This window comes from Sus scrofa, chromosome 17 (assembly GCF_000003025.6).
Source record: "Sus scrofa isolate TJ Tabasco breed Duroc chromosome 17, Sscrofa11.1, whole genome shotgun sequence".
Taxonomy (NCBI): domain Eukaryota; kingdom Metazoa; phylum Chordata; class Mammalia; order Artiodactyla; family Suidae; genus Sus; species Sus scrofa.
Window position 1 is genome coordinate 30,214,829 of NC_010459.5, and position 70,696 is coordinate 30,285,524.

Genomic DNA, 70,696 nt, shown 5'->3' on the forward strand with positions numbered 1-70,696 from the left:
GGACGAGGCTTCCCAGGGCAGCTGCGAGGCAGGCAAGTTCTCAAGGAAACTGAATGGAATTAAGGTGAGGGCAGAAGGAGCAGGAGGATGCAGGAGACTGAGAAAAGCCCCCTCCTCCTTTTCCCCGCCCTCCTCCTCCCCCTCCCCCGCCTCCTTCCCCTTTCCCTCCTCTTCCTCCACCTCCTCCCCTCCCTGCTCCTGACTGGGTGGCAGAGGGAAGCTTTGCTTGAGTTCAACAGCCTGGAGGGGGCAGCTGGGGCCACCCCAGTTGAGGACAGAGAGACCTTCCCCCAGCTGAGTGTGCAGGAGGGTCTTCCCCACAGCGGCCCAGCTCCTGGGTGTCCTGTTCAGATTTATCTCAGGCGCAATCCGGGAAATGTCTGGCCTGGGGCGGGGGCGGGGGGGGGTGGTCATCATTCAGGACCCCCATCTGGAAGCTTGGTGACTGCACCCCTGAAACGTTCTGCTTCTGCTGCCCCGTTTGGTCTCCCTGTTTCCAGTGGGCAGGACCCAACGCACCATCCCCAGAATCCTTCTGTCTTTTGCAATCACGCTTTCAAAACATGCTGAAGAGGATTTTGATTCTGCTAGAATCTGATGTTAAAATAATATTTCGTTTCTCCTGTGAGAGGAAATCTGTTGTTTGCCTACATCTGAACCCGCTGACCGAGAAAAGGAAGAAGGGCTTTCTCCAAACAAAAAGAGACAGCGCTGAGCCGGGCGCACGTTCTGAGCGAGAGTCGGGCGTCTCCGTGTTATTTTATGAAGAAATAAAGAAGGTAGGGATGTGTTTTCAACGCCGGTGCCCCCCACCGAGGCCCCACCACCGTGGAAATGTGTTTTCATACCTTCTTTGTAACCTCAGTCTTCCTGGAAGAGATGACAGAATGATTAATCCCCATTTGAGACAGGACCACTGTGAGCCTGGGGTCTTCTGCCCCAGCCCCGTCCACACCCGAAGGTCAAGGCCAGGTGCCTCGGGAAGAGCTGAGGCAGCAGCATTTGGCCCTCTGCACACCTGCCCACCTGCACACCCTCCTTCGAGGGGCTCCCCACTCCCGAGACACATGATGTGCAGGCTTTCCTTCCATCTCATTTTGTGTGCTTTACACACCCCAGGGGCTTCCAGGATTCAGATCAGACCCCGTCCAGCATGCAGGGTGTATGAGTAGGGTGTTGGGAGACGTGTGAGCTGGGTGTCCTTAAAACTTGTTTGCTGGAGTTCCGTCGTGGCTCAGTGGTTATCGAATCCAACTAGGAACCATGAGGTTGTGGGTTCAATCCCTGGCTTTCCTCAGTGGGTTAAGGATCCGGCGTTGCTGTGAGCTGTGGTGTGGGTTGCAGACGCGGCTCAGATCCCGCATTGCTGTGGCTTTGGTGTAGGCCGGTGGCTATAGCTCAGATTCAACCCCTAGCCTGGGAACCTCCATATGCCACAGGAGTGGCCTGAGAAATGGCAAAAAGACAAAAATAAAACACCTGTTTGCTGAAAGCGAAGAGAGTCAGGCCACCTGGTCATTCCTTGGAAAGTCTTATCTTTGTAGTTCAAACAGGAAAACACAGGCTCCGTGGTTCTGGGCGATCCTGGGGGTGGGGGTGGGGGGCATATCGAGTGTCAAAGTGGAAAAAGGCCTCATCCAGCGAGTGTAGACAAGTCCAAAATCAGTAGAGGGGGAGGGACAGGAGAGCAGTTTCTGGTGTCGTGAAAATATTCTCTATATTAATGCAGCAGTAGTCCCATGAATGTATGTTCTTCAGGATTCACAGAACGTTTGCTACAACGGCAGTTATATGGTCATTTGAAGAAGAAATAAAGTTCATTAGGCCCCGTACAGGCCCAGGCAGCTCTTCCCCACCTGCAGAGGAAGGTGGCCCCAGGCAGTGGCCCGAGTGGCCACCCGTGACCGGCAGCCAGGGGTTCAGTCCCAGGAGACTGTGACTCCCCTGGGGGCTGGGCGCCCAGGCCCACCGCCCACTGCGGAGCCCCCTGCAGCTGACAGATGAACAGGCTGGGCACTGGCCCAAGTCCCATAGTGATTGTTATGGACACTGGACGGGTCGCTCATTTTAAACTGCAGGGCTTTCCTCTTTGGTGTGTTTAGACTTGGGGCCCTCGAGGTGCTTGCTGGGGGATCCTTTTGGGGTGTGGTCCCCCTTCTCTGTGGCCCTCCTGGGAGCACAGCGGAGGGCTCTCCTTTCTCAGATTTAACGGGCCTAAGAGTGATAAGTGCAGCACTCCACTGTCCATGTCCCCCCTAGGGCTCTGCTCGGTGCCCCAGACTCCACCAGGACACTTGTGGGATTAGGAGGGTCAAGAGAGCACTGACTGTCTGGAAAGAACCCTCTCCACTTTCTGGAAACCTTAAACTTGCCTTCAAGACACTCCAGAGATCAACACACATTTTTCTTTTTTCTTTATTCTTCTTTTGTTATTTTTGTTTTGTTTTTTTGGCTTTTTACAGCCACACTCATGTCATATGGAAGTTCCCAGGCTAGAGGTGGAATCAGAGCTGCAGCTGCCGGCCTACCCCACAGCCACAGCAACGTAGGATCTGAGCCACATCTGCTACCTGCACCACAGCTCATGGCAATGCCAGATCCCTGACCCACTGAGCAAGGCCAGGGATCAAACCTGCATGATGCTATCAGATTCGTTTCCACTGGCCACGACGGGAACTCCCGCACACCATTTTTCCTTTATGCATTTGTGTACCAAGCAGTTCAAATCCAGTGCAAATGCTGACATTGACGGAGCACCTGCCTCGTGCAGACCTGCGCTAGGGCCCCTCACCTAGTCCTCCTGGAAACCCCAAGAGGAGCCTGCCTGCACCCTGTTACAGGCTTAGGGGATGAGGGATACCATGGCCATGGGACACCCTGGTCAGGCTGGAACTGAGCTCCAGGCACACGCAGGCATGCTAGTCCTAGTGGATGCTCAAAGTGGAAGTTGTGCAGGCGTTGCTGCTGAGGACCCGTGAACAAGCCAAAGTGGCTGTTACCTTCTCAGACGATCTCAGTATGTGACAGATCACCAGCTTCTGTAAAACTCCTGGAGAGGCACGCTGGCACCGAGGACAGAATTCAGCGTCTCTAAGCTGACCTCCAGTCCCCCTCCACTTCTCTCTCTCCATCCTTGCTCTGCTGCCTCATCCCGGACCCCCTCCTCCTGGCTCACCTCTCTCCACACCCTATGCCAAGGCTTCCTGTGCAGGGCCTTTGCACATGCGGGGCCTTCCACCTGGCCTGCTCTGCCCTCCACTCCGCATTGGCCAAGTCCTTCACGGTCAGCGATGTCAGCTGGTCTGGCAGCCTCTCCAGCCCCATCACGCTCTTCTCCCAGCTCCCATCACTGCTTATAAAGCAAGTACAGTTTGGGGATGACCATTTGTTGCATGTCTCTCTCCCCCACAAGAGCATGAGGTACAGAGCACACACTCAATAAATATTTGCAAACTGATCCCAGGGGGTCGGTCTGAGGGCTAAGAAGCCAATGGACTCAGAAAATCGACTTCTGACTCCACCACCCTGGCCTTCCACCCTGGCCCTGTGAGCCCCAGGGCACAGTCAGCAAATGCCCTCACCGCTGGACTGGGATCTCCCCAGCCATCTGGAGGTAGCAGCTCATCACTCCGGGGGCCCACTCCGACTGAAAGTGCTGGGGATCGTTTTAGAGCTGATTTGTTTGTCTGGCCCTCTCATCTCTTTCAGGGAAAAGCTGAGGTAATTTACCTGCTCGGAAAACCTCAAGACAGATATGCTCTGTCACAGGGAGGCTGGTCTCCCACAGGACAGGAAGTGAGCAGCTTCAGGAGGCTCAGCAACTCCTCCACCCCCACCCCGTGTCCTAGGGTCCAAGATGCTCCAGGAAGGGTTCTTGTCTCTAGTCCTGAAAGTGTGTTTTTTTTGTTTTTTTTTTAACCAAATAAATAAATAAAGTGTGTTGGGTTTCTTTGTGTTCTTAAGAGCATACCCTGCCTTTGGAGGAAGAAATCCTAAAGCAATGAGCCTGGAAAGTCACTTTGACTGCTCCTTGGGGGCAGATGTTTTTGAGAAAGGGAAGGCAGGTACCAAAGATGCCTTGTAAGGTACCACCCCCTCCTCTGGGCCCCAACCCCCCACGCCCACTCAGGCCACAATTTATCTGCTCCTGCTTTGCCCCACCCATCAAGTTCTTCCTTCACAGGTTCCTGTAACTGAATGTGGTTTTCTGGCAGCCTACCAGAGGCAACTCTGTGGCACTGGCCATCTGCGCTCCCCCACACTCCAAAACTGTCTCCTTCTTTCAAGATGGATGTTGACATCTCCAGCTGCATCTTCACAAGAGCAACTGCTCCGATTAAAACTGACACATTTGGCATCATCCAAATATACAAAACAATTTGGATATTTGACTGAATGCACATTTCTTCCAACTTCTGCTTTCTAAAAACTTTCAGAGCCTGGCATATAAATTTCAGCCAGTTCCACAGTCCCCGGAAAATGGGGCCAAGACATGCATGTATTAAAAAGACAGCATTTCTAACCTCCAAGAGAAACGAGGATGATTTAAAACTACGAGACCTTGGCATCTGGGCCACAGACACTCCTCACGACTTCTGGGTCTGCAGACCTCGGAGAGATGGTGCCAAACCATTCTTGGAGGGAGAGCCAGCTAGGATCCTACAGATGCCCCGAGAAGGACTGTTTCTTTAACTCATCCTAGCAAATAATCCTATAGTATATTTTTAAAACACATAGACATAAGTTCTGCCTATGAAGTTGTTATGGTTACAGAAGGAAAAAATAAATATTTGTGCACACAGACATAACATGAAGTCAGAGAAAACAGTCTCCTCTGGAAAAGATCTTTGCAAGTCAGAGATGGAGCCAGGAGCAAACAGAGCCGGTGATGGGGTGTGGGGCAGCATTTACATGCACCTCTCGGCATCTGCAATGTTCAAGAGCCTTGTTTAATACCATGAAATGAGAGCCTGGGAGTGAGGTGAACAGACACAAAACCCAAGAGCTGTTATTTGTTTATTTTCTACATGTGACGTCATAAGCAAGTGTTTTGCCTGTGTTCTAGTTTATCTCCAATAAATAAATAACTGTACAAATATGCTGAGTTTACAAAATTGTAGAGGAAAACCTTTGCATTACAAAAGCTACACATACATGACAGATTTTTCCATACACTGAAGCGTGAAGCATTTCATTCTTAGCTTACTTGAACAAAATACCCTGTGTGGCAACGGTCTAAAGGTGTGTACCTCGGCTTTTCTATCAGAAAGCAAACTTATTCGATGAAAATTCCTCAGTTTGTTGACAAGATAAGGCCTGTCTTGGCTGCTACTTCTTACTGATCCATGGTTAATCTGTTCCAGAAAGTTGGAAGCTGCCTGGAACCACTCTCCTCAAACTGTCCTAAGCAGACACACCCACCCCACCCACCCCAGCTTCTAACCTCGTTAAAATGCACATTCTCCTGCGGGTGGTGGGATGGAGCCTGGAGTGTCTGCACGTCTAACCTTCTAACCTAACCGGTTGGCAGGGGCAAACCCACTTCTACTCCAGGGTCCAGGGCGAATGTTCCAAATGGCTGGGCTTAGGATGCCCCTTTGAAGTAGGAGAAATTCTCAAGGGCCTGATGAAGGTGAGGCCCTAGTTGGGCACGCTCCAGGCTCCATCCCCAAGCTCCCAAATCCAAAAAACAGGTTGAGCTGGTTTTATTTGGGGCTGCAAATTGGAAGAACTGGAAGAGTCAAAATGGTCATTGGCAAGAATCCTGCAGCTCAAAACTCTCTTCCACTGTCTCCTGGGAGGCCCTTCCATCTTCTCTCAACTTAGAGCAACCATGTGAACGAACATTTTCAATACTGTCAAAAGTGACTCTTAACTATAGGAATAATGGGAAAAGACCGTGCATAAGAAGCTTAACAACAATGACGCCTTTTCAGTCCAAATCAAAACGCCAGCGACAATAAAGCCCAAGTTCATTGTTTCAAAAATAAAAGTGAAAATCTCCTGGGGCTAAATTCCTAGGACCGGTCCAGCAACATGAGTTTAACAAATGCCCTTCACATCTTAACCTCTGTTAAAATGATATCGCTCCAGAAGCCTGACAGTTCAGGATAAATTAGCAAATCAGGTACAAGAGCAAATCCCCAACCACTCTTATTTTTAGTGTTTTTAGAGCAGTTCTGCCCAGACAGACAGCGAAGAGCAGAAGCAGGGTCTGACACAGGCAGGGTGGCTCAGGGGGGTTGGCAGAGTTCCTGGGAGGGGAAATTGGGAGAAATGAGAGGGATGAAATGGGGCTGGACCTCATAGCTTCCAGAGGGCTGAAGAAAGCGCCATTCACCAAGGCAGTTCAGAGGCTGGCATGCTGAGTGGGAGGACATAACACACACAGAGAGGGGAAGGGAGAGAAGGAGGGAGGGATACAAAATAAGTGTTGGAGACACAAGGGCAGGGAAACAACCAAAAGAACAACAACAACAACAAAAATCCTAAATGCTTAAAAAATAAATATCTTGGACATTATCCACCAGTCAATAACACACACAGGTCCACTGGGATCAAGTCCTCTCCAGAGACCACCAACCAATAAGGCTCACCCCTCCTGTGCCCCTTGGCGAGGGCATGGGACACTCAGCAGTCTGTCCCTATGAAATGGTCCTCTGTCCACTTGTCCCTTGACATCACGGAAGGGGCTGGGGCCATACTCCTTCCAAGCCCCCCTCCCCCAGCCGGGAGGGGCTCCAGTTCTGAGTCCAGCTAAAGTGCGCTGGGGTGTTGGGGAGAAGGGCTGGGGAGGGGAGGGAAAGGCCACCGGCCTGGGCCAAAGAGAGAGGCCCTTTAGAGTTTCTGAGGCATCTGCCCCACGTGCTGCAGCACCACCTCCTTGGCTGGGACGCCGCACTTGTACTCCAGCTCGGCCCTTGAGGTGCCTTGCTTCTTGCGCAGGTGACACAGAAGCGCCAAAAGCGCCACGACCAGAGACAGGGTGGCGATGGAGATGCCAGCCAGCACGCCCGAATGCAGGGGCCGGGCGGGCGAGGGGCGAGCGGTGGTGCCAGGAGTCGGGCTCACCGCAGGCTCTCCAGAGCCAACGTCCTCGTCGCCGCCGCCCTGCTCGCGGCTGTTCTCCTGGATGGGGTCGCAGTCTGTGCCGGCGTGACCGGCGAGGTCCAGCTGGGGCCCGCAGATGCACTCATAGGTGCCGGGGAGGTTTCGGCACTCGCCGGGGCAGTAGCCGTTGTTGCACTCGTCGATGTCCGTGCATATGGAGCCCTCGTCCAGGATGTAGCCGTCAGGGCACTGGCAGCTGTCCTGCTTGTTGGGGTCGCAGTCGGCAGGGCACGAAGTCTGGTTGCAGAACATCTGGCACCTGTGCGGGGCGTGGGGGACGGGCGCGAAGCCCTCCGCGCAGACGCAGCGGTAGCCAGTACGGCCCACCACCTGGCACTCGTACTCGCAGTCCGTGCCGAAGCATGGGTCCACGGGCTCTACGCACTCGCCGTCCACGAGCTCGTAGTTGGGCAAGCAGTGGCACTGGAACCCGCCCTGTGTGTTGACACAGCTCTGCGGGCACGGACTGGGCACCTCTGCGCAGTCGTCCACGTCCTCGCACCGATGCCCATCGGCAGCCAGCCGGTAGCCCGCCTCGCAAAAGCATGTGTAGTTGGTGGGCGCGTCCAAGGGGTCGTGGAAGCAGATATGCTCGCAGAGTCGGTGGCACGGGTGCTCCGCCGGCGCCTCGCAAGAACGCCCATCCTCCTGCAGGGCGGCGTCGGCGGGGCAGAGGCAGCGCGACTCCCCCGCGCTCCCGTTGCACGCGTGCTGGCAGCCGCCGTTCTCAACGCCGCAGGCCCAGGCACCCGGCGCCTCCCGGACCCAGCGCGCCTGGGCCTCCCCGGGCCACACCGCGCACTCCAGCTCCACCCCAAGGGGCGTCACCGCGACCGAGCTGCCCACCGGCAGCGCCTGGAAGTCCGCGCCACGGGCCCCGAACGGAGTGCTGTAGGTGATGGAGAAGCTGGCTGCCTCCGCGGCGTCGGACTTCACAGCCAGCGGCTGGCAGGAGGCGGGGAAGTGGAACTCGCAGAGGAAGCCGTCTGCCTCCGCTTCGCACTGCTGCTCCTCCCAGGCTGGCTCTCCCGGTACAGGGGCCCCTGCCGCCGAGACCGCGACGCACAGCGTACCGCAGATGGGCTCCTCGTCGCCCTGTGGCCGCGCCCACATGCTGTAGCTGGTGTGGTTGTCCCCTGTAACCCACTGGAAGCCGCGCAAGGCTCCGCGGTGCCGCGGCTCGACGCAATCGCGCGGGAGCTGCAGGCCTATCCAGAGGCGCGGGCCATCGCCTTCGCCGCTCAGTAGCAGGGAGATGACCTCTGCTGCCACCGAGGAGCGCACGGTCATCAAGTGGCCCTGTAGATGCTCGCAAGCCTGGCTGGCAGCGAGGAAGGTCGCGGGGCCCCGGAAGAGCGCAAAGCAGTCATGCTCGACGCACTGGCTGCCTAGGGGCTGCGCTTCAGGGAGCACGGGGAACCCGAGGCCGGCGGGGGCCAGTACTCCAAGGAGCAGAACGCGGAGCATGGTGTCAGCACGCCAAGCGCAGGGGCCCGGCCGGGGCTGAGAGGCGCAGGGAGCTGCCAGTGACAGTCGCTCGCGTTGGTCTCGGACCAGATGTGTCCGGCCGCCGCGCGCAGCCCCAGCGAGGCAGCCTCTGACAGGCCGGCGGGTCCGGCCCGAGTTTATAAGTGCGCGGCCCCCCTCCCTGGACGTTCGGGAAAAGGAAGGAAGTGCCTGGTGGGAAGGGCTGATGCTGCATTCTCGGATTACTGGGTTCTCCGGACGCCCTGCGCCCGCCCTCGCGCCCGGGATCACCTCTCCGGGATGAGTAAACTGGGCGCCGGCTGGGAGGGCTCCGGGCGGGGCCGGCAGCGCAGGCGCCCGGGAGAACCGCACCTCTGTCTGCCCGGCGACGGGACCGCCCGGCCACTCGACCCCCTCGCGCGCAGCCCTACCGGGGCCGTAATCCTCAGCCCTCTTTAACCTCTTAGTCTTTGTTTTCCGTCATCGGTGTGTACTTACCACCTATTTCAAGGAACTCTGGGAAGAGGGAGTCAAGGAGGAAGGCTTGAGATGAAGGGTGGGGACTTAGCCCAGGGCCTCGGGAGGAGGTGCCCGCTGCTCAGAGGGTTTAGGAGAAGGGCTGCTAGGGGCAAGGAGAGAGGGGCAAGGAGAGAGAGCCAGACCGCCTCCGCCGGGGCACGGAGCTCTGGAGACTGGCGCTTGGAAAGGAGGGCGTGTCTGGGGCGACCACGAGCAAAGGAGGATCCTCCCACCCCCAGGTGGGACCCGGGAGTCCCTGAGCGCGACCTGCCACAACCAGACTTCATCTGGTGGGCAAGTCATGGGGATGCTCTCAGGGCTGCAAGGTCACCCTTCAGCAGTGGTGACATGCGAATTTCTGCAGCCCGGTAGGGGTGGGCGTATTTGGGGAGCAAGTTGGCCTGTTTGGTCTGAGTTCATCCAGCCTTGCAGAGGGACAGTCCATCTCCACCCCTGAAGGGACGGATGGGGTGCCCTGGCGAGGCGAGGGGCTCCAAGCAGGTCACATTCCCATCTTTTAAGGGGGAGAAACCAGATTGAGACAGGAATGTGCAAATGCACTTGTGCAGCAAAGGACACCGAAGAGGGGCGGTCCCTGTGCATGAGCGCTGGAAGGAGGTGGCAGGAATCTGTCACTTTCACAGCCTTATCCGCTTACTCAGGCTCCAGGAATGCGAAAGGGTGGGCCCAAAACCGAACGGAGTGTGGCAACCTTTTTTTTTTTTTAACACCCTGTGCCATCCTCTGCTCAGCGACATGCCGGGTGGCGGCGCTGTTGAACTCTTAACGAAGCCAAAGATGTGGGAGATCTCCAGCCTTGTTGGGCTGAAAGGGTTAGGGGTGCGGGGAGGAGGAGGCCTCTGAGGGCAGGACACGCAGATCCCCCATCTTACCCTGGGGTCGGGCCCCCACTTCCAACAGAGCCCAGACCTGGAGAAACAGGAGAGCGTGGCGGCCTCACAAGTAAAGACAGGCACCTGCTGGCAGCTGAGGACTGTACTGACCGCAGTGACCTTGGGGCAGGGTGGGGCGGCGATAAGCCACAAGTGAAAGGGGGAGGAACTGGGGTCCCTTTATACTCCTCAATGCCGGCCTGCTGACTCAGAGCCTCCTGAATCCCACTGCCCCCGTGCCCCACAGGAAGGTCTGAGGCTCCTTTGGAAGGAGGAAGGAAAGACACCCCCCCCAGATCAGTGGGAGTGGGGCGGGTGCTGGCCTGACATCCCGCTGGCGGTGGGGCTGAGTCAGGGGCCCCCGACTCTGCAAGAGTCTGTACCACTGGGCCTGGGGCGGGGGGAGTGGCTCCAGATCCCGGCTGGAACCAGCTACAGAGACTTCAGAGGTGGGTGCGTGAGACAGGAAAGGGGACAGGACCAGCCACACCCTTGGTTCGACATTAGCCAAACCTCTCAGGACAGACAACAAAGCAGTAAAGGAAGGGCGGGACCCTCGGAGGGGTTGAGGGACCATCAAGGGTCAGGTCTGGCCCCCACCAGGCTGGGTCACTTCTTGAACACGTTCTGCCTGATTCACTGTTAGCAGAAGAGCTGTACCAAGGGTGGGAGGCAGCTTTTTTCTTCAGAGCGGTGAAAAAGAACTTCTAGTTCCAACATGAACACCTTCTCTTACCCTTGTAACCCCCAGGTCCCCTGAGGCAGACCCCTTCACACTGGGTCCTGAGCACATGGGGGCTGTCCCTGCTCTGACTTAGAACCTAAGCTTCTCCCACTGAGAAGCAGAACACCCACGAGTCCAAGGGCACAATTCCAGGTGCTACAGGCATGGGGACTGTGAGATACGGTTCTGATTCCCGATGGCTGGTGATAAAGGCTCCAGGCCCCCTGGGTGGGAACATCCGTCACTAGCACTCAGGGGTGTGGGGCGGGGACGGGGTGGGGGGATGCCTAAAGTGTCCAACACAGTAGCCATAATCACAGGTGGTTATTTCTTCATTTTTTAAGTGTAGTTGATTTACAATGTTGTGTCAATTTCTGCTGTACAGTAAAATGACACACATACACACACACACACATATATATATGGTATGGCCATAAAAATAATTAAAAAGTGCATTTCTATTGTAGTAGCAATATGCAAATTGAAAATGAAATTCATATAAATGAATTAATTATAAATTTCATTTATAATAGTATCAAAAAGAATAAAATATGTAGGAATAATGTATTGAAAGGGCAAAATGTACACTCTGAAAATTACAAAAATTACAAAATTACAATTTTGAAAGAAATTTTATTTATTCATTTATTTATTTACTTACTTACTTAGTTTGCTTTTTAGGGCCATACCCAAGGCATATGGAAGTTCCCAGGCTAGGGGTCAAATCAGAGCTGCAGCTGCTGGCCTCCACCACAGTTCTTCATGGCAATGCAGGATCCTTAACCCACTGAGCAATGCCAGGGATTGAACCTGTGTTCTTGTGGATACTAGTCGGATTCATTTCCGATGCACCACAATGGGAGTGCCCAAAGAAATTTTAAAAGACCTAAGTAAATAAAAAGACATCTTATGCTTATAGACTGGAAGACTTAATACAGTCAAGGTAGCAAAACTGAAATTAACCTCCAGATTCAACATAATCCCTATTAAAAATCTCTGCTGCCATCTCTGCAGAAATTTTCCTGCTAATCCTAAAATTCACCTGGAAATTCAAGGGACTCTGAATAACCAAACTAATCATGGAGAAGAGAAACAAAACAGGAGGGCTCACACTTTCAGATTTCAAATTTTACTACAAAGCCATGGTCACCAAAACAGTGTGGTTCTGGCCTAAGGAGAGACATAAATCAATGACAGAGTTGAGACTCCAAAAATAAATCTTGGAAGGCACACAAATGGACAATGTACACATGCAAAAATGCTCAAAACGAGTTTTTTTTTTTTTTTTTTTTTTGGTCTTTTTGCCATTTCTTGGGCTATTCCCAGGCTAGAGGTTGAATCAGAGCTGTAGCCGCCGGCCTACGCCAGAGCCACAGCAATGCGGGATCCGAGCTGCGTCTGCGACCTACACCACAGCTCATGGCAACACCAGATCCCTAACCCACTGAGTGAGGCCAGGAATCGAACCTGAAACCTCATGGTTCCTAGTCAGATTTGTTAACCACTGAGCCACGACGGGAACTCCTAAAAATTTTTGTATTTCATGAATTTTAGTCAATTAATTTCCACAAGGGTGCCAAGACAATGAAAGGGAGGAAAGAAGAGGTTTTTTTTCATTCCAGCCATCCGAGAGGGAGTGAGATGGTATCTCAATGCGGTTTGATTTACATTTCCCTGACCAATGACTTTGACCATCTTTTTATGAGCTTTTTGGCCAGTCGTAATTCTTCTTCCGATGAATGTCTGTTCAGATTCTCTACCTGTGTTTTAATCGGGTTAGTTGTCTTTTTATTATTGATGTTCTTCAGAGATTCGCAGATGCTGGTGCAGGTATGTGGCCTCTTTTCATCCACCTGGGTGGCAGACCAGCTACCCCAGAACTTGGGTGGCTGACGTCAGGATGCAGGATGGTTTGGCAGCTCCAGAACTGGGTACATCTTGAACTTGGGCAAGTGAAGGACTCACGGAGAGCAGCTGTGGGGAGGGAGCCTGCTCTGGGGTCAGGGGCTGCCAAGACTTGAGTCCGTCACCAGAAACCCCTCTCCCATCCACAGGCCCGCGGGTGCCCCTGGCTCCGTCAAGCTTTGTGGGAAGGAGGGAGAACTTCCGACCCCACTCACCTGCATCCAGAGCCAGCCCACCCACCAAGCATTTGCCCGTGTCCAAACCACCAGGAAGACTTTTCAGACTAGGAATAATCCTGAAGCCAGATCCCAGAGAAGCACTGGCAAAAGCTTCTGTTTAGAATTTACTCTCCTTTGGAAGGGACTTGTGGAAGCTTTAGCAAGATCCAGCCTTCCCGGGTCCCTTCAAGGGCCCCCACAGGAAAGGTGGCCCTGGGGGCCTCTACTGATCTGGTGTCCTGCAGGCCATGGGGACAGATGCTGCCTCCTGGAACTGGATGTCAGTTTATGCTCCTATGGCCAGCTGGCCCTGAAGAGCTGGAAGTCAGCAGATGCAGAGGAGAATCCTGGCAGCAGTGTCCATGGTACAGACTTAAACCCCAGCTGGTCCTACTGCAGGCGGGACAAGTACACACAGCTGACAGCAAGGAAGTCTGGAACTTGAAATCCGCCGCAGAGGCACTCTGTGACTGTTTTCTCATGGTGTTTGTTCTTCGGCTGTTTTCCTGTGGTCTTGAGCTTGACAGCTTTTCGGTATTTTAGCTCGTAATCTAAAAGTATTTCACTGGGAGTTAAGCAGTCTCTGAATCTGGGGAAAATCATGATTGAAAAAAAAAATTGGCTTCCTGTTTCCCAAAAAGTGTTTGCTGCCATTTCCATTTCTGGCCCAGCTTCTTTCCAAAGAGTTGAGAATGTCATTTAAATGAGTCAGTCCCCAGGGCTCAGTGGAAGTGACAAAAATGTGGACACCCTGCCCCAGTGTGTTCTGGCATCGCCATCTCTGGCCGAGCGAGAGCCAGTAGGATGGCCCTGCTGTGACACAGGTTGAGAGAGAGGGAGGTGTCTGCCACCTTGAGCTCCGCCACCCCCCACCATAAGGTCCCAGGTCAACATCTTCACCTAGGGGCTTGTTAGAACGTGGCATCTCTGGCCCTACCCCGTGCTTCCAGAATCAGAATCTGCCTTTGACCAGATCCCAGGAGGGGATGCACCCTCACTCCCCCAGCGTGACCCAGCCGGGCAGTAGAATGGCCTCACTGAGACCTTCCATGGAGGAACCAGCACCTTCTCTGGCCCCGTCAGTTTCACGGACCCCTTCAGGGTGTGGCAAGGAGCCCCCAAGACCAGTGTTAGTGTATGTCTTGTCTATGAACACCATTCATCACTGGGTCTTGACAGGAAGGCAGATTTTGGGGCCCAGCCAAGGCCTCCCAAATCGGGAGCTCAGGGCTTGGGCCCAGCCATCTGGGTTTGGACAAGCCGTCCTCGGGATTCTGATGCACCTGCATGAGAACCACCTGCTCTCAGTGTATGACGTGGATGACGTGGTTCCCAAGGCTCTGTGGTCACATCCTCATCCCCATCCTGCTCCCCACCGTCACATTAGGTCCTGGCCACATCCATGGCCCCTGCAAGCACACCTCCTGCCGGCAGAGCACAGCTGGCCCCAACCTTACTCTAACGAAGTCGTGGAAATACACCCTGAAGCCGAGCTAAGTGGAATAGGTAGACTCACCACAAAGACAGAAGGTGCAGCAGCCCGAGGCTGAGATAAAAGCAAGAAGAGGGAAGGGACTCAAGATGCTAAGAGCATCATGAAATCAGAGCCCCAGCCTTAGGGCTGCCCACCTCTGGGCTTCCCGTCACGGGAGCGAAACCTGCACTGGAGTCAGATTTCTGTTACATGTCGCCAACCACCTTCCCCGTGGTCCAAATTTGAACAAGGCAAAGTATAACTTCCTGGATGGCCATTTATCTGGTCGAATTTATTTAAACTTCAAAGCCTGACCCCTATTTTTAGTCAAATATCATCATGAAATACTATCTTCTAGGAGTTCCCGCTGTGGCACAGGGGGTTAAGAATCCAGTGTTGCTGTGTCCATGGCGTAGGTCAAAGCTGTGGCTGGGATTCAATCTCTGTCCCAGGAACTTCCAAATGTCATGGGTGTGGCCCCCAAATAAATAAATAATAAATATATACATACACATGCACCTGCATACATAAACAAATACATAATTATGCAGGTATATACATGCATGCGCACATGTGTACACACATGCATACATGCATACATATTATCCTCTGTATGCTCATGAAGGTCATATCCCTCAAACCAAAAGTCAGCAAAAGGGCCAGATGGTCAATATTTTAGCACAATGCTGGGTGCATCGGATGAACTCAAGTACGTGTGGCCACCCTTAGCTCTGCATTCATGAGAGAGAAGCCACCTGAGACTCTGCCTCTCTTCTCAAATCAGGATGAAAGCTACATCCTAGGGCTAGATGACAAAATTTGCATCCCAGGGAGTTCCCATCGTGGCTCAGTGGTTAACGAATCCAACTAGGAATCATGAGGTTGTGGGTTTGATCCCTGGCCTCGCTCAGCGGGTTAAGGATCCAGCATTGCCATGAGCTGTGGTGTAGGCCGGCAGTTGTAGCTCCGATTGGACCCTTAGCCTGGGAACCTCCATATCTCATGGGTGTAGCCCTAGAAATTTCAAAAAGACAAAAAATAAAAGATAAAAAATAAATTAAAAAAATTTGGATCCCAGGGCTGCTCTGAACCTCTGGGTCCACTTTGTGGATACCCAGGAGAGTGGTGGAGTCAGGCAGGTCCACAAGGCAGGTGCCCAGTATTTGTTCCTGAAAACAGCTGCTGCTGTGTCTACTGCTGCCAGCACTTCTGTTTATACTGAGATCCAAGCCTCACAGGCCAGGAAACTGTTATGAGGATCCATGACCCTAAAACTTCAAGCTCAAGGACTTATCCTCGAAAATCTGCACACAAAGGTCGTACAAAAGGAAGGGGCTCATCTTCAATTTTAATCTAAAATTTCTGTGTCAGGAGTTCCTGTCATTGCTCAGCGGAAATGAATCTGACTAGTATCCATGAGGACACAGGTTTGATTCCTGGCCTCATTCAGTGGATTGAGGATCCGGTGTGGCTGTGAGCTGTGGTGTAGGTCCCAGACACTGCTCAGATCCGGCGTTGCTCTGGCTGTGGTGTAAGCCGGCAGTTGCAGCTCCGATTCAACCCCCTAGCCTGGGAACTTCCATATGCTTTAAAAAATAGATAAGTAGGAGTTCCCGTCATGGCGCAGTGGTTAACGAATCCGACTAGGAACCATGAGGTTGCGGGTTCGGTCCCAGCCCTTGCTCAGTGGGTTAACGATCCAGCGTTGCCATGAGCTGTGGTGTAGGTCACAGAGGCGGCTCGGATCTGGCATTGCTGCGGCTGTGGTGTAGGCTGGTGGCTGTAGCTCCAATTCGACCCCTAGCCTGGGAACCTCCATATGCCGCGGGAGCAGCCCAAGAAATAGCAGAAAGACAAAAAAAAAAAAAAAAAAAAAGATAAGTAAATACATAAATAAATAAACTTTCTGTGTCAAACCTCAACCATTTACTTATTTTATTTTATTTGGCTTTTTAGGGCCATACCCACGGCATATGGAGGTCCCTAGGCTAGGGGTCAAATCGGAGCTACAGCCACCAGCCTACACCACAGCCGCAGCAACGCCAGATCCGAACCGCATCTGTGACCTACACCACAGCTCACAGCAACACCGGATCCTTAACCCCCTGAGCGAGGCCAGGGATCGAAGCCGTGAACTTATGGCTCCTAGTCGGATTCGTTTCCACCATGCCGTGATGGGAACTCTCAAACCTCATCCATTTAGATGAGACATAGGAGACATTTGTCTTGCTGAGTGAGGAAGGGAAGCAGGTCTGAACAAGTGACAAGTCTGACCTAGAGATGGTTTTAAATGGCAGTGAGGCAGACGATCCTGGCTGACCCCTCGCCAACCCCAAACCCTTGCAACCCCTTTCTCCACGGCTCCTTCCGTGTTCAGTCCAGAGATGGTCATGGTGTCCAATTTTAGCCAGTAGGGTATTTTTAAAAACTGCTTTGTGGGCGAACTACAGGAGAAGCCTTCCAAACGGACCAGTTTAAGATCTTTTTTGGGTTAAAAAAAAAAAAGTTCTGGACAAAATACCAAAAACAACTATTTGAAGGCATTGGGTCGTTTCTGTCCAAAACCAGAAGCTGGAGACTCTAACCCATCAAAGGAGGGCAGCACCTCGGGGAGATCCTTGCTTATCCACACCTTCCCCCCAGCACACTCCCCATCCACAGGCTGTGGGGTTAAGGACCCCGGGCCTTTCTATCTGGGGGTGTGCCCTGGCCTCAGGGAAGGCTGGATCCCACACGTGAGGTCAGCCAGAAATGCCATGAAGGAGCGGGTGGCTGGAGCTCACTTTGCAAATGAATCACACTTGGAAGATTGACTAGCATTTAAGTCATTTTAGTTAGCAGAAAGCAAAAGTCACCGGAAGAATCATGGGGAAAAGGTAAGATTTTTGTTCATGGCCTTTTCCCATGAATCAGGAAACCCTGGCTTCGGGTTTTTGAGTGTGTGTGTGTGGGGTGGGGTGTCTCTGGTTGTGTGTGGGGGGGTGTCTATGGTGTATATCTGACTGTGGTGTGTTTCTGTGTATGCATTTCCTTGGGGGGGGGTGTTTGTATTTCTGTGTGTCTATGTGGGATTGTGTGTGTGTCAGTATGTATGTCTGTGTGTATGTGTGTCTATGTCAATTTGTGTGTGCGTCTCTGTGTCTGTGTCTGTGTGTGCATGTGTGTGTGTGCATCTGTGGGAAGGGGCAGCCCCCTGTTCTTCATATTAAGATATAATTTCCAGGGAGATCCCATCATGACTCAGCAGTTAACGAACCCAACTAGCATCCATGAGGACTCGGGTTCGATCCCTGACCTCACTCAGTGGGTTAAGGATCTGGAGTTGCCATGAGCTGTGGTGTGTGTCGCAGACGCGGCCCCGACCCCCAGTTGCTATAGCTCCAGATTCAACACTTAGCCTGGAAACCTCCATATGCCTCAGGTGTGGCCCTAAAAAAGACAAAAAAAAAAAAAAAAAGATATAATTTCCAACTGTGTTTTCTTAGTGACCAGACTGCTCACGGACCAGCTTTCCTGAACTGGGTACTGCATGTTACAGCAAGTGCCGGGCCCTCTGCGTCACAGGAGCGCCTTTATCCTGCGTAAGCCCTGTTCCCACCAAGCGCACCAGCTGAAAGGCAGGTGGACCTGGAATCTACCACCATCTGCCGCCCCAGCCGCCAGTCATGCTGAGATTTATGCAGCCACCTGGTGGGTGAGCCAGTCGACCCGTCCAATCAGCTGAATAAACTGAAAACAATTTACTGACAGAGTGGTGACAAGCGTCCCTGTGGTAATCACATCAGCCCAGTTGGACATGTTTAATCCTGTTCCAGGTGTCACCGTGCACCTAAGGATGCAGGGAATTAAGGGGGAGGAGGCGTGGAGCTGGCTGGGGTCAGAAGGCCAGCCTGGGTCAGCAGCGGGGACTCCGGCCGCACGGCCGCCCTGTCCCTCTGTGTGTTCATGTCTCAAGGTCAGATCCTCCCACTCGCCCAGGTGCCCTGAGACCAGTTTCACCTCTAGCAGGTGAAGATGCGGAAACTGGGCCTCAAGTTACAGAAATAAAAGGGAAAAGGGACAGAGGCACATTCAAATGTAAGCTCTGCTGTGTATTCTGAGCTGTAAGGAAACACATTAAAACACGTCGACAGCTGTGTATTTCAGAGTTTATTACGGCAGGTGCATGACCAAGCACAGAGGATGACAACTCATTTCCGAGGCCAACAGAGGCACCACTCAACCTCCCAGAGGCCTGAGGGCAGCACAGCATCCAGCCTGAAATGACCCTGCCTAGAAAGCCTGAGATCCCAGCACCAGGGCTCAAACTTCAAACACGCACTCGAAGAGATGTACGTCTTCTTAGCGTCCAGGGAGGGCTTGCTGTCCTTCACCACCGCAAGCAGTATCTCCCAGCAAGGCCTTATCCAAGATCGTATCTGAGCTTAGGTCCATATGTACAAAGGGCTCCCGCCAGGGGACAGTACACAAAACCTGCTGAAAGGAAATGCTGGCCACACTGCAGATAAGAGGAACAAGGCAGGAAAGGAATTCATAGAGTCTCTTCCTAAAACAGATGGGCTTTATCTCCAAGAACAGACACAACACACTTCATTTTTGACAGAGCGCCTCAGAGAGTATTAGTCCCAGGAAACTGGAAGAAGGCACTCAATTGTCGAGCACGTGGAGAGTTGTAATTATCATCATCTTTTTTTTTTTTTTTTTTGCTTGACACGGATTTGAGCAGTGGGTTTTATGGCCAGAGAGGGACAGATGTTTTCAGGGATCCTATCTCAGATTCCCATGCTAGCCCTATTGTGTAAGCCATGGAAATATAAAGGGGACATTACACCATTTTGCAGCTGCTAGAAAGCCATGCTTTCCTGTTTTCCTGTTTTAGACAATGGAGAAGCTAAGAAGAAGAATAATAGGAAAAGGCTTTCCTATATTTGCCTTTAAAAAAAAAAAAAACCTCTGTGTTATTTTGAATGTAGTACCTTGGGGGGGGGGAGTCACATCTCATCTCTATTCTCTTAGTTTCCATGGAAATATATATGGGAAAGAGCATTGGAATGAAAGTAGCTAATGATCAAATCTCCATCCTTCAGAGGTTGTTCAGGGGTTGAATCCAGGCCCCACGCAATGTGCTCAAACAGGGCCTCCTGATCAGAAGGTAAAAGATGTGGCCACTCACTCCGAGTATCTGCGACTCACTCCCAGAGCAGCCCTCCCCCACCGTGTACACAAGCCCACATGTGTGGTTAGTCTTTGATGCCCCTTCTTTGCCGAATCATGGGAAGAGGCAAGGATGAACTCTTCGGCTGCTAGTGTATCACTGAGGGACCCTTAGTGAGGCCTGTACCCCTCCTGGCCTCTGGCCAGAATCTGCGAATCCACCCACTCAGTGCTGCTGGGAACGTGGCACCCACTGAAAGGGACAACAGTACGGCCGCTTCTGCCTCGAGGCCGCTCTGGGAGCAGCCCTAGGCTCATCTGGGAGGGCTCTCGCCAGGTCCTCCACACCCAAGGCGACTTCAGAGCAGCATCCCCTTGGCTATCTAAACTCAGCTTTCCCTGGGAGCCGTTCCCCTGCAGGTGGGGAGTGTGTCCTGAATACAGAATTATTGAATGATGGGAATTCTATTTGGACCAAAGTCCCAATTGCCATTGAACCTGTTGCCAAAGGGAGCCTCTCCTGAACCCCAGCACCCGGCTTGTTCTGCCACTTGAGAGGTCAGGGACAGGACAGCACCTGGTCAGCCCCCGCCCAGCCCAAGGTCCCGGCTGGAGGACCCTGCATGACAGAGCCCCCTCTCCCCATACTCTGTCTGTCCATTTCTCTGGCTGTCACAGCCGGGCACCCTGGGGGTCTGGGAGAAGCTAGTTGGTCACGTGACCATACAGCTGGTGGGCATCTGCCTACTGCTGTGGTTCCCGAGTTTCCCCCCAACAAAGATGCACGTAGCGCAGACTAAATGACAGTGTGGCAGATGGGAGACTAGAGCCTCTGTTTGAGGCCAGTGTTTTCCATCAGACTCACTGCCTGCTGTTGCCCAGTTTAGGGATCTTGGCTCTACTGGGCAGCAGCCATGAGGCAGTGGACCCCACCCCCACCTGCAGAGGGGCCAACTCTGAAGGAGGGGGTTTGGAAAAATGGTTATTTATCCACCATTTCTCCCCTCGTGGGTGCTGGGGGGCCCAGGCACGGCTGCGCATTCCCACCCAGAGAAGAATTCAAACACAGAGACTACAGAGAGGCCGGGCTATGGAAGAAATCCAACCCTGAAGTTAAGGGCATGTCAGTGAACTTGGCCAGTCAAGGCCGCTGGACCACAAGGGCTGGGGGAGGGGAGCTGGGCCAGCAGTGTCTCCCTCGCCCCAAGTGACAAGGGCAAGGGCCATAAAGCCTAGAGAGGAGAATTTCCCGTCATTTGCCAATACCAGTCAGCAGCACACACCACCACAGATGGCTAATGGTCAGGCCCGCACAGCCCTGCTGGGCCCAGGGCAGGTGGGCCCAGCCCCCACCCCCAGTGCTCTGAGTGGTAAGTAGGAAGTGAGATTAAAATGCAGACATTCCAGGAGTTCCTGTTATGGCTCAGCGGAAACGAATCCAACTAGTATTCGTGAGGATACAGGTTCAATCCCCAGCCTCACTCAGTGAGTTAAGGATCCCGTGTTGCCGTGATCTGTAGTGTAGGTCACAGGTGCGGCTCGAATCCCACGTTGCCGTGGCTGTGGCATCGGACAGGAGCTGTAGCTCCAATTCGACCCCTAGCCTGGGAACTTATACATGCGGGGGGTGTGGCCCTAAAAAGCAAAAAATAAAGAAATAAATAAAATGCAGCCATTCCAAACCCCCTGCTGGGCCATCAGGCCTCCACAGTCTTTCTTCCCCTCCCACAGGGCCTCCAGTTTTCTATTTTCTTTTTTAGAAAATCTGCTAGGGTATCGACTTGGCTCTGAAGGCAAGCGCACCTTGGGTGCCGAGCTCCCGGGCAGGTACGTTTCTAAGGCAGAACCAGAAACAACAAGGCGCACCTGTCCTGAGAGGCAGAGTCTGGATCCCAGGAAGGAAACCGTCCCTCTGTGTGTCCTGCACGGGGGCAGTAGAAACCCCCAGGGCCCCTGAGTCGCTGGCTGCTTTCCTGGACCCAGGCAGAAGCAGCAGGGGCGGAGAGCCAGTGACCACAAGTTTTAGCTGCCAGCAATCTTTGCAGCAAGCCCTTGAGAAGGAGGCTATTAATGAACATGACCCTGAGCAGCGTCTGCCGTCTGCTGTGGCACAGGTTTGATTATTCTCTCCTTCCTCCTCCCTCCACTCCTGCCCTTTTTCTTAAGGAGGAGAGCCAGGGGACACCTGCGCCAGGGGACCCCTATGCTGGGGACACCTGTATCAGAAGACACCTGTGCCATGGGCAGCCCCCATAGGACTCATCTGATTTGACCACATTATAGCTGCAAGCCAGGACCAGCTCTAGGAGGCAGCAGCCACCACGAACGCTGCTAAACGCTGATGACGACAGCCCCTCATCCCCCCCACACCTCCTTCAGAAAGATGGGGCACCCCACATGCGGGAAAGGCAGAGCAGCTCCAGGGTCGTGGGGCCCCCTGGCTTCTGTCCTCTTGAGGGTCCATCTCATCAAGCATGTGGTCTCTTCAGCACATTTATTTAGACGAATTGATTCAAGTAGTTATGAAACAAACCCTGCCCCCCTCTCTAGTTTCCAAAACCATGGGTAACTCACTTCTTGCTATTTCCCCCATGTTGTTCAGACTCCACTGCCAGATGAACAGAAGACGATCAGAACCCGAAAAGCTAGAAGATGCAATTTCTAAAGGTCCTGCCCCCACCACCTAAGCAGCCCAGTGCACTTCTGCTTACTCCAGAAGGTCTGGGTGGCACCCAGCTCTCCTCGGGGTGCAGACGCATGAATGGAAAGGAACGTCCAGCCCCAGACCCGTCCCCTCTGAAGAAGCGGAGCTTCTCCTGTAATCAGCTCAGTAATGAGCTCATGGACTCTGCCTCCGTCACAGCAGGAGGAGCCAGTCCGTCAGTCTCAGCTCACGCAGGCACCGGCTCTGGTTTATGTGGGCAGAGAAGCCCTTAGCACCTGACTTATGACACCCGATCCAGAATCAGGCGAATTTTAATGGGGGGGGGGTTGCTAACATGCATGAAATTCTTGAACCGATGCCTACCCCACATCCACTCTGGGACACCCACCCCCCAAAACCATGCGGGCTACCTGCACACCCCAAGTTGCCAGGCCATGAAAGAGAAGGGTTACAATTCTGTGCTAAGATTCCAGTCCAGTGTTCTGGGAGGGCGGGGTCCTGCTTCCAATGGCTGAGCTCTGAGGACGGTGGTCGCAGCTGGTGTTCCAGGCCCTCCTGGTCAGCAGTCTGTCCCCGGCGTTGGACTGTGGGGAACAAAGTGGGGCTATTGGAAGCTGCTGCCCAGCCATGCAGTCTGGACCCCAGACATGCGGGGTGGGAGAGACCCTTGCCCACGCCTGCCATGGTCACTGCCCGCCCCCCGTGACCACTTCCTTTACCTGTAGGGGTTCTCCGCTGCCCTGCTCTCCGCTCGCTCTGGAACCCAGGCATAGCTGTCTGCCGCATTCTTTGGCTTCTCCTTCTCCTCCCTCTTGGCTCTGCGCTTTCGATAGACCAGCAGCCCTAGAGCCAGAGCCAGCAAGAGCAGGATGGCTACCACGGTGCCCAGGATGTAGAACAGCAGCAGCTTCTGCCCGTCCGTGCCACTGTCACTGTGTTTGGCTGTGAAATCATCACCGGTAGACTCTCTTTGGCCAGGCGTGGCCAGGGGTCCCACTGGGGACCAGACACTACGGGTCCCACTGGGGACCAGCATCTCGGGTGGAGCAAGGGAGGTGCGGACATGTCGGGGGAGAGACGATCTCCCGGTTGTGGGCACCACCCATGTGGTTTCGGAGGTGCCTTCAGGGTCCCCAGTGGGACTCGATGCTGTGGCAGAAGACACATGCTCCCCTTCTCCATCTCCTGTGTCCTGTACTTGGGGGGTTCCGGCTGACGGTGCTGGCGACGTGGGGCCCCCGGTGCAGGAGACCCCGTCGGGGGCCAGCTCCCAGCCTGGGAGGCAGCCACAGCGGAAGGACCCCTCCGTGTTTAAACATAAGCCGCCACAGCGCCTGGCCCCCTGGCCCTCACACTCGTCCAAGTCCAGGCACTGGGTGCCTTCCTCCCCGGCCAGGATGTAGCCGTCCTCACAGGAGCAGGAGAAGGAGCCGATGGTGTTGGTGCAGCCCTGGGCGCAGGGCGAGCGGCCGGGGGCACACTCGTCCACATCCTGGCAGGCCCCCTCTCCAGGGCCGCCGGGCTCGTAGCCCACCCAGCACTCGCAGCGGAAACTCCCCGGCGTGTTGACACACTCCTGGGTGCAGGGAGCATCCTGACACTCGTCCACGTCCACACAGTCCCGCCCAGTCAAGTCCAGCTGGTAGCCTGGAGGGCAGTGGCACCTGAAGTCCTTCCCGAGCTGCACAGGGACACACGTGGCCCCCCCTCTACAAGGGCTGGAGCTGCAAGGGTTCCGGGAGGCACAGGAGACCAGGTCGTCCAGGAGCCGGTACCCCGGCCGGCAGCCACAGCGGAAAGAGCCGTCCCCCCCTTCAAAGCAGTCCTGCTCACAGCCCCCATTGTTGAAGTCGCAGCCAAGCTTGGGGCTGATGCAGAGGGGCCCTGAGCTGTTCCACTCGAACACATTGGGGGCCTTCTCCTTGCATAGGAAGTAAGGCTGCTGACTCTCGTCCCTGTCCCCACAGGCGACGTGGGCCATGGAGCCGAAGGGCACAGCCTGCAGGGTGGAGCTGGTGGCCTGGAAGGGGGTGGTGTAGGTCACCTGGCCCGGGCCCCCCAGGGCCAGCGGCCGGCACATGCCTTTGAAGCTGAACTTGCACACAAAGCCCTCGACGCTGTTTCCGGGAGATCGGGAGCTCCCGCACGGGCCCTCGGCCCACTTGGAGAGGCGGCTGGCCAGGGCGGGCGTGGACAGGTCCAACAGCAGGGACACGCAGCGCTTCGAGATGCAGGAGTTCTTGGCCTCCTTGTGCCAGTTGGTGTATGGCGTATCCTCCACGCCATCCACCCAGCGGAAGCCCTTCAGCGGCAGGTCACTGTCCAAGCACTTGCCCTTGTCTCGCTGGAGCCCAATCCAGAACCGGCCCATGCGCTCTGCCAGGGGCGCCCCAGGCTGCAATAGCTGGGCCAGGGTGCCCTGGACGTGCCGGGCCTCCTCCTCGCTCTTGAGCGTGGCCAGGTTGCCCCCCTTCTTGTCGCAGTGGAGCTGGGCTTCATCTGCACTCAGCTTGCCCCAGTGGGCCGAGTAGCAGGCAGTCCCCACACAGACCACGGCCTCCTGGCTGGTGGCCCCCTCCCGGGGCTGGACCAACAGCAGCAGCAGCAGCAGCAGCAATCCGGGGGAGGTAGTCATTGCGGCCTCCGTGTCTCCCTGGGCGGGAAGCTGGCAGCCGGTCCGTGATGGCAGGAGCCGGGGCTGAACTCGGAGGAGAGCCGAGGGCTCAGATGTGGACGCTCCGTCACAGAGAAGGACACAAAGGCTGAGGGCTCTCTGCGGCCCCCTGACCCAAGGCGCATCCTGTGCTGCTCGCTTCTTATCCCTCACCGGATACGGGGGCTTCCTGTGCTGAATAGCTTCTGACTCCTGTTGCCTTCATCACGGTTTTGTTGTTCATAAAAGGAGCCAGGCAACGTCGCTGGGTCCCAGCTAAGGAAACGCAGGGCGTGGGGGGAGACGTTTGTTTGCAGCTCGGAGACACCGGCTGCTTTATTTGGGGTCCGTCCTCTTTCTCATCCGCACAAGGGCACGCTGCAGAAAGAGTGGGGATTTTGGGGGCTTGGAACTTGAGAAAGCTCACTTTGTAACCCATAATAAAATTCCACTTTGGTTTGCAAACTACCAGAAGAGAGAAAAAAAAATCCTCGGACTTGAGACATGAAGCCATGGATGGTTATAATTTTCAGCCTTTTTTAGAAGCAAACTGGACTTCCCTTTGCCGCTGTCATGTTCTCTTTGGCTTTGCCAGTCTTTTTTCTCTTATTCCTCCCATCGTGAACTTTAAATAGATAGGCAATTTTTAAATAGGAACTGGGCCGTGGGAATGTCTGACTTTCTAACACAATGCCAACTCCTCGAGAACATTAAACCAAATTGGGTGAAATTTGGCAGTTTTCAGGGTTTCGTAGTGCAAATACTGTGTTAGGAAGTGGCAGCCTCACAAAACAGCACCAGAAAGGAAAAATGAGAATGTTTCTGGCCTCGTGACCCTGGGCTTGCAGGCCTGTTTTCCGTCAGCTTGGGGTTATGGGAAGGGCGGGAGATCTGGGCCCAGAATCCCCTTCCTTCTGACCAAGGCACTGACCTCCTTCTGCACAGCGACTCGTCATAGGCTCTTGACACAAAGGATGCTTTCCTGCGATGGCAGATGTGCTCTGCCCATCCGGGCTGTCACTGGTTGGGGTCCCTGAGAAGTAGACCCCAAGACAAGGTTTGGGACAAGCAGTTTATTTGGGAGGGAAAGTGAGACGGAGATAAGGAAGGGGCCAGCCCCAGGGTGACACTGAATGAGCAGTGTCCCTGGGACACCCCTGTAGACTGTGGACCCCACTCCGAGTGTGCCCTGCCAGGCCAGGGGAGGGGCTAGGCACGCCTTCTCTGCTTCCCTCCCCTCGGCGCTCTGCCGCAGGTGAGGACCCGGGGCCCAGAGGGAGCACTCAGGCCGAGTTTCAGGAACTGCCAAGGGGCTGCAGCTGAAGCCACAGCCTCAGCAGCATGGGATCTCCCCAGAAATTTGAGTTAGGGTGTTGTGGGGGCTGGGAACGCACTGGCTTTCAGCCCCTACCAGAGATTAAGTACCCTTTCTAGGGTTGGAGGCCCCTCAGAGGGTGCCCCTTATCTCTCTTTTATGTTAATCAGATATTTGTAAGAGTCCAGAGATGCTTTTGTTTTTTTTCTTTTTTTTTTTTTTTTTGGTCTTTTTAGGGCCACATCTGCAGCATATATGGAGATTCCCAGGCAAGGGGTCGAATTGGAGCTACAGCTGCTGGCCTAGGCCACAGCCACAGCAATGCAGGATCAGAGCCATGCCTGCAACCTACACCACAGCTCACAGCAGCACCAGATCCTTAACCCACCGAGTAAGGCCAAGGATCGTACCTGCATCTTCATGGATGCTAGTCATATTCTCTAACCGCTGAGCCAAAATGGGAACTCTGAGAGATGCTTTTTTTAGACCCTATAGATTTTTTCCTGTGCTCTTTAGTGCCCATGGAGAGCCAGTCAGCCAGCCAGCCATCATCCATCCATCCTTCTATCCATCTACCCATCAATACACCCATCCATCCTCCTATCACACTCACCCATCCATCTATCCACCCACCCACCTGCCCATCCATCAGTCCACCCAACCACCCACTCACCCATCCATCCATCCATCTTGACATCCAGCCATCCAACCAATGCTGATTAAGGATTCTTGATGTGTTGGGCTCAGCACTAGGATTCTTTTTTTTTTTTTTTTTTTTTTTTTGTCTTTTTGCTATTTCTTGGGCCGCTCCCGCAGCATATGGAGATTCCCAGGCTAGGGGTCTAATTGGAGCTGTAGCCACCGGCCTACACCAGAGCCACAACAACTCGGGATCCGAGCCGCGTCTGCAACCTACATCACAGCTCACGGCAATGCCAGATCGTTAACCCACTGAGCAAGGGCAGGGACCGAACCCGCAACCTTATGGTTCCTAGTTGGATTCGTTAATCACTGCGCCACGACGGGAACTCCAGCACTAGGATTCTAGGAGAAAACTCCTGCCTTGCTGACCCTTGAAATCTCTTAGCATGAACAGATTTGACCATGTTGAAACAGCTGTGACAAGTGGCTCAAGGTGTCAGAAGAGGTCCTGGCCTGATGGGGGTGGGCAGCCGGGAAGAATGGCAATGAAGCTGGAATCCAAAGGAGGAGTAACTAAGAAGGGAAGAGATGTCCACATGGAGAACAGCAGGTCCCAAGGCCCTGCGGTGGGCAGGTCGTGACCTTCTTAAGGGAGCAGAGGAAGGACAATCAGACTGGAGCCTGTGGAAGGAGGAGCCTGGGAGCCCAGGCAGTGTCGACTGGGGGCTTTTTTCTGAAATCCAAGGGGAAGCGCTGAAGGGCCAGCCTTGAGGAGGGGTCCCTCCCGCCGTGCAGTGGGAGTGGGCATTCGGCAGTCACCTGCAGGTTCAGACATAGATGAAGCTGTGTCTTTCCTTTTTGTGTCAGAGTAAAGTGACTGAAAAATATTTTTTTGAGGGGTTCCCTTTGTGGCGCAGCAGAAACAAATCTGACTAGTATCCATGAGGATGGGTGTTCGATCCCTGGCTTCACTCAGTGGGTTGAGGATCTGGCATTGCCGTGAGCTGTGGTATGGGTTGCAGACTCGGTTGGGATCCCGAATTGCTGTGGTGTAGGCCAGCACCTCTTGTTCCAATTCAACCCCTAGCCTGAGAACCTCCATAGGCCGTGGCTGCCACCCTAAAAAAGCAAAACAACAACAACAACAAAAATTTAATAAAAAACTAAAGAAGAAATAAAGAATGAAGGTAACTTCACTGTGCTTCTGTGTGGGCTGTTGCACTGACCCACCCAGGTACGGTGTTCCTTGTGGCCAAAGCCACTCAAGGACCTAATCCCTGAGGTGGCTTTTGCCTTTCCAGCTGTTCTGCATCAAAGGGATAGAACACGTCTGCCCCGGGTTCAAATCCTACTCAGCCGCTCTCAGGCTGTGTGACCTTAGACCTGCTGCAGACCTCTCTGTTCACGCACAACAGTCCATGGCGGTCCCCCGCACCTCCTGGGGCTCTGTGAGGGTTCAGCGGGCTCACCTGACCAGCTGAGCCCACCCGAACTCTGCCTCCAGCAATTGGAATTGGAGCCTCAGTTTAGCCACTGGCTGGCTTTGGGCTGGGACCCAAGTTCTGCACCTCCAGAAGGCTTGGGGTCCTGGTCCATCAAAGGGTCGCGGGGGAGCATAGGGACAGGAATCCTGAGGCCATCAGGCCCTGGGGGGGATCTGATGAAAGAAGCTGAGCGGCAGCAGACATTTGCAGACTCAGATGCTGTTCTTATGCAGTGAAGCAGGGAAAAGGTAGTGCCCACACCTCCACCTGGCCCCGCCTCCCCACCTCCCCACCTCCCCACGGGGCAGCCCTGAGCAGGAAGGAAACTCTGTTACCCTGGCTGCAGACTGGCAGCTTTTCTTTTTCAAAGACCCCCCAGCCCCGCCCCCGGGAGCTTTGTTTGGCTCCTTGTCTGGGTAAACATTCTTGTCGAGCGTTATTGCTTTTCCACGGTTCGTAAATAGCCTTTGCACATAATTTATCATGCACAGTATTTACAAAAACTTGACTGGGCTGAATGTCTTTTTCAAGGCTCACTTGGGCTCACCTCCTGGATCTGGATCTGGCTCTGACCAGCAATACCGCTCATCTGCATTTGGAAAGAGAGAAATCACAGAGAGGAACGGAGCTCTTGGCAGACTGCATCTCCAGGCTGGCTCAGGTGACAGGACAGGAAAGTGTCAGTCCTGTTCATGCCTGGCAATTGGCAGGATCCGTTTGGCATTTTCAGCGTCCTCAGTGGTTCCAGTAAGTGGTCATACGGTTTAGCTCTGTGTAGACAATCTCATTTTATAGAAATAAAAATGATCTCTTTGCCTCACAACCGAGACTCAATTCTCCATGAAACACAGTTACACAATGGTTAATAGAAAAGAGGTCACACAGGGTGAACTCATTACCTTCTAGAAGCTGACCCGGGAATTTCAGAGATTCCCGAGGTATGTAGACCAGGTCTGGAGAGGCAGATGGCTCAAGGATGCATTGGAACCGACCGGGGGCATCCAGGTCCGCAGCCAGGGTGGGCTGCCCTGGGCTGCAAAGGGTCCCCAGGAGCACGATGGAAACCTGGCCCCGTCTGCCAGGCCTGCACCGCTGCCTCGGCCTTGCGTGGCCTCTGCCAGCACCCCCAGACTTGAGCAAATCGGAGTAAGCATTCCCACCTCTGCAGCTGGGACCGATAGTCCAAAAGGGACACTGACAAGCCCAGCAACATCAGGCAAGTGTCTTTCCTCTCTGGGCAGCAATTTCCCAGGATGAAAATGGTGCCCACCCCTCATCCCGAGGCGATGGGATGAAATGATGAGGTCACAGCGCTGGGAGCAGTAAGTGCGTCATTATTACTCAGTTCCACATTTACTATGGAACCATTCTTATGATGCGTTATCATTTCTGCCCTACTTATTCTCTAGGGAGCCTTTGGGGACGTGTCTTTATGCCAATCCATCTCTTTCATTGGGGACACAAGCTGTGGGTGTCCAGCCTGCGCTCCACCTGGTCGCCCTGGGTGCTTACACGTTCACAGGCCCAGCCTGCTCGCTGCAAGGGACCCAGAGGAGGCCAGCAGGTGCACACGGAGCCATCAGGAGGCTCACACACCCCTGGCTTTTAGAACAGAGAGGGGTCACCTGGCCCACAGGTACAGCCCCAGTCAGAGCCGGCCTGTCTCCCCTAGTGGTGAGCTGGGAGCTGGCCTGCAGGCAGCAGAGCCTTGAGACCCATGGGTCAAGGTCTGGGATGTCCACTCTGCAGGGGGCCGGTTATGGAGCTCCCTGAATGCCCTGAGGCTGCCCTAGAATCTGGCCTCTGCGGCTCCACAGCAGCTTGGAGTCATCCTGAAAGGTGAGGTTATTAGAGGTCAGAGGCCCCGGTTCCAGATAAAGGTACCCTGTGAATCCTCCTCTCACGCCTGGTCCAGGCTCTTAATTCTCCATCCACGAATGCCCTGTGTGACTCTTGACCCCTTTCACACAGCAAGGGGCGGGGAGGGCAGGGGAGGCTGGACCACAGAGGAGCCAAGCCAGATGCTGCAGGCCAGCAGCCTGAGGCCGCCCCCTTTCCGAGCGTTTGCTGAGCAAACAGAGGAAAGGTGCTCCTGCTTTGACGGCCCATGAAGAACAGGCTGGCCGAATTGAGCTCAATGCATCATTCTGAAAATAAACTTGTTTGCTTTTTTCTATCCCTTTTCTTGAAATAACAAAAATGCACCTTTTTACAAGCTGTTTCACATCTGCCTCCACACATGCACTGCCCAGGAAGAGAGGCAGGTGTAAGGAGAGGAAGGGGGAGCAGGACAGGGCAGGGCCTATAACGTAGGCAGGTGGCTGTCCAGGTGACATGCCCAGAAGAGTTGGGGGGGGGGCAGGTGGCACCGTGAATTTGCCGCCAGGGCACAATAGAAGAGAATTGTCCTTATTAGTCGGGCATCCCTACCTGGACCGGATTTTCAGGACTGGCACCCCCAAACCAGCACCAGATCCTGTTAAAATTGCCACGAGTCAAAGCACAGAGGGCCCAGAGTGTCCAAGGGCCCCGTCTCAGTTTCCAGGAGATTCAGTGACCACGGCTGAGCCTGGATTCACCTGCCTGAGCCTGGGCCCATTTGTATAATTTCATTTCACCGGTGGCTGTTTCATCTTCCCATTTCGTTTCCCATAAAAGTCTGAATTACGTCTAATTTCCATCTGAGATGAATCACAGTGGCCATGCCTACCTTTCTCCAGCCTGGCCAGGGGACCGCTCCTCTGGCAGGAAACATCCCTGGAAATTTCCTCTGAGGGCCTTGGTCATCTGATCTCCCTTCTCTTGTTCTTCTTGGAAGATAAGGGTTGGAAGTGACCTGGTCCCAAGTTCTAGGGGACAGTATCCAGGTCCTCAACCTCCATGGCAATGCTGGTGTCTCCCATGCTGGGGCGGGGTGGGGAGGTACCACTCCCAGTCAGCAAAGCCTTATATCAATTTCCAGACACTGGCCTCTTTACCAAAGAAGGAGAACCATGGGCCTCAAGTTCGGTCCAGCTCTTGACATTTTTTATTAGACCCATAGTGTTAGGAAAAATGTGAATTAATTATCAATGTTTAAGGGGAGCTCCCGTCCTGGCTCAGTGGTTAATGCACCCAACTAGGATCCATGAGGATTCAGGTTCAATCCCCGGCCTCACTCAATGGGTTAAGGATCCCACGTTGCCGAGAGCTGTGGGGTAGGTCGCAGAGGCACCTCAGATCGGGTGTTGCTGTGAGCTGTGGCGTAGGCCAACTGCTGTAGCTCCAATTTGATCCCTAGCCTGGGAACTTCCATATGCCGCAGGTGTGGCCCTAAAAAGCAAAAAAATTAAAATAAAAAATAAAAAAAATGAGAAGCATAAGATCTTATATAAAGATCTGGGTTTCTGACTTCTCTGGAAAAATAAAATCTCTGGTGATACTGGCCCCACTTTGACATGGGAACCAGTGGCCCTGCCAGTGCCTCTGGGCGCCACCACCCCAGGGGATAGATGATAGTATTATATTCATTTCACGTATACAACATAGTGATTTAATATTTTTATAGATTATACTTCAGTTAAAGTTCCCATGAACTCTTGGCTATATTGTACAGCCAATTATTGTACAGGGAATAAAGGTACAGGGAATAGCAGAAGAAATTATTAGCATTTTAATTGTTTGCGCAATTTTTGACTTTGGCTGTTACTTGCAGCCAAAAGCATTCTTTCCAGACTTTGGAGTCTAGAGATTTTACTCTGTGGGACAAGAGCTGATCCAAAGGACTTGGAAGTTCTTCGAGGGTCTGCAGGCCTTTGATCAGTTTGTGAAATCAAATTTCCACTCAAGAGTTTTAGGGACCAAACTGCCCTTCCCCATCCCAGCCCCCATGTTGGAAGAGAGAAGAGTCTGCCAGCTGGGCTGTTTTGGGGGAAGAGTCAGCCTCCCATGCATGCCAAGGGAGGGAGGCAGTAAGTGGAGATGGGGGCTCCCAGCAGACCCCCCCAGACACAGGCAGGGCCAACAATGAAACACTGGGAGGACTGGCTCTTCTCTACAGACAGCCTGCACCTTAGGGCCAGTGACAGCAGATGCCAAGGGTGCAGCAGGTGCCTGGAGGGCATGGTGGGCAGACACACCCGAGCTGGCTCAGCCCCTGCACCTGCCCTCTGTCCTGTTTCTGTGGGAAGGACGTGGGCTGCAGAAAGGAGGGGGACTCCAGGCGCTTCAGGTCCCAACACGAGCCCTTCCTAGACCCACGTGGGGACAGCACATCCTCAGCTGTCCAGGACCACGTGGGCGACGTCACCACACCCAGAGCTGGGCCGTTCCACTGGTTTCCTCAAAACAGGCAAAGGCAGGAGGCCGAGGGCAGCCAGCTTTCTGACTCAGTGAGTCAGCCAGGCTGAAGGCAAGGCGGCGCCACCAGGCCCATCCGGAGCCCCCCCTCCCCCCGCCCCCAGACGTGCTTCTCACAGCCAAGGGCTGCCTGTTTCCCCAATTTCCCTCTTCTCTCCTTGATGTCCCTGCACTGACTTCATGAAGGTGTCCTATGACCTCTGTGGGCATCTACACAGCCCAGGTCCATCCCTGCTCCTGGACCCCTGGACGTCCTTCTGGAATCCTCTTGGCAAGGACAGCAGGTAGGCCACAGGCCTGGGGTCCCCCCCCACCAACTCCCCTTAGCCCTCTCCTCTGGCTGCCCTGGGCCCCACAGGCTCAAGGATGCCCTTTAGCACATCAGGCCTGTCCTCTCAGCTCCAACCCTGCTTCTCCAGCCGCCTGGTCTCACCTTGACACTCAGAGTCACCAAGCCTGAAATCACACCTCTTTCTGCCCCACTGCATCCTTCATCCAGTTACACAGGAAGCAAGTGGTACCCGCATGTCCCACCTGATCAGGCCTCTGGCAGGCAGCCTGTCACCAAGCCCTACATGCCCCTTCCTGCTACCTGGCACCCGCGCCGCCGCCACTCCTCCCACCGCCTCTGCACCAGGCCCTCCCTGGGCACTCTCTGCTCTGGCTGGAGGTGAGAAAACATCTAGAATATAAACCTGGACCCTTCTTTCCCCACTAACACACACTCCCCCATGACAAAACTGGGCTGGGACTTCCCACTGCCCTTGAAATAGAAGTCAAGGCCCAAAGTGGCCTTGTAAGTCTGGTACTTTCCTCTCGGCATCTCCACATCCTCCAGCCATGGTGCTGCGGGCTTCGCGGCAGCTGCCACAGCACCTTCGTGATGCCGTGTGCGGGTCTACCGCGCACACACTCCTCTCAGAAGCACAGGGCCTGGAACATTCTGAGCTCTTAACACACAGCCACAGACAGAGAGGAACATCACCACACCTCCACGGACATTCCTTCCTACCAGCTCACACTTGCCTGGATGCACGTGTGAATCGCGGAGCTTGGGGCCCGTGGACTGAGCCCCAAGACATCCTGGCAGAGCTCATGTCTGGAAACTGGGGAGAGCCTTCAGAGAGTGCTTCCCTCACTTTGCCTCATTGCTCTGCTCACTAACCCACAAGGACTGAACGCTGAGATGAATAAGAGAAACCCTCTCAGGTGGGCTGCCCTGCCCAGGTCACACCTGGAGGTGATGGAGGAGGGTGGGGGATGGAGGAAGATGGGGTGATGGGGGAGGATGGGGAGATGGAGGAGGCAGAGTGATGGAGGAAGATGGGGTGATGGGGGAGGCTAGGGGATGAGGAAGCAGGATTCTAATCTGGACTTGGGGGTGAGGTAAGTGGGGGCATATAAGTAGCCCCTGCCAAGGATGCTCTGTTCTCCATTTTGACCTGTTGAACCACAGGTCACTGGAGACCATTGGGAAAGGGTCAGAGTCCATCGTTCTCTCTGGCTTAGACCCCTGTGAGCTTCTGCTGTATTAATTCCACACTCACACGATAACCTGTACACACAAGCCTATAGCACATTTATTTCTAATGGTCCCAAACTACTATCAACCCAAATGTCTTTCAACAAGTGAGTGGTTCAATAAACTGGTCCAGCAACAGCAGGAATGATAGTCTGCAGTAACGAGGTGTTCTTGACACACACACATCAATCCCCAGAGATCAAGGTGAGGGGATAAAAGCCAGTCCCAAGGGTGACACACGGTGAAGTTCCCTGTGGAGGGTAATCTTGAACTGATAAAGATTAGCAAGGAGAAACAGATTACGGTCGGAGGTCAGGGCCGGGGAGGGGACCTGGGCCAAATGGGAGTGGCCGTGAAAGGACAGCAGGAAATGATCCTGTGATATGGAAACTGCCCGGCCTCCTATCCTAGTGTGACACTGTCCTCTGGTCCTGCAAGACACCGTCGCAGGGGAAGCCACCCAGGTAAAAGGTACAGGGGTGTCTGTGTTGTTTGTTACAAACTGCATGTTAATCCACAAGGATCTCAAAATAAAAAGTGTAATTTATAAAAAGGAGAGTGTCTTGGTCACGCATTTATCCACATCTGCATGAGGCCTGAAACTGCAAGGATACCAAACCCACACACACGAGCCCCCCAGGGCTACTCTGGGTCTTAGAAGCCAGGCCAGAGTTAGTCCCCGGCTCCCAGGCTGGGGTCCAGGAGCAGGGCTAAGGCCCTAGAAGGTGGGGACTGGCCCTGTGCAGAGGGGGCATGGAGCCACCGAGCGGGGTGTGATCAGCATTAGCATAGATGCCCAGCGGTCAGTGCCACCACTTCTCCTCTGTGGCCGTGGTCTCTAGAAGGTTCCACCCAAATGGTAACGCTCTCAAAGACAAAATAGCTGACTCTCAACTGACATCCAGGCCCCAGTTTCCTAAAAAGAGCCAGATAGTAGCTGTTTTCAGATTTCTGGGCCATAGGACCATGTTCAGACTTTGCAGAAACAATGGGGCATGGCCGAGCCCAGGAAACCTTTTTTTTTGTCTCGTGTTTTTAGAGCCGCACCCACAGCATACGGAGGTTCCCAGGCTAGAGGTCAAATCAGAGCTATTGCTGCTGGCCACAGCCACAGCCACAGCCACAGCAATACCAGATCCAAGCTGCATCTGTGACCTACATCACAGCTCAGGGCAACACCGGATCCTTAACCCACTGAGCAAGGCCAGGGATCAAACCTGAGCCCTCATGGATACTAGTCGGGTCCGTTACCACTGAGCCACAATGGGAACTCCCAGGCCCGTGAAACTTTATCTACAAAATCAGGCAGTGAGCAGTGGGCAGTGGGCCCAGGTCCCCCACACACCCCACACCTACATCTACATGATGCATTTGAGATTTTCACAGCACGTCTGCCCAGCCACCACCAGTGGGAAGTGGGTCACTTTGAGCCAGCTCAGGGGTGGAACCCTGAGAGGGCCGAGGCCCAGGTAAGGACCTGGGACCTGGGAAGGGAAGTTGAAAGCCTGCTCAGACGAATCAGTGGCACAAAGCCAGGAGTGGGGTGCAGTGTCTCATCCATCGACACCAATGAGAAGCCTGTCTCCCTCCCCAGCACGTCAGCTAAGGGCAAGTGGAGTCATACTGATTCCCATCCAGGCTGATGCTTGGGATCCTGGGGTCCAAGAAACCTCTTCCCTTGGGCAAGAGCCAGCTCTTCTCCCAGCTCCAGGCCAGACTTGCCATGCAGCATGGCTGGGAAGAAAGTGGGGGCCGGTTGGAAGTACCTTCCTGGAGCCACAGAACCTCATGCCCCGAAAGGCCACCTCCCACCCTCAGCAGGATCCTCAGTGTCCCCGAGGAAATTCAGTGGCCACATGAAAAGGCTACGTACAGACCACACTCATTGTCTTCATGCCTTTTTTTTTTTTTTTTTTTTTTTTTTTTTTTTTGCCTTTTCTAGGGCTGCACCCGTGAGATATGGAGGTTCCCAGGCTAGGGGTCTAATCGGAGCTGTAGCCACTGGCCTACACCACAGCCACAGCAACACGGGATCCAAGCCACATCTTTGACCCACACCACAGCTCACGGCAATGCCGGATCCTTAACCCACTGAGCAAGGCCAGGGATCAAACCCGCAGCCTCATGGTTCCTAGTCGGATTCGTTAACCACGGAGCCACGACAGGAACTCCATCACTATCTTCACACCTTATTTCTCCCAATCTTCTGCCCAGACAGAGGCCTTGGAGAACAAACAGTAGGACTTACAAACCATCTTTGGGCACTGAGTCCCTCAGCAAAAGCAGATAAAGACCTTGGGAAATGAGTCAAACACCAGGAAGGAAATTTGAAAAAAAAAAAAAAGGCAGGGGTGGGGGTGGGGGGAGCTCATTTAAAGCAGGAACAAAAAATAATAAAAGGCGAGCTAAAATAACAAGGAAAGCACATGACATCAGCCAGGGACGCCCGCCCCCACCCTGAGGAGCTGAGTGAACTTGGAGGGGAGATGGGGGCGGATTGGATCGAGGGCCTTTCTGGGAAGGTAGTGGGTAATGTCCTTGGTACAGTTATTTCTGTCCCTGAGAAAAAGGCACAACCTGAAGGTTGAGAATTATAGTTTATGTGGGGGACAAATAAAGTCCCTGAGGACTCTAAGTTTGAGGATCAGGCCCTGCAGACCACCTCTAGGGTGGATCTGAGGGACCCCGCCAAAGGCAGAGGGGAGCCAGGACACAGGAGGTTTGCAGCAAAGACCAGGTAGTCGGAACTTTAAAAGATGACTGTTGAAGAAAACCAGGAGTTCCCATCCTGGCTCAGCAAAAATGAATCCGACTAGGATCCATGAGGATGCAGGTTTGATCCCTGGCCTTGCTCAGTGGGTTAAGGATCTGGTGTTGCCATGAACTGTGGTGTAGGTCGTAGCCCATGGCTTGGATCCCAAGTGGCTGTGGCTGTGGTGTAGACAGGCTGCTACAGCTCCGATTCAACCCCTAGCCTGGGAACTTCCATCTGCTGTGGGTGCAGCCCTGAAAAAAAAAACAAAAAAAAAAAACAGAAAAGAGAAAACCAAACATCCCAAGGTCATGAATTTAGAGGTTTTCCAGTGTTCCGTTTTCTCAACAGCAACTCGTGGCAGCTGCCGGTGCTGGTGGGTTTCCCATGTACTTGCTAAATACTACCAAGTTTTTTGTTTGTTTGTTTTTTGTTTTTGTCTTTTCAGGGCCACACCCGCAGCACATGGAGGTTCCCAGGCTAGGGGTCTAATCGGAGCTACAGCCGCCAGCCCACACCACAGCCACAGCAATGCCAGATCCGAGCCTCGTGTGTGACCTACGCTACAGCTCACGGCAACTTCGGATCCCCAACCCACTGGGCGAGGCCAGGGATCAAACCCGCAACCTCATGGTTCCTAGTCGGATTCGTTTCCACCACGTCACTAAGGGAACTCCAAAAAAACTACCAAGTTTTAATGATCGCATATAAGCAAAGGCCCATGCTTTGAAATTCCAGGAGGATTTAGGAAGACAATGCAAGGACATGAGTTCCCTTCTGCCGCCGGAGCACCCGACTTCCTCTCAGAGGCCCCTGCAGGAGCCACTGGCCCCAGCTTGTCCTTCCAGGGTTTTCTCTTCAAGGAAAACGTCTCCATATATGTGCAGTCCTGTCCTGCCCAGGCTTTGTCACTTAGAAGTACGCCTTGGAATTGTCCCTTATCAGCCCTCAGCCCTGGACGTTCTTACACATCCGCATCGATGATAGAGTCTAGTACATCCTAGTACATCCCTTAACCAGGCCCTGAGAACTGCTCTTTTGGAGGGTGGGAGAGGGTGTCTATTTCTATGGGGATTTTGTTATTTTTCTTATGGAAACATAATACGTAGTTATAAAGTCAGCCGTGTGTGTGTGTGTGTGTGTGTGTGTGTGTGTGTGGTGTGCTTTCTTATTTCTGTTCGTCATTTGCCTTTGGACTTCATTTCTGGTATTTTTTTAGTTCCAGAAAATTCAAATTTTTATCTAATTAAATTTTTTTCCCATGTTCTTGATGCCATTGGAATTTATACCATGCTCAGGGCTTTTCTTATCCCACGCCCATTAAAAAAAAAAAAAAAAGCTTCCATGCTTCCGTGTGTTTTCAGCAGTTTTACAGTTTTATTTCTTACTTACATCTGGAGTATATTTTGATTAATGGCATGAGTTGGAGATGCAGTTTAGTGTTTTTCCAGATGGTCATCTGGTTGCCTAATTTCATTTAAAGACCAAATCGTCCTGCCCTCTTGATTTTAAATGCCATCTTTATTGTAAACTGAAATCTGCTGCTATTTGGGGTTCCCTCTGTCCTGGGCTCTCTTCACCAGCAGGCGTGTCTAGTCACACCCCAAATGCCCACTGTTTACACTTCGGTAGCTGCAGTGTTTCAGTACATCTGGATTTAATGTATGTGACTCTCCTTATGAACTGCATTTTCTTATTTTACCTCATTCTTCCTTTTTTGTAAGAACTTCCCATAGATAAAGATCAGCTTATCTTCTTCTTCTTTTTTTTTTTGGACTTTTGTCCTTTTTAGGGCTGCACCGGCAGCATATGGAGGTTCCCAGGCTAGGGGTCGAATTAGAGCTGTAGCCGCCGGCCCACACCACAGCCTCAGCAACACCAAACCCAAACACATCTGCAGCCTATACCACAGCTCACAGCAACGCCGGATCCTTAACCCACTGAGCAAGGCCAGGGATCAAACCCGCCACCTCACGGTTCCTAGTCAGATTCATTTCCGCTGCACCTCGACGGGAACTCCAAGCTTATCTTCTTGTGTGTGTGTGTGTGTGTGTGTGTGTGTGTGTGTTTCTGCCTTTTCTAGGGCTGCTTCCCGCGGCATATGGAGGTTCCCAGGCTAGGGGTCTAATTGGAGCTGTAGCCACTGGCCTACACCACAGCCACAGTAACTCCAGATCCGAGCCACGTCTGTGACCTACACCACAGCTCATGGCAGTGCTGGATCCTTAACCCACTGAGTGAGGCCAGGGATCGAACCTGCAACCTCATGGTTCCTAGTCGGATTCGTTAGCCACTGCACCACGACGGGAACTCCAAAACTTATCTTCTTGAAACCAAACTATCTTTCTATTTTTATTTAGATGACCCTAAACATATAGATGAACAGAAGAAGAAGAGTTTCCAGTGGCTAATGCGGGGATCAAATCCCCGAAGACAGAACATTGTCCCATGTGCTCATCGTCTTATTTCTTTTTTCCTCTTTTGGTCTTTTAAGTCTTTGTCACAGAGAACACACACATTACTTGTTTATCTTGTGGTGTTTTTTTTTTAAATCTTTTTATTGCTATTGTAAATGGCATCTTTTTTTTTCCAGTTTGTATTCTGACTGGTTTTGGTTTTTTCATAGTTATTTACTTTGCAAAGTAAATGCATACCCAGGCACCTGACTGGGCTCCCCTTTATTTCTAAGAATTATTTAGTTAATTCTCCTGTTGTCCATAGAGAATCCATTCTGTAATTACACCTCGTCTCTTACAGCTTTGAATTCAGCACTTGTCCTCTGCAGAAATGCCCCAAAGAGTGCTTCAAGAGCATGGGATACGGGGTGGCCTTCCCTATAGTGTCCTGGTTCCAGGCTCTTAGGGGAATGTCCCCAGCTTCTCACCATCAAGCATGTATTGTTATCAGAAGTAATTTTATCAAAATATCAAAGTGAAGTTAGACAGTGAAAGACAAACATCAGATGATATCATCTATATGTAGAATCCACACACAGATTCATTGAACTCCACAGCTGGTGATTCGGTTTCCAACATTGCAGTTTGGGGTTCTTAGTGTTTGAGTTTCTTCCAAGATAAAGTTTTCTTGTTTCAATTCTTCTTATTTATTTATTCATTCATTTAAATGTTATGGCCTCACCTGTGGCATATACATACGTTCCTGGACCGGGGACTGAATCCGAGTCAGAGCTGCGACCTGCAGCTGCAGCAACACTCAATCCTTTAACTCCCAGCTCCAGGCCCGGGGATTGAACCCACGCCTCTACAGGGACTTGAGCCACTGCAGTCAGATTCTTGACACACTTTGCCACAGCAGGAACTCCAAAGGTAGATTTTTTCTTTCTGCTATTCAGTGTCCTTGTTTTTGGTTGCTTTTAAGGAGAGCTGGACACAACTGTAGTTATTCTGACAGCTTTAAAAGGAAGACACATCTTCATGCTCATGTGACTGTGACAAATGAACGCTGATTTAGTGGCTAAAAAGGACACAGACATATTCGCCTACGGATTTGGGGGTCGGAAGTCTCATGGGGTAAAGTCAAGGTGTGGGCAGGGCTGTGTTTCCTCCCAAGGCCTCAGGAATCCCACTTCCTCACCTCCCTGGCTTCTGGACCTGCCTGCACTCCTTGGCCCAGGGGCACCTCCATCTTCGGGGCCGGTCACAGGGGCTCTGATGCTGCATCACCCTCACTGTGACCCCCTACCACCCTCTCTTGCTGATAAGGCCCCTGTGACAGCACAGGGCCTCCAGGTCATCCCAGGTAGTCTCTCAAGATCAGCTGACCAGCAACCCTCCCTCCCTTGCCATGTCCGTGCCCAATAACACAGGATAGTCCCGGGTGTGGGATCCAGAGGCAGGTGTCTTTAGGAGGGGAGCCTGTTCTGCCTCCGACAACCCCCAAGCATCTTTCCTAAACCTGTCCCTCCTGCCCTGGGATGCGGCTCCTGATGTGGACACTTCAGAGACATGAGTGGGGGAGGGACACCGTCTAGACAGAGAGAGGTCCTGGGTCTGAATTCTGTAGAAAAGGAAGCACCTCCTCCACGTGGGAGGCTCTCTGCAGCCACGTCTCCTGAAAGTCCCTCCACAGCCATATTAGGTAGTTATTTTCCTCCCATAATGAAGGTACTGAAACCCAGAGAGGTTCAGAGTCATGGAGACTCAGCCAAGAATAGAGTCTGGAACGGCAGCCCTGCATCCTGAATCCCCCAGCGCGTTGGAAATACCCCAGGAACTGGACTCGGGCAGACATGGCAGGAAACCACTCCTCTGCACCCTCTCAAGCCTCCCAGCCGCTCCACGGCACAGGGGATATGTGAGTCCAGGTGTTTTATGCTATAGAGGGGACACATCCCCTCAGACACCTGGGTCTCTACATCACCGCAGGGTAGCAGATGCCATCCTGACACCCAGCTGCTCCCCCCGCACCCCTGTTTCAGGGGATGCAGGGGTCAGTGGCACCCAGCATCTCACCCGTCCAGCAGGAAAGCTCCTAACTGTGTTCCCAGCAAGATGGGGCCCCGGCTCCTGCCTGGTCACCTACAGATTACACTATCCTCTCTGCTGCAAGGGAGACAGCCTATGCCTTTGGGGGACAGGCCCCTCACATGGGGAAAGTGGAGCTTGGGAGGTGTGCCAGCTCTGCAGCCCCACACTGCTTGCATGTGACACCCTCACCAAGAAGGACAGATCCCTCTCGGACCCCCCGCCAGCCTCCTTCTCCATCTCTGCCCACAGATTCCACTGCCCACTTTTTTTTTTTTTTTTTTTTTTTTTGGCTTTTCAGGGCCACATCTGCAGCATATGGAGGTTCCCAGGCTAGGGGTCCAATCAGAGCCATAGCCGCCAGCCTATGCCACAGCCACAGCAACGAGGGAGCCAAGCTATGTCTGCGACCTACACCACAGCTCACAGCAATGCCAGATCTTTAACCCACTGAGCAAGGCCAGGGATGGAACCCGCAACCTCATGGTTCCTAGTACAGATTCATTTCCGCTGCGCCACACCGGGAACTCCCCACTGCCCTCTTTTTAAGCTACCCACTGTCGGTAGCCCCGCACCAGGCATCAAGCTACAGATATCACATATTCCATTGTCTCCTTTGGTCAGAACAATGAAGGCGGGTAACTCCCCGAAGGCCCAGCTGAGGGACACAGGCTCCAAGACCCTGAGCCCCGCCCCCACCCCCTATCCTCATGGAAGGTGCTTGCTCGGCCTGAGGCACTGCCTGATGAAAAGTCCCATCTGTAGTCGCCCACAAGGTTAACAACCTCTGCAAAATTTAGAGATGACCATCTGATAGAAATCCACTCCCAGCCCATCTCTGGGAACCCAGACTGCCATGTGGAGGCACAGCCAGCCTTATGTGCCTGTGCTTGGCCCTCCATTTAGGGGGCTGCTTCTGCCATCCCCCCAGAGAGTGAAGAATCACAGAAAAGGACTGTTCCACTCAGAGCCCGTGCCCCACCTCTGGACCTCTCCCCAGGCTCCTGGCACAGCCAGCACCGGTCGGATTCCTCCCTGGCTGCCCATCCTCACTGGGGAGCAGCCCTGGCTATGTGCACCCTGACCCCCCAAGGTGGAGTGTTTGTGGGCGGGGTCTGCACATGGGGGCAGACTGAACTGCCACACAGGCACACATAAGACTCCTGGAGGTACAGGACAGCTGCGGGGGGAGAACAGGGAGCCCATGGGCCAGGGGCAAATTTCCACCCAGGAACATGGAAGGGTCCAGGAGCTGGAAATTCAGCCGGCAGCTTTCAGGTTATTAGGAAGCTGTATTTGTCAAGAGAGCAAGATAATACATATTCTATTCAACAGTTTACTAGCTTGAGTTAGGAACTTTAAATATTTAAATGCAATAAATGGCCCATCTCTGGGGCCGGCTAAGGACAGGGCAGCAGGGGCACCAGAAGTAGGAGACAGGGGCGCAGAGGGGCATCAGGGTTCAGAAGGGCCCCCACACAGCCTGCCAACACTGCCCAGGCATTCACGTCCCCTGCTCTGGGAGCCACCTTGGCCTGGGACAACCCCAGGATGTCCCTGCTTTTGGAGGCAGCGCTGGGCGTAAAAAGACCAGTATCTCTAGGGCCGAGGGCCGAGGGGACGTCACTCTGGGCAAACCAGCCGAGACTGGACATCACAGGCATAGGCTCTGGATGAGGTTGGCGGGACTGCAGAGTGGGGCGTCTCAGGCTACGATCACAGCAGGGAGTGACTGAGTCCATGGTCTCTGCAAACCTCTGCCTCCAATAGAGGTCTCAGGACAGTCGTTATCCTCTCCGCCCCTGTTGGATGGCTCGATCTGGCTTTGTCAGGTTCTGTTTAAAAACAACTCACTTCCCCAGAACATCTTCCCTTTTGGTGGAAATCAGCCAAGCGTCTTCACGGAGAGACGCGCTTCCTTCTGGGAAGAGCTGGCCTTTCTTGTGTGGGGGAGGGAACCCAGCGGGTAATATTGACCTACTTCCCCCAGGTGCCCGGTACACAGTTCACCAGTTCTGCTCGCATGAGTGACCCCGCGGAGGAGAGGCTGCTTAGGAAATGATCCAACAGGCCCAGCTAAGGTCGTGCCTCCTCGGTGGAACTAAAGTTACAAAATCAACAGAGCCGAGTCACATTGATTCCGTAGCCTCCCGTCTCACATTTTAGGAATGTTCCCGCTGGGGATGTTATGTCAGAGGCTCTCAAACGCTGTGGTGCATGGGAATGACCAGGGTGGGTCCATCAGGGGCAGAAACCCGGCCTCCACCCGGGTCTGCAAGAGCCACACACACGCTTGGGGCTGGAGGGGGGCTCTCGGTCTGGTCAGCACGCCAGTGGTCCTGACCGAAGCCACCAGGGCACTGAGCAGGGACATGCAGGAACAGCTGCCACCCATCCCCCACCAGTGCTTAAGTGGCATCCAGAGGGACAGGACACGGGCAAGTTTGGGGGACAAAAAAAAATCTATATTTTTGTGTTATGGCGAAAGGAAGAAGGTTGCACTGGGTTACAGAGGATTCTTTAGTCCTAAATTAAGCCCTGAAGTTAAAGACATCGGAAATTCTCAAGTCTCAGAACCTAGGTCCATAAAGATACTAAAAACCAACTTAAAAAAACAACATTCTTAGACTTCCAACTGCAAGGAGTGAATTCTGCCCAACAGCCCGGGTCAGTGTGGAAGTGGACCCCTCCCCACTTGAGCCTCTGGATGGGACGGCAGCCTGGCCAACACTAACAGCTGTGTGGGGGGCCCTGAGCAGAGGCCCCACGAAGTCGGTTCAGGCTCCTGACCACCGACACGAGAGATAAGTGGGAACATGTGTTTGTGGTCCCTTGTAACCCAGCAGTGGGGAAGTGATACTCCTGCCTCTGGAGAACTCCAGAGAAACATCCCTTTTTTGGTTTTGTTTTGGTTTTTAAGAAAGAAATATGGACAAATCAAAGGAGAGAATCAAGCAGGTATCCGGTTTCTCCTGTGTTAAGCTGTATGTTAGGGCAACACAGCAGTTGATGAAGGCAATTTTCTCTCTAGGACAATATTCCAGCTATCAAATGAGATAGTAATAATAGAATCGAAATGCCATTATTTTGCTGCCCCTGATCAAGTAACAGCAATGACCATTGATGGCTCATTATTAACAAGCAAAAAAAAAATGGGAGAGAAAGAAGTGAAGACCCCCGTACGGCCCATGAAGGGTCATTGCCAGTAAATAACCAACCACAGAAATCAACCCATTGCTGAGGCTGATCACAAGATCTAATACCAATCTGCACACGGTACAGGGGACAGGAGACACGGAAAGAAAACACTATGGAGGGAGTTCCCATTGTGGTGCAGTGGAAACAATCTGACTAGTATCCATGAGGATGCGGGTTCCATCCCTGGCCTTGCTCAGTGGGTCAGCAATCCGGCATTGCCGTGAGCTGTGGTGTAGGTCACAGATGCGGCTTGGATCCCGCATTGCTGTGGCTGTGGCGAGCGTAGGCCAGCAGATGTAGCTCGGATTCAACCCCTAGCCTGGGAACTTCTGTATGCCAAGGTTATGTCCCTAAAAAGCAAAAATGCCAAAACAAACAAGCAAACAAACAAAAAACAAAAAACCACGGAGATGCAGCCAACGAAATCCAGAACCTAGAAAACTCTGCGGGACAAATAACACGCTTCTGTAATCAAGCAGACAGCGGAATGTACAGATTAAAAGAGGCTTGAGGAAGTTGCTGTTGTGGCTCAGTGGTAATGAGACCAACAAGTATTCATGAGGATTCTGGTTCAATCCCTGGCCTCATTCAGTGGGTTAAGGATCCAGCGTTGCCTTGAGCTGTGGTTTTGGTCACAGACATGGCTCAGATTTGGCGTTGCTGGGGGTGTGGTGTAGGCCAGCGGTTACAGCTCCAGTTCAACCTCTAGCCTGGGAATTTCCATGCAGCCCTAAAAGGAAAAAAAAGGAAAAAAAGGGGGGACAGGGCTTGAGAGACGTATCATCCAGTGGCAGTATATTAGGATCCGGGTTCAGATGCTAGAAACGCTGCCCATGGGAAATTTAGGGTAATAGGAAACCTAACTGGATATTTGATGATGATTATCATTTGTAAGTATGTAAATGCGATTGGCTATATGTCCTAAAAAAGTCTTTACCTGCTAGAGATATTTGCTGAAACATTTGCAGACAAACTCTTACTCTTTCTGGATTTGATTCCACTGTCCTGGGGAAATGGACAGGACGCAGGAGAGATGGGGTCGGTTGTGCAGTGACCTTAGGAAGCTGAGTCGTGAGCGCCCAGAGGACCTTCTCGTGTTAATTTCTATTACACCATTGCCTGGGCTTTTATATGTGATTGAAAATGTCTATATTAAAAAGGTGAACTTGGTGTTCCCCGGTGGCTCAGTGGGTTAACAATCCAGCATTGTCACTGCTGTGGCACAGGTTCTCTGGTCCCAGAAGTTCCATGTGCAATGGGCACTGCCAAAAAAAATCAATCAGCGAATGGAAAAGTAAAATTGCCAGTGAAATGGCTGGCAAGGCTTTGTCCTGTAGGACTAGCAGTGAAAGGATGATCATGCCTCCCCAGGAACACTTTCTCCCGCACATCGACATACTATTGGAGGCTATTGCTCTGGAGAAAGAAATCTATGCGGCCAGCCGGGCTGGAACACACTCTGGACATGGAACGAGGAGTGACAGCACGTGATGCTTCTAGTACAGGATTAGGCTATGATTGTGGAAGAGGCTCCACCTCCCCCACCACTGGCGACTCCTCCGTTTCCTCCTTCTGTAATTGTTCTGACTTTTATAACGGCCTGTCAAGTAACAGCGCGTCTCTGCAACATCTCACTTCAGAAGGAAGGTAGTTTTGTTGAAATAAAAAGGTGTTTGGGAAATGCAATGTTTGTTTTGATTTAGGAGCTGAGTGCTGCTTCAAGCGCCTGGTCATCAGGCAGCTCCAGCCATGAGCAGAAACTGCCACGGGAACAGGCCAAGGAGCCACACAGGGATTGAAGGTCAGGGCTAGGCTGGTGGTGGGCGGGGGAGGGGTCCAGAAGGAGGGTCTCAGTGACTATCTGACTCCAAGCCAATGGGGCTGGAGGCTGGCCGGGGGTGTCTGTGGGGCAATTGCACCTATGCATCAGCCCTCCTGCTTCCTGGAACAGCAGTGCCTTTCCCCGCTGATGTTATCCAGGCCTGCTGACCTCTCTGGACGCCAGCATCAGGGCCCATCCCTGCCTCGAGGTGACCCTGTCCACTGCTCAGCCAAGCAGCGTCTTTCAGACTCCAGGCTCCTGGCACCCCTGCACCCCCACCTCACCCGTCACAGCCCTGGACACTAGGTCAGGCCAAGGCAGCCCCTGTGAGGGGACGGAGCTCAGAAAGTCCAGTCCTGACCACTTGGGTCATTTCTTTGTGTCTTTTTATCTTCGTGGCACCCCCGAGGGACCCTAGCATTGTCCCATTTAGAGGCCAGAGGCGGGAGTACATAGGTGCTAGGCTTCTGTGCCAGGGTTGAGGCCGAGGCAGACTTTTAGCTCCAGGTCCTCCTGCACTGCAGGGTCCATGACTCCTGAGCCCAGCCCTGGGGCAAACAGGGCCAGACAAGCAGAAGCGGTCCCCATACCCTGCCAGTATCTCAGCCAGAATCACCTTCCATGCCCAGCAGAGTCTTCCACAGTGAGGAGGTCCAGGGTTGGCATGGAGGAGTTCCTGGAGGAAACTGGGAGAACGCCCTGCTCCGAGTACCCAGCACCATGCTGGCCGCCATTGGTGTAGCAGTGACCCGTGAGCATCACTGGGGAGGGGCCCACAGCAGGAGAGCCGACTGGAGACACTGGGGTCGGGCTGGATGTCAAGACAGGGCCCGTCACCTGGGCTTGGGGTCCAGAGTGGCTCCAATCCCTGGGAGAGTGAAGCCCCCTGCTCCCGCCCTAATGTTCCCAGAACCTGGGGTCCCCCCACAGCGGGTCCGTGGGGCTCCCGAGATTCATACTCACAAAGCCACAACCACATGTCTGTCCAAGCTTTGCAGCTCCTGGACATTATTCGTGGTTTAAACTGTGGGTTTCTCTTGGGGTTTCTGTTTTGGTTAAGCAGATTAAGAACCCAACATAGTGTTCATAAAGATGCAGGTTCGATACCTGGCCTCACTCAGTGGGTTAAGAGTCTGGCATTGCTGTGAGCTGTGGTGTAGGTCACAGGTGTGCAGTTTGGACCCCACGTTGCTGTGGCTGTGGTGTAGACCGGCAGCTGCAGCTCCGATTCGACCTCTAGCCTGGAAGTTTCATGTGCTGCAAGTGCGGCCCTAAAAGGAGGAGAAAAAAACAGAACTATGAATTTCTCTTCCAGGTTTAAAGTGAGGTGCCTGCAGAACTTCGGAGAAGTCTTTCATTTCTGGTCCTTAATTCAGGGCCTTTGAAAAAAAATGGGGTCAAAAGAGAATGAAAAGGGGCCAAGACCCGAATCAAACCATCTTTGATATTTCCCGTCATGCCAGCCAGCCATGCGCCAGCTTGAAACCCACTTCACCACGTGGGCCACGCTCAGGTCTGCAGGAGGGGAGTTTTGGAAAGATCAGACCAGGCCTGGGTCGGTCTGGGACACTGAGAACAAGGGATAGAAGCCAGCTTTTCCTCTGGCGCTCGCAGTTGTGGTTTTCAAGCCGCCACTTTTCCCAAGCCCACAGCCCTCGGCACTGGGCGTGAGGAACACCAGTCTCAGCTTTGGGAATCCTGGAGGCGCCATCCATGCCAGGGTCACCTGCTAGGGTCTCATGCCAGCCACGCCAGGGTCACATGTCAGGGTCACATGCCAGGGGATTAAGCTGGCGGCTGTGCTCTTTTCTAACTAAAAAATAAGATAAAAAATACATGTTACCACATGTATTAATATGTTTTAATACCACATGTTTTAATATGTGGACTGACAGTAGTACCTACTTGTAATTTAAGAAAAAACACATGTCCACAGGGGGTGACATGAAGAATGGTTAAGAAGAGGAGTTTACCTCAATCATCTTACCAGTAAAGACCTAGAAGACTGTTAAGTTTCAGTGGTGAGGATATTCTAGACAATCAATTTAGTAAGGCAATACACAAATTATCTAAATAGTAGATAAAAGTATTCTAATTCATTGCAAAATTATGTATCTTTGTTTTCTGGTTTTTAAAGCTATTTTGCACTTCTCAACTGCTATTTCATTTAAATATATTCATTTGATTTTCTTAGTGAAAAAGATATTCTTAAATAAGGTAATTAGGCTATCCATTCAACATATTTAATTTCCTTCTTATAAAAAGAGAGTTTTTTTTTAAAAAAAAAAAAAAAAAGAAGAAGAAGAGAAGTTTACTTAATGGAGCTCCCGTCATGGCTCAGCGGAAACGAATCTGCCTAGGAACCACGAGGTTGCAGACTCGACTCCTGGCTTTGCTCAGTGGGTTAAGGATCTGGCGTTGCTGTGAGCTGTGGTGTAGGTCGCAGACGCAGCTCGGATCCTGCATTGCTGAGGCTGTGGCGGAGGCTGGCCGCTGTAGCTCTGCTTGAACTCCTAGCCTGGGAACCTCCCTATGCCGAAGGTACAATTCTCAGAAAGACAAAAGACAAAAAAAAAAAGAAAAAAAAAAAAGGAGTTTACTGACAAACACTGGGATCGCGCCCTACGCGTGCCCACACACCCATCTCCAGAAGCTCTCTGTGAGCCATCACTTCCACACTTACTCCAACTGGAGAGGACTTGAGGCCACATGCTCTGACCCCTCCTTTCTCAAATGCAAAGAATCAGGTCCAAAAAGATTGAGTGACCGGACCAAGCAGAAACATCTGGCTAGCAGCCGAAACCAAACCCGAATCCAAGGTGCGTGTCTGGGTATATGTCTGAGTGTATACACAGGTGTGTGTGTCTCTGTGTGTCTGTGTCTGCTGTGTGCCTGTGTGTACATGTGTGTGTCTGAGTGTGTGCGTGTGAGGAGCAAAACCAGTGTTCCTCATTAAGATCAGGGAACCGGGATTGAAACAAATAAACAAAAAATAGGTCATTGTCCTTTCCCAACAATAAAAGTCTGGTTAAGTAAGCTATCCTGGAGCCACATGATGATGTTTTGTGTATAAATCATGTTCACAAAAGTTTATTCACAGAGAGGGAAATGTTTACCTTTTAACATTCAAGGTTTAAAGCTCTCTGCTGAGTCAGCTCACTCATGTCGAAAGCTGTGCAGAAACCCCCACATCTGCCCAAAGGGAACCGCTATGGATGGTGGCGTATGGGGGACTTTTTTGTCCCAGACACGTCTCTGTCTTTTCCAACTTTCTGTAACAATTATAAATAGTACCTTGTTAAGACTGGAAAGGAAATCAGAATTTAAAACTGGAGATTTGCATTGCAGCCTCCTGATCCTGAGTCTGGATCCCAGCTTCTGGTCAGCTTGGCGGGCGCTCCCGGGTGCCATGAGGCCAAAATGGGCTACCCGCCCGACCTGGCCTCTTGTTGATCCAGTCCTCAGTTTTGGTTCCTCATCTAGCTTGTGTTTGCGTTCAAGGATGGCTCTGAGGTTGAAAGTGCCGTTTTCCCGACCTCCTCTGTCGGTTACCCTGCCCCACCTCTGTGGCCACAGCTGGCTGTCACCGCAGGGCCTCAGGGAAACGTCTGCCCAAGCCTCATGAGAAAACGGGGCTGCCTGAGCCAGCTTGCCTTGAATTCCTCTTCCTTTATTTCCCTACAGCATCTTGAGCCACAAACCCCAGCTCTGCTGTGACTCCAAGGGGCTTGGGACATGCAGTCCATGGGGCGGGAGGCAGAAGCAGCCCCACCCCTGGCCCAGGTGTGCAGGGCAACTGGGGTTTTTCTCCCCCCGAATTTTCTCTTTAAGGAACACCAGTTTGGTGCCCAGAAATTGGCTGGGTCAAGCCCTGGCCACCTGCTGAGTCAAAGCTTTGTCCTTTCCTGGGCCGGTGGGGCGGTAGAAAAGCAGCGCTTTATGAGTTAAACCACTGCCGTGTCTGCTCTTCACTTCCCGGCGTCCAGGAACTTGCTCAGGCGTCGACCGGCCTGTCCTTGGTTAGTCATTGTGGCTTGTTCCTTGGTAGGCTGGCCAAGCCCCCTCCCCCATGTACTCAAAAACCCTGCCCAGAGCACAAGGGCTCTTAGATAATAAACGCCCTCGCACCAAAGACGGGGGAGTAGAGAGGGAGCTGATTTCAGTGCCAGGGAAGTTTATGAAATGACCTTGACCCAAACTACTCTGAACTACTCAGGAAGCACGTGCCCTGAGCTCACCACACACACACACATCAGGCAGCAGCCAACAGCTAGACAACTCTGGACACACAGGCTTTTTTTTTTTTTTTTTGCTTTTTAGGGCCGCACCCTCGGCATATGGAGGTTCCCAGGCTAGGGGTTGAACCTGCAACCTCATGGTTCCTAGTTGGATTCCTTTCCACTGCGCCACGACGGGAACTCCATGGACACGCAGGCTTTTATTTGCCCTCCTCCTGCTTCCAGAAACACAGATATGTTTCTGAAAGGTGGGGCAGACAAATGCGGTGCAGCGGAGTTCCAGGCAGAAGGGAGGCAGGCGTGCAGAGGTCATGGCTCTAGTGATGGCAACGCCGCCCAACAGCTTCGGGCAGCGCACTCGTGTCCCCTCTCCAGGTGCTGCTGGTTCCAGGGGAGTGAGGCTGAGGCTGGGTGTGAAAGCTGAGCTGGCGCATGCTAGGTTGGGGCTGGGGGTTGCAGGCAGAGGAGGGAGTGTGCAAATCCCTTGGGGATGGGGAGCAGAAGGGAGGGAGGCAGGGGTCTAGGGGACAGACCTCGAGGTGGCAATGGCCAGAGTGGAGTCAAACGGAGTCTGGGCAAAGGTTCTCCCCAAGTGCTACTGTGCAGTGGGCAGATGGACCTGACCTGAGCTGGGTCAGTGATGGTCAAAGTGAGGTCCTGACTATTAGCGTCACCAAGCACCTGTTAGTAATATACACTCTGCATGAGTTTCTCGGGGCAGCTGGAACAAAGTGCACAGCCAGGGGTGTTTAAAATAATAGAAGATCATCCCCTCCTAGCACCCCAAGCTGGAAGTCCCTGTGGGAAGACCTCGCTCCCATCACACTGCACAATTATTCACCCTAAGGACTTTATCTCGCCTGATCACAGCTGCAAAATTCCTTCACAGGTACTGGGGCTCAACATATTCTTCTGGGGGACACCACGGTTTGCAGAATCAGAACCTGGGCCTTAGCAAGACCCCCCCCCTTTTGAAAAGTGCTGGCCTAGACAATAGGAGGTGTTCCCATCACCCCCCACCCAGACACACACCCCTCCGTCCCCACCCCAAGCCCCAAGCAGCAGAGAACATGCCTGTTTGAACCTGCAAGGTCACCCAGAGTCCAGGCAAGTATCATATTCAGGCATATGTTGACTTTGATCAGGAATAAGACTCCACCTCTGCTCCGCCACTCCAGGTCACCAAGAGCCTTTCAAACTACTTGTCACAGCGAGGGTCCCCCCCAGAGCCCACCCTAAGCCTAGGACCTGGATGCACAAACCACAGCTGGGGCTACTGTCAACCCACATACTGAAACTTCATGAAGTTTAGGTTTCGTCTCACTGTTTAGTTAAGAAATAACACAGCCGGAGTTCCTGTCATAGTGCAATGGTTAACGAATCCAACTAGGAACCATGAGGTTGCAGGTTCGATCCCTGCCCTTGCTCAGTGGGTTAACGATCTGGCGTTGCTGTGAGCTGTGGTGTAGGTTGCAGATGCGGCTCGGATCCCGCGTTGCTGTGGCTCTGGCGTAGGCCGGCGGCTACAGCTCCGATTAGACCCCTAGCCTGGGAACCTCCACATGCCGCAGGAGCGGCCCAAGAAATGGCAAAAAAAAAAAAAAAAAAAAAAAAAAAAAGAATCATTAAAAAAAGAAAAAAAAAGAAATAACACAGCCGCTGGCTTCCTCCCCCGATGGGCACCCCAGCATGTGATCCTGGCGTGACTGGAGCCTCCGGGGTTCCCAAAGCAGAGACAGGCATTCCTCACGCCAGAGCTCAGGGCCTCGGGCTTGGGAAAGGCGGTGGCTTGAAAACCACAACTACAAGTGTCCAGAGAAAAGCAGACTTCCACCCCATAGTTCTAGTGTTCAAGACGCTCAGGGGTTTGCGTGATGCCAAAGCTGCTGAGTGGACAGGAAGGCTTCCTAAGGCTGGACGTCCTGCTTCCTAAGGCTGTGACCTGTGACCAGACGTGCTGACCTGAAAGTGCTAGAGAGGAGTGTCATCCGGCCAGGCACAGCCCCTTGGTCCTCCCTCCCCAAGACTCTGGCTTCCCTGCCAACATCGGCACCCTGGCTTCCTCTCCCAGGGAAGAGCCAGAAGCCGACATTCCTGGAAGCAGCCTGAGCCAGTGGAGGTGAGGGTCAGAGGACAAATACCCAGCCCTTTCATGGGCACGGGGGCCCGAGGGACCGAGAACCAGTCGAGCCCCACTCCCCCAAGCCCATGGTCCAGGCCCTTCCTTCCCACTGCAGCTCCCACTTCCCACCCAGCACTCCAGGGTTTGTCTCCCAGATTTGTCTCCAGGGCAGCTTATGGGACCCAACCCAGGCCGAGGTCCCCTGTGCGGAAGCTCACCCTGGACTCTTAGGGGGAAGTGGGCGTAGAGGACAGGCCCAGCCACTGGCCATCCGGATGAGGCCCCCACACTCGGGCTGGGACACCTGTGATTATTGGCCTAAGTGAAAACAGCCAAGAAAGCAAAGCTGCCAAAATGTATACAAGGCTTGGAAAGGCCAGGTGGTTCCTGTGGCTTCCCCAGGGTTCAGGGCCTCCTGGGAGGCGCAGAACAGAACGGGGCCGAGGGCCTTCTGCTGGCGGCCTGCACTCCAAACTCCCCCATGACAGGCCTGGAAAATGCAGGCGCACTTGAGCTTTCTGAACAGGAAGCAGAGTTGTCAAAGAGGGCAGAAGAAGCAAATCCGACCAGATTTCCTGCCGCCCCACTGCCCTGATGAGGATCCGAAGGCAACTGCATACGTCACACCAAAGGGTACTGCTAAGTACAGCTCAGCGTCAAACAGTGTTACGTGCTGAACCTTTGTCCTTGGAGCATGCATTTTTCACAATAAGGCAATAGGTTTTCCATCTTTTAAAAAAGTACAGTTCGGAAAAAAAAAAAAGTACAGTTCGGGAGTTCCCATTGTGGCTCAGTGGGTTAAGAACCTGACTAGACTCCATGAGGACACAGGTTCAATCCCTGGCCTCGCTCAAGTGGGTTAAGGATCTGGCAGTGGGTTAAGGATCTGGCAGTGGGTTAAGGATCTGGCAGTGAGTTGAACTGTGGTAGAGGCTGCAGATGTGGCCCGGATCCTGCATTGCTGTGGCTATGGTGTAGACCAGCAGCTGCAGCTCCGATTGGACCCTAGCCTGGGAACTTCCACATGCTGTGGGTACATCAACAACTCTAAAATAAAGAAAAGTGCTTTACTTTAAAGTAGGATTTTCTGAACTCGATGGGCCACAGGACCTTTTTTATTTTTATTTGTGATTAAAGTATAGTTGATTTACTATATAACACTCATGAATACCCAGAGGACAGGACACTGCTTTGTGGAACACTGGGCTTTACAGTCCATGCCCTGAGTGCCCTGCGGGACCAGCCCATGGCTCACGGGGGGGTGACAGGAGCCATGTGTGAGCTCTGATCTTAGAGTCTGACCCAGATGTCCAATGTGTTGAGAAGTGAGGCAAAGCCCATGTCCAGAGCAGGGTTGGGGCTACCAGGTGGGGTGGGAGAGGGGAGGCACGCCCCTCTTTGCAGGCTTTCCCCAGGTGCACTGCAGAATAACCAGTTTTATATATTTCCAGGAGTCGGTATTTATTTCTGCCGAAACTGAAAGATCCAGCCACACCAGGGCTGCCCTTCCGCCATGTGCCTGCCGCAGGCTGTGGATACTGGTCAGACTGGCACGGCGCCCACAAGCTCAGATTGGCCCCAACCTTCAAGACCCATCTGGTCATCTGACTGCAAGAGGGAAACACACCAACAATTGCTCAGGCCTTCTAAGGATCCCAAGGGACTTCTAGCGACTGGCTGCCCCGTGGGCCAGCAGCAGGTACTGTCACCCAGCCCTTTCCCTCTATCTGGTAAGTGCCCCCTCACCCCGCCCCACCTTGTCAGAATATTGTCATCGCAGTCACGGTTTGCTTTCTGGTTGTGTGGCTCATGGACTATTTGATGTCCTGGCTCTTATCTTTTTTTCTCACACCCAGGAGAAACAGCCCATGCACAAAGCTGACCCCAATGAGGGCTCATACTGCGGAGAAGGTGGGTCCCAGGGGGTGAAAGTGGGTCCCAGGGGGTGAAAGTTAGTCCCAGGGGTTGAAGGTGGGTCCCAGGGCAAAAGGCTGGGACAGCGACTCTGAGCACGAAGGTGAGGTCAGCTCCTGGCCCGCTTCGGGGACTCTCAGACCCGGCGGCTGAGCCAGAGAGCAGGGCCAGGAGTCCCCTGAGTCACCACCACGGCTCAGAGCTGCCACCACCGGCCTCGCACAAGGAGCCCTTGTTGAGAAAATGAAGGCTCAAAGGACCCCTCTTGCCAGGGGCCACGCCAGCCAGAAGGAGAGAAGTTCCTTTTGTTCTGAAGCCTGAGCCTTAACAGGGCAGTTCAGAGCCTGCCTCCCCCCCACCCCCGGTCCCCGGCCCCCATGCCTCCTTCACTCTCTGGGACAAGCCCAGGGCAGTGCCCAGGTGGGCTACCTGCCTGCTCACCTCCTGTTCAGAGGTGGCCCTTGCTCCACTGCCCAGCCGTGGCCATCTAAGACTCCCGTGACTCATGAACAAAGGCCTCGGAGAACATGAGGCTGGTCCTGGACAGGGGGCTGCCTTGTCCCTCAGTCTCCATCTGTGACATGGGGGAGAGTGAGGCGGCCCCACAAGTTACTATGATAATCGGATGAGGGATTGTGGGTCAAGTTCATTGCACTGTCGGGCAGGTAATGAGAGCTGGAAAGGTGGAGGCTCTCAGCATCTCTCAGATTCCTCCTTCCTGTCTGCTCCTTCTTTTCTGGGCTTCGTGTTAAAGAGGCTTCCTAATGAGGGGTACAGTTCCTCACCCTAAAAGCTTCCCTTCGGAGGGTCGGGGGCCAAGAACATGAGAATCATCTGTACCTGTAGGACCCAGGCTTGCTTCCATGTTCTGGGGACCAAGACCAGCAGAAGGAGACAGAATCTAGGCCCCCTCCCCAAGAGCCCCCGAAAATGCTGGGATTCCAGGACACAGGCCCGAAGTCAGGCCCCAACCCCCGCTCAGTGCCCAGGTGGCAGTGCCAAGGGACCCAGCCACCCTCAGATTTCCGACAGGGTTTTTCCAACAATTCCTGGAACTGAGACGTCAGTGGGAAGGTCACGGGTGGATCGAGGTCACTGGCCTGGCTCCAGAAGCGTGGCCACAATAAGTTCCCTGGGACAGGAGCTCCCCAGCTGCAACACCCCTGCAGCCCACCCCCGGGGCTTCCGTTGGAGGCTGCAGAGTTTAGAGAAGTGGGAGGTGACAGCCTGGACAATGGAGGGCAGCTGTGGTCCCCAAGCTGCTCCCTTAGCCCGGAGGCCAGCCTTCTGAGGACGTGGGCAGTGAGCCGCACACACCTCCCAGGACAGCCAGCGTCACTCTGCAGAGCGTGTGGCTTCACGTCCCCGACCTCCATCACCTCCTGGATAGAGGGTCCGAGGCTCTGTCCTAAGGGACCACAGTGCGATTTCCATTTACCTGTCAATTGATTCCAGCTGAGGGGTTCCCGTTGTGGTTCAGCAGGTTAAGAAGTCGACTAGTATCCATGAGGATGAAGGTTCGATCCCTGTTTTACTCAGTGGGTTTAGGATCCATCTTGTATGGCCCTGAAAAGAAAAGAAAAGATAAGAAACGAAACGAAAAGGAATTCCCATCATGGTGCAGTGGTTAACAAATCCAACTAGGAACCATGAGGTTGCGGGTTCGGTCCCTGCCCTTGCTCAGTGGGTTAATGATCCGGCGTTGCTGTGAGCTGTGGTGTAGGTTGCAGATGTGGCTCGGATCCCGCATTGCTGTGGCTCTGGGGTAGGCCAGCGGCTACAGCTCTGATTAGACCCCTAGCCTGGGAACCTCCATATGCTGCGGGAGCGGCCTTAAAAAAAAAAAAAAAAAAGACAATTGAGAACTTTGTCTGGATACTCATGTTGCAACAGAACAAAGGGTGGGGAAAAAATGTAATTGTAATGTATATATGTAAGGATAACTTGATCCCCTTGCTGTACAGTGGGAAAATAAAAAATAAATAAATAAATAAATAAATAAATAAAATAGCTTTCAATCCCTCAAAAAAAAGAAAAGGAAAGAAAATTTATTCCGAGACCTGAAGGAGATGGGAAGTCTAGCAGCGGTTTGCTGTATTTCTCTTATACATGCGCCGTTGGTACAGTGCAGATTCACCATGAATGTCTGTGGCATCAGCCGGGGCCGAAAGGTTTTCAGCATCCTCCATTGAGGGGGGTGGGCACTGGGCAGGACGTGGGGATCAGGCTGAGAATCCCTCTTCTGGGAGTTCCCGTCGTGGTGCAGTGGTTAACGAATCCGACTAGGAACCATGAGGTTGCGGGTTCGGTCCCTGCCCTTGCTCAGTGGGTTAACGATCCGGCGTTGCCGTGAGCTGTGGTGTAGGTTGCAGACGCGGCTCTGATCCTGCGTTGCTGTGGCTCTGGCGCAGGCCGGTGGCTACAGCTCCGATTCGACCCCTAGCCTGGGAACCTCCATATGCTGCGGGAACGGCCCAAGAAATAGCAAAAAGACAAAAAAAAAAAAAAAAAAAAAAAAAGAATCCCTCCTCTGGAGGAGTCCGAGCCTTGAACCCAGGCTGATGGGTCTCCTCCAGCTGCACAAACCCAAGGTTCTAAGACCTCAGGGAGGCGGCCAGATCATGCTCCCCACACCCCTCTCCACCCCCATTCACACTGAGCGTACAAACAGTGAGCGATCCAAACGGAAAGTAAGGAAACAGCTCAGTTTACAACAGCATCGAAAAGAATAAAATACTCAGGAAGACGCTTAACCAAGGGGATGAAAGACTTGGACTACAAAACAAGACTGAAAGAAATTAAAGAAGACGCAAATAAATGGAAAGACATCCTGTGTTCCTGGATCAATATTTTTAGGAGGTTAATACTATCCTAAGCAATCTATGCATTCAATACAATCTCTATCAAAATCCTAGTGGCATTTTTTGCAGAAATAGGAACATTTATCCTAAATTGTATATGGAATAGCAGACCCTCAGTAGCCAAAACAATCATGAAAAAAGATCAAAGCTGGATTTGAAACACTTCCTGATGTTCGAACTGACTATGAAGCAAAACAGTGTGATACTGACATAGACAGACGTATAGACAAATGGACTTGAATAGGGACACCAATTATAGATCCTCACACATATACTCACACAATTTTCAACAAGGGTGACAAGGTCATTTCATGGGGAAAGGAGTGTCTTTCTAAGAAGTGATGTTGGGGGAATCCCCGTTTAGGTGTAGCCGAAACAAATCCGACTAGTATCCATGAGGATGCAGTTTCGATCCCTGGCTTCGCCAGGTGGTTTAAGGATCCGGCGTTGCCATGAGCTATGGTGTAGGTCAAAGACACGGCTTGAATCTCACGTTGTTGTAGCTGCAGTGTGGGCCTGCAGCTGTAGTCCTGATTCGACCCCTAGCCTGGAAACTTCCAAATGCCACAAGTGCAGCCCTAAAAATCAAATAAAGAAAGAACCAAGGAAGGAAAGCAGACAAAGAAAGAAAGAAAAGGAACAAAGTTGAGGAGTTCCTGCCTTGGTGCAGTGGGTTAAGAATCTGACTGCAGCAGCTCAGTCCCCAGCCTGGGGTTAAAGATTAAAGGATCTGCCACAACTGTGGTATAGGTCCGAGCTGCAGCTCAGATTCAATTCCTGGCCCAGGAACCTCCATATGTTGCGGGTGTGGCCATTAAAAAAAAAAAAAAAACTCTTCTGGGGTTTACTTCTGCTTTAAATATGACCTAATGTTCTCAGCTTTTGACGGTTTTTTTCAAACCCCAGGACTCAGCGCGGTGACCCCAGAGGTGTTTCACTCTTAACCAGGAGCTCAAATTATTCATTTGAAAAGAAAATCCAGAAATGTTCTTTAAAAGTTGCTAGACTGGGAAGCTCAAGCCATTAAGGCACAAACCGAATGACCTAATGTTATTAGCTGGAGCTGGGAGGGGTCCTCAAGGGTCAAATATTCTGGGAAATGGTGCTGGCCTGGCCCCGCCCTGGGAGGGCCATCTCTGGGTTATGGGTCATCCTGAGTTGAGTGTCACCTTGTGAGGACCAGGTGCCCCGACTACTGACCCCTCAGCCCCAGTGTCATGACTTTGAGTCACCCTGAGGCAGCTTCGTCATCAGGCTGTCCTGTGGCCCAAGAACCCCAGAAGGGAGGAATTGGGGAATGCCACAGGGAACCAGGGCCCTGCCCTTCAGTTAAGGAGGCCCAGGTGCCTCAACTTGTTAAGGATCTGGTGCCACTGCGGTGGCAAGGGTTTGGTCCCTGTCCTGAAAACCTCCATATGCCAGGGGCATAGCGAAAAAAAAAAGCCCAGGTTGCAAATGCTCTCAGGCCTGGAATGGCCCAGGCGAGTGCCCTGCCCTTCCTTCCACCCTGCCCAAGGCAATGGACACCAGCTTTGGTCTAGGACCAGCCAATGGTGACCAAGGCAATGAGACGTGCCCTGAATCTCAGGCTCAAGGTATTTTGAGAGCAAACGTTTGAATAGGTGACTAAAGGCAAAAGGGCCACAGCAGGTGCCGGGCAGAGACACCAGCCAGATCAGATTCTGGTTCCAAGGGACTCAGATGGGACAGCTGGACCCTAAGCTGAGGTCCAGAAGGTGGATGGCCCAGTGAACGAGGAGTATCCACCCCTGCTGTGCTCCAAGCACAGCCCCCACCCTGCTCCCCACACCCACTGGATCCTTGAGACAGGGCTTCAGATGATAGCATCATGTGGCCTCGGCCCCATGGGACTTGGGCCTCCTTTCCTGAGTCTCTGCTGGCAGCTCAGGGACAGGGCAGACCCATATGGATCACTGTAGCCAAACAGCACTTTCATCAAGTACATCAACTGGCACCCACTGTGACGTGCTAGGAACCCAGGGACAGCCGCATTGAGCCATACCCACATTGGGATCCCCTTCGGGTGGGGTGATAGCCACCAGGCAACAAGAGTGGGTGTGGGTCAAGGAGGCAAACACTATGAGCAAAAATGCAGAAAGGGGGTACTCAGGGAAGGCCTAAGGAGGTGGCCTTTGAGCTCTGGGTGGCAGAGGCCATTGAGTGACTTTGACTGGCAGCCCCCGAAATGACTCCTTAGAGTAAGTAGCGAAGCTCATTGAAAGAACTAAGTTCCAGTTCTACAAGCCAAGTCTGGCAAACCATGTGGCTTCCTCAAGCAGGAGATGGTCATAGAGGGGCCAGGGCGGGAGACCCTTGTGGATGGGTCTGGGGTCAGCAGATGCCAGTCCAGGCAATTTGCCAGAACAGGGCCACTGGCCAGGCTCCAGACCAGCAGAGGCAGCGTCCAGCCTGGCCAGGGCTGCCCGCCAGCCCCAGGCTGGAGGGAGGTCAATGGAGGCCTTTGGCAGGAAGGCGGCCAGGAGACCAGGGAGGCCCCGGGCCGGACTCTGGCGGCACCTCCATAAGTGTTTGCTGGACGAGGTTTCTCTCTTCTCTCCTAAGACACTTTTCCCACATTGTGGCTCACACATGGGTAAGAGGCAAAGTCCACGTCGGTCAAATCCTGGGGGGTGATTTTCACTGGTTTCTGGTAGCAAAATGAGCCCATAGAATAGGACCCTCTGAAGGCCAGCAGGGTGCCCCGTGTCTTGGGAGCAGGGATTACAGGCCCCGAATCACTGCTCCTGTTAAATGGTGATGCCCTTCTGGATGGTTGGACGCCTGATAGCTCACTCTCTCAGGTGTGGTTGTCCACTTTGAATGTTTTCTTTCAGCGGCATCATAGAAAAGGGAAGCTCTTTTCCTAAATGCAGCCCTCCTGGTTTTCATAAAGCAAAATCCTCAAGCAGAAACAGTAGTCATCTCTGCCTTGAGCAATCAGGAAAACCTCAAAAGACTCAGCTCTGCGGAAAGGGACACACACTGAGCTGGCCTGCCCAGGTCCAGGGTGCGAGGACATGGGCCGTCAGCTAGGGGCGGGGGTCATGTGGCGGCTCGTTTCCTGGAAGGACTCGGTAAGGTGGCTGGACCGGTGCAGTCGGCTCTGGCCTTGGCCCAAACTCCAGACGGGTTGGCAGCGTGGTTTGGATCCACTACATATTTCCTCTTCTCCAGGACAAGGTTGGCCCGTGTGCTGCACAGAACAAAGTCCTTTGTGATGCTCTGAGGGTACGTGAAGTATCTTGTCCCCAGAAGTTTTAGAAACACAGTCTCCAGGCTAGAGATCCAGCCTCTGCCCCAGTCGTGCTCAGGCTCGGAGGAGACCCCGGGGGTGGAATCACTTTGCCTCACAACTGCTGCCACACCCTGTCCTGAGTCCAACCTGGATGTTGCTGGGACAGGGGCTCCAAACACTCTCTGAGCGGGGCCAGGAAGCAGGTCAGCATCAGAGGTGAGGCTTGATCTGACGGCAGGTGTGGGTTGTCTTTCCAGGGGCTGCCCAGCTGCCTGGTCAGAAAGCATTAGGGTTTAAGATAGGAAAATGGGGCACTGACCACTCAGATCCCCTCTCCCAACACCCATGGCTGCTTCCCATTCTTCGAGGATGTCAGAAGCTCCTGCCAGGACCAGCGGAAGGTGATGGTCCATTGACATGTGGGCAGAAACAGTGCCGAATCCTAGCCTGGCAGGGTCACGAGGTCGGGCAGGGAGCTATATGTTCATTTGACCTGACACAGCACAAGGTAAAACAAGTAAATTAAAATCCAAGCAAGAACACCATGTTTAAGAAAAAGCAGAAATGCTCGATGTGTTCCCCAAAGAAAATATTCCCAGAAAAATGCTTTTCTAGAGACGGAAGAGTTCGATGTAAATGCAAAATAGACTCATGAAAACCAGGATGGTAGTGAGTAGTGAATAAGCGTTGTTTCATCCAGCTGGTTGTGTGTTAACGGTGGATATAAATTGATTGCATTCCATTGGAACAGTTTTGAGCTGCGTCTTTCATTCCCCGAAGAAAGAGGAGGGTGTTGGCAGTGAGTCAGTCGTTCACGCCTCCAATCCATGACCTCCTCCCGCTGTGTCTGCAGCCCGCCAGGGATCCACGGAGGTTTAACACAACAGCGTCACTGGACGACGAGTAAGAGCACCACGTCAAGATCTCAGGGAAATGGGTAGATCCATTGGCCCTTTATCTTGGAAGATCAGGTTGACTCTCAAGATTCCTCCACTTGGAGTTTCCATTGTGGCTCAGTGGAAACGAATCTGACTAGTATCCATGAGGATGCAAGCTCGATCCCTGTCCTCACTCGGTGGGTTAAGGATCCAGCGTTGCCATAAGCGGTGATAGAGGTCGCAGATTCGGCTCGGATCTGGTGGTAGTGTTGCTGTGGCTGTGGTGTAGGCCGGCAGCTGCAGCTCTGATTTGACCCCTAGCCTGGGAACCACCATGTGCCACAGGTGTGGCCCTAAAAAGACCAAAAAAAAAAAAAAAAAAAAGATTCCTCCACTTCTCAGAAGTCAAAAGGCTCAGGAGAGGTGCCCTTAATGGAGCCAGCCTCTGGGCAGAGCCATCAAATCGAAGTAATCGGTTTGACCTTGTCTGTTCAGATCACACAGATTCGAACACCTTTCCCCCGCCCAGGACCCAGAGAACATCCGCTCCCATTCATCAAGCCGTCGGTTTAAGGGGTCCCCCTACCCCACAACGACCACCATTTCCCCTGTCTTTTCTCCAACAGGCTCTGTCCTGGCCTGGGGACATGGCAGGTATCAGAGGACGGATGGCGACTGAGGGTCAGGACCTGGGCTTTGTCCAAGCCAGAGACAGTGAGCACATGGACATCCTTGAAGGAAAAGCAAGGAGAAAGATTTATGGTGAGGAACCGCAAAAGCCAGAGGAACACAGAGGAAGACTTTCTTGTGTGGGTTCCACTGGAAGAAAAGCCCCCATTCTCATCTCTCCTGCTTCCCGCTGCCCCTCACCCCAGCCAAGAACCCAGTGAGCAGTCAGCAGTCGGAGGGGCTCCCGGGGCAGAGCCACCCACACCCAGGAGAGGCCGCATTGCAGATCGGCCCTGAGCCCAAGTACATTTCCAGCCGGCCAGCGTCAGGGTGCCAGGTCACATGGAAGCCAGCCAGGCTCCCCGGACAGGTTCTACGCAGCAAAGCAGAGCGGGGCCCAGGAATTTGCATCCAGAGTATTTCCCGGAAGACATGGGTGCCAACAGAGTTGGATGTTCTAGAAACACACTTCAGGCCACACCGGGGTGGATTCTGGGTTGTCATCTCCCATCCTGTTGCTTCTCTTCTCTCCAAAGAATAATCGCTGGTGAGGCTAGTCCTGCAGAGGGGTTTGAGTGAAGGACCACGTCCTGGAGCTGCCCCGCCAGTGATCAGCCCCAAGGCACTGCACGTAACCAGGTGCGGCCAGTCTCCTGAGGCCCATTTGGACCTGGAAAGAGCTCCCTTCTGTGGTCCATCCTTGATTTGGACAAAATTCCTCCCAGCTCCAGGAGATCAGAGCCAGGATAAGGCCTGGCGGGACAGAGACGGCACCAGCTGCCCTGGGCTGCTCTGACTCAGGGAGGACAAAGGAGTTCTGAACAGAGCTGCAGCCAGGGGCAGGAGGGTGGGCAGGAGCACCCAGCATCCCCTGGGGAAGCCCTCCCTGGGATAAAATCAGGAATCGAAGAGTTCCCATCATGGCTCAGTATTTAATGAATCCAACTAGGAACTATGAGGTTGCGGGTTCGATCCCTGGCCTTGCTCAGTGGGTTAAGGATCCGGTGTTGCTGTGAGCTGTGGTGTAGGTCCCAGACATGGCTTGGATCCCATGTTGCTGTGGCTGAGGCGTAGGCCCGTGGCTTCAGCTCTGATTAGACACCTAGCCTGGGAACCTCCATATGCCACAGGTGCAGCCCTAGAAAAGACAAAAACAGACCGAAAAAAAAAAAAAAAGGCAGGAATCGAGACTAGCGCACTGAGAAATCATGCCCAGAGCCACCTGATTCTTCACCTGGAGGTCCTTTCTCGACCAAACAGCCTCGTTATCGAAACAACACGAGGGATTCATTGAGCCATGGTGAACCCTGGCCCCCAAGTTCAGCTTGTGTCACATGCCCCACTCTGATGAGGAAAGAGAGGAAGAGGGCAAGACGGTATGTGCTCTGACTCATTTTAGGCAGATTTCGAGTAGTAACAGTCTTAGAAAAACCTACGCCATTGCTTGTGGGGTGCTTTAAAATTGATGAAGTGAATGTATGAATATGGAAAGACATTCACAAGGTATTTTATATGGAAAAGCATGTTGCAGTCGAGTGTTGCGGTGTGATTCTCTTACTGCACCAACACACATGCTCACACTCGTGTGCCCATAAGTGCCCAGGAAATCACCGTGTCCACATGTTAACAGTGGTGCAGTTTAGGGGAATTTACTTATTTTGACTTGGTTTTGCTCATCTGTGTATTGCTAATTTTCCTCTGACAAATATGTGTCAGTTGTGCAATAATTCACTTTTTAAATAATTGGAACCAAGTGTAGTTCTTATTTGTCATCTGGTCAAAGAGGTAAGGCTCAGTCATTCTAGAACATTCACTTGTTCGGGAGATTGTCATCCACCCCAGGAAAACCCCTCACCCGGAGTAGCCTGTGATGGGACATTTAGGCGCAAGGAGCCTCTGCTGGATCCTGACTCCAGTGACAGGACTGGGACAAGTGTGATGGGGTGACTCAGGAACAGGACGTTGCTGCACCCCCTCGGGTTTGTGTCTGTCTGCACCCCCGGCCCCAGCCCCCCTTCTCCTGCAAGGCTGGGGCCAGAGTCTGACGCAATGATGGTTTGTGGTCACCCAAGTCTCAGTGTTTGGTTGTCAAAACACGAGCAGTGACCAGAAAAGCTGCAGAGCTCCACAGAGTTGTGGGAGTGAGTGGCATCCCTGGGCACTCACATGCAGAGTCACTGTCACCTGTCACCCCAAACGCTGGCTGGTCACACTGATCAACACAACTTTGCTAAATGGGGGTGTGACTTCAACTGAACCCTTGCCCGATGCGGTCATTTCTTTTGCAACATCCCTGACTGGTGGTTACGCAGCCTCTTCCTGCAGGCTTCTGGAGACAGGCAGTTCACTACCGTGTGTGCACAGCACAGCAACTCGACAGCGGTATCTGTTAGAAAGACTTTGTCCCTGGACAGTCGCCCTCAGGATGTGGGGACCCCACAGAGACAGAACTGCTCCAGTGCATATCTGCCGATGCGGAACCGTAGGCTCGGACTGGCAGACGCAGAACCTTGGACACAGAGTCCAGGACACGGTGTCTTGGACACAGAGCCACAGACACAGAGCCTCGGACACGGACAGCCGACTCTATGGAGAGGCGTTGCTCTCACACCTGAGCGAATCTTTGTGTTGCCTTCAGGGCTTGTTATCACTCAGGCTGCTGGTCCTGCCCCCAAGTCTCTGAGCACACGGCCCAGGAATCTGCATTCCTAACAAGATCCCTAGGAGGCTGGAGCGGCTGGTCCCAGCATCACACTGAGAACAACAAGGTTTCAAACAGAATCCTGGACATTCGCTGCTTTCTTGTATTTCTACCCCATCCTCAGAGCCTGCGGGAGAAGACAGAGTCCCCTACACACAACACACACACACATGCACACACACACCACACACACTGCACATACACATACAGGCTCATACCACACACACCATACACACTACCTACGTCCACACATACCACACACACCACATAAACACACACACACACACACCACATACACACACACACACACACACATGCACATATACACACACCATGTGGACCACACACCACACACATACCACACACAAACCATACACACACACACACCACACACCTCACACCCCCTGGACACTCACATCTGGCTTGTGCTCTGTGGGGCCCCTGAAAACCCTGAGAGTCAGCCCCCACTTCTAAGCCCGGGCCTGGGATGGCATCCTGGGAACCCGGGGGTCCTCATGGGAGTGGGCAGGGGTGAAGACGCCCTGAGGCTCCCACCCCCCTGAAGCTGAGGCCTGGCTCTTGGTGCTGCCATCAGCCTGCTGTCCAGCAGCCTAGACGGGGCTCCCCACTGTGACACTGACCCGGTCACCTCTAAGGCCCTCTGGCCTGACCTCACCCTCCACAGAACCCCATGTCGCGGGGGCTGCTTGGCAGCTGCGTGGCAGACCTCACCTACTCCCAGGACCCGGGTCAGCTGTGGCCCCAGCTTGTTTGCTTTGCCCGCGCCTGCCCCAGTCCCTCTCATGCTCAGTGACCTGCTCCTAAAGCTGTGGCTTAAAGCAAGAGAAAGTGATTATTTCTTACCAGTGTGGGGTGACTGACTGTGGCTCTTTTGCTGAAGGTGACTCAGGCAGTGGCTGCACCACCAAGGCCTCACAGGGTGGGACAACCTCAATGGCCCCATCCCTTGCCCCACACCGTCAGGACAGCCAGGCTCTGGGCTCAGCCAGGGGGTCTGGGTGTGGTCTCAGGACCCCAAACACTGACAAGGGGGCTTCGTAGTTGCCATGAGGTCCCTTCCGCCATGTCCCGTCTGCCACAATGTCCGGCTCTAGTCTCAGCACAAACCCTAAATCCACTGAAGGAGACGCTGGCCACGGAGGCACTGAGGCAGTGACCTTATCACGGGTGCACCTGTCTTGAGGTGGGAGACAACTGGGCAGGGACATGGCCCCTCTTGGCTATCAACCTCTAGGTCAGCTCTACCATGTTCCTGGGGCCCCTGTCCAAGGTCTGTATGTGCCAAACCTCCCCATACAAGTGACCCCCTACAGGAAGCACTTGCTTATGTCACATGTTCTTTCCTCCAGCAGTCACTGTGTGTCACGCTCTGACATGTCCCCACCTGAGGGGAAGAGAGATGTGTGGTCATCGGGGTGGCTGTCCAGACTAGGAGGCTCTGAGGTCACTCAGCTGAGGCTCTGAGGTCACTCAGCTGAGACTCTGAGGTCACTCAGCTGAGACTCTGAGGTCACTCAGCTGAGACTGGCTGAAAACAGCAACCCTTAGTCAAAAGCATAGGCTTCTGTGTCACAGACGTCACCCTGACGTCCGTGCCTCCCTGGGGACAGAGCCTTGTCAGGTGTGACTAAACACTTTAGAAATGTAGCTTTTTGGAGATGCGACTTGGTTAACACGTGTTAATCACGTCCCTCGTAAGTAAGACGACTGAGCCCCTTTGTGTTCTCAATTAGGAATAAAACTCAAGCACTGGGATGCAGGCAAGCAGCATCCGGCAAGCGGTAGATTCCTATCTGGGGAAAGAAGGGGAAGGAATGTGTCCTTAGGACACAACTCAGGGCCTTGGAGCCGTGCCTGGGGTTCCTCTAGGGGGACAGCGAGGCAGGAGGGTGGGGCGGACGGGGGTGGGTGGAGGTTTCACCGGACCCGCGTTCTTGCCACAATCCCCCGAAGACAGCATCCTAACCTCAAACCAACAGAAGGTAAACTGTTTGCCCATAGAGAGAAAATGCCTTTTTGCCCTAAGCTTAAAGGTCATATCAGAATTCAAATTTTATGAAAATGTTCCTGGATGATCCAGAGAAATACAATGAAAGTACAATGATTCCTAGAATTGAGTCTTGTTTCTTTTTTTTTTTTTTTTTTTTTTTTTTTTGTCTTTTTGCCTTTTCTAGGGCTGCTCCCGTGGCATATGGAGATTCCCAGGCTAGGCGTCTAATCAGAGCTGTAGCCACTGGCCTATGCCAGAGCCACAGCAACTCGGGATCCAGCCGAGTCTGCAACCTACACCACAGCTCATGGCAATGCTGGATCCTTAACCCACTGAGCAAGGCCAGGGATCGAACCGCAACCTCATGGTTCCTAGTCAGATTCGTTAACCACTGAGCCACGACGGGAACTCCGAGTCTTGTTTCTTTAAAGAGGTAAGATATAAATAAATGACATAGGTAGAATTTTACCTGTCACTGCCCGGTCACTACCAGCCTCTAGCATGAATAGGCAAACCATTGTCCTTGTTAAGGGGGTCAATGGCCTTTTTCCTCCGGGAGAGGCCAGGACATGAGCAAAAGTCCTTGCTTATTAGATCATGATATGAAGAGAAGGAAACCCAGCCCCCCGCCTGGCCCCCACCTGTGTTCCATGTAATGACGTGGCTCAGGCTGCAAGGCCCCGTGGTGTTCAGAATGCATTCTATTGGCCCCCAGACCTTAAGTTCCCTCTGCCTCCCAGGGCCTGAGCAAAGCCTCCCCAGAGCCTCCTCAAAGGGCAGGGGAGGGGCTCCAGAAGCAGAGGCTGAAGTCCCACCCCTTTCCAGGAAAGGAAGGGTCCTTGTTCCTGAGAAGCCATTTCCCATCCATCCGTGGACAGCTGTGGCTGCTGGTCAGGCTGTGCTGGGCAGAAGCCCCTGCTATGAGCAGCCCCTCATAGGACAACCCTCCTAGTTAGAGGCAGTGCCTCAAACCGCTGGATGTAAGAAGCGGGCATCCTTACCTGCAGCAGGTGTAGACGGGAGTCTGAAGCCAGAGCAAGCTCAGCGCACGTTTGCTGAATTTAAAGGAACTCAGTCCACGATGCTTTGAGTACCAGCCACATTCCCTTGGGCGGGGCTCTGGCCTGAACCTTCCAAACTCCCAGATGCTATGAGACAATTGAGTCCAAAAATGAGCCCATTCATGGCCCGTAGGGAAGATGTCAAATCAGAGACAAGGCCCTTCGCTCTCCACCGCCCAGTAGAGAAAAAGGTAGGAAGATTTTTCCATTTTCACCTCCAACTCGGAACAGTAGTGAGGACTTATTTCCTTGTAAAAGACCCTAATACACTGATCATTTCATCCTCATCACTGAAGTTTTTGGCTAGAGGGAAGTAGGGGCTGAGCCGGAACAGAGATGGTCCCACCGGCAGCAGGGACATAGCACAGAACCAGCTGAGCACGCAGCCCAGGGCAGAGCGGGCTTGTGGGGGCTCTGGTCTCGAAGGGCATCAACACCACCCCACTGGCTCCCTGGTACCACGAGGCTCTCATCAAACAGCAGGGGGAGGGCTCACTGGGGCAGAGGGCACCCTGGAGTACTCTGGGTCAAGTGCCCTGACACCCCAACCCCAGCCCATCACCCAGTGGTGTGTTGCTATAGCCAAGCTGAGTCTGGTAGGCATTGCAGCAAGTGCATTGTCAGGGCAGTTCACAGTCTGTAGTGGCCCAGCTGCTGGGCACATCTGGACAGCATCCTCCTATCACCATCATTTCCAGACAAATATTGGCAATGGTTCGATTAAAACATGAAAGCCTCGTGTTCCCGTTGTGGCACAGCAGAAACGAACCCAACTAGTATCCATGAGGACAAGGGTTCAATCCCTGACCTCAGTCAGTGGGTTAAGGATCTGGTATTGCTGTGGCTGTGGTGTAGACCAGCAGCTGCAGCTCCAATTCAACCCTTAGCCTGGGAACTTCCAATGCAGGTACAACCCTAAAAAGCAAAAAAAAAAAAAGAGATGAAAGCGCAGGCTCCATGCCTGGACCTTAACAAAACCAGAGCAGCAGATGCTCTAGACAAAGAACTTTCAGAGAAATCCTCAGACACCATCTGTGCCCTCTGACCTCACAGGGAGCTTCATCCTGAGGACCAGAACCTACTGTTGAAGGAACATCTGAGCTGAAAGGGAACTTTTAGAGCCATTTAACACTGCCTCGGCTTCTCCAAAGATGCTGGGCATTTGTCCAGGCCACCCAGCTAGGGAATAAGACACAGGGATCTGGTCCCCAATGTTAGGAATGCCCGGAGGTGGGCAGTGCTTTTGCCAGGGCAGGAAGAATGGGGGATGTGAGGACACTGGCCAGGGGGCAGGCGAGCTACCCAGAGCAGAGGCAGCCAGAGACCCCTGGCAGGCGGAATGTCTGGGTGGACTGGGTGTTTCAGAACTCGGCCCACAAGGCCCATCCACACACCACAGAGACCCTCACAGTCCAGCCAGGTCCCCCTGACCACTGTCCCTCAAAAGAGCTCCTCAACATCCTGCATCCTCACTCCCAGCAGGGACTCTCAGCCAGCAGTGCAGCTAACTAGGCAACCACGGGAGTCCAAAGGCTCTTAAAAATCATGCTGGCTGTGCTCAGTGACTCAATGACAGTGTTTCTAGTTAAATAAGCAGCAGCTGCACCCCCGCCCCCCAAGCCTGTTACTCTGCTGCACACGGAGCAGTGGGGAGGATGCTCCCCAGAATCCAGGGCAGAGGGAAGCACATCTCCATCACCAACTGGCCTGCTTTCCTTAGTCGGCCAGCAAAGAAAAACCACTAACTCACGGCCTTCCTCTTTTCCCCATGGCTCCCAGGGAACTCAGGGGGTGGGTTCTTAACCCAGTGGTGGTGTCATCCACCAGGTGGGTTTATCCGTGGCTTTGTCTCGCTTTCCTTTCCGTGCATGATGCCTAGTGTTCATCTTTACCTTTTGCTCATCTTAACCTCTTACTTCTTTTATGACAACCACTTTGACTCTTTTCAGAAAATAGCAGAGTACCAATTGCATTTGAAGACTGTTGTAAGCCTTCCTTGAAAAGCTCTTTCATGTGCATTATTAGTTTCTGCAAAGTCCTGCAAATTCTCCGCATTTCTGATTCCTCCAGGGGTCAATGAGTTGCCCCATGTTCTGACTCCCTGCTGGCTGCCAGCTCCCCCACCCCCACCTCCCCATGACCCTGAAAATCACTGGGCTGATGAGGCTGGGCTGACAGCACCCACGCCCCAAGAGGGGAGCCTGGCTCCAGAGTGTGTCTTGAGAGGCCCAAGTCTCTGAGGCCAGCTCAGCTCTCTGGAAAGGTGACACCACAGAGAGGCTGACTTTACTCACAGTTACTCTTTGCCAGCGTGTTCCCGGGAAGTGGAGCCACAAATGCTGGGCCTCAGGGACGCCGCTGCCTCCCCCCCACCCCCCCCATAATATTTGCTGGACGAGTGTGTCATTTGGACTAATCTTTGATTTCTCTGGGCCTCGGTTTCAGCAAAATGGGGAGGTTAGCTGCTGGCATACTTCCAGCCTCATGGAGGGGATTGAGTGGGGGTCAAGGTCACAGAAAATCTTCTGATGTGAGCAGCAGCAGACAGAGCACAAGACCTTTAATCTTTGTACTTGTGGTCAAGAGATGACCCTCGATGCCCAGGAAAACCCCTCCATCACCCGCTCCTCAGACATCTCTCCCCAC

At 53.1% G+C, this 70,696-nt stretch overlaps 2 protein-coding genes across 3 annotated transcripts; both read right to left on the reverse strand.

Annotated features, from left to right (window-relative positions):
* On the reverse strand, positions 5,042 to 8,671 carry THBD (thrombomodulin). Its single transcript, NM_001130732.1, is given in 1 exon segment — positions 5,042 to 8,671. A coding segment is annotated over 1 exon segment (1,740 nt). The 5' UTR covers positions 8,578 to 8,671; the 3' UTR covers positions 5,042 to 6,837.
* Positions 18,447 to 25,213, reverse strand: CD93 (CD93 molecule). Of its 2 annotated transcripts, XM_003359917.5 has the most exons (2): positions 22,849 to 25,213; positions 18,447 to 22,713 (listed from the first exon to the last, which is right to left on the reverse strand). In XM_003359917.5, exons 1-2 carry the CDS (start codon positions 24,762 to 24,764, stop codon positions 22,689 to 22,691), a joined length of 1,941 nt encoding a protein of 646 aa, XP_003359965.2. In that variant the 5' UTR covers positions 24,765 to 25,213; the 3' UTR covers positions 18,447 to 22,688. The 2 variants fall into 2 exon arrangements, with proteins under 2 accessions (XP_003359965.2, NP_001302506.1); NM_001315577.1 differs by lacking the exon at positions 18,447 to 22,713 and having other exon boundaries at positions 22,845 to 24,764.

What these genes read in the sequence shown, in the direction of transcription:
- CD93 (XM_003359917.5), bottom strand. Translation starts at nt 24,764, where the DNA reads ATGACTACCTCCCCCGGATTGCTGCTGCTGCTGCTGCTGCTGTTGGTC. An exon ending in GCAGCGGAGAACCCCTACAG is followed by an intron (nt 22,714 to 22,848) that starts GTAAAGGAAGTG and finishes TGTTCCCCACAG; the next exon opens with TCCAACGCCGGGGACAGACT.